The sequence below is a fragment of the Rosa rugosa genome, chromosome 1, assembly GCF_958449725.1.
Source record: "Rosa rugosa chromosome 1, drRosRugo1.1, whole genome shotgun sequence".
Taxonomy (NCBI): domain Eukaryota; kingdom Viridiplantae; phylum Streptophyta; class Magnoliopsida; order Rosales; family Rosaceae; genus Rosa; species Rosa rugosa.
In genome coordinates, this window is record NC_084820.1 from 30522103 (window position 1) to 30583113 (window position 61011).

Consider the following 61011-nt stretch of genomic DNA (forward strand, 5'->3'; position numbering starts at 1 on the left):
AAATCCTCAAATTCTTAAAGCAAGGAGATCCTCTCTAGAACGAGCCTCTATATACATACAGGGCCTTCTAGTGAGGGATCTCTTTTTTTTGGCCAATTTAAGGGATCGCTATTAGACTAATTTTTCAGTCACATATGGGCATCTCTACCGTTCAGTTTTTGATATCCATGAATAGATCATTTTTGCAAATTTTCAACCAAATTGATAATCGTTAAGGTATCGAACTAGAATAAATCAATATACGAACCGAATCTGTCCGACCTAAACATTCGTGTTCATAATTAGTAACTCACAATTTTGAATACCTAGGTGATCATCAATTTGGCTGAGAAATTGTAGAATTGATCTACTCATAGGGACATGAAAACTGAACGGTCAATATGTCAATATGTGATCGAAAAGTTAGTCTAATAAGCAATCCCTTAAATTGGCCAAAAAAGAAATCTCTCACTAGAAGGGTTGTGTGTGTGTGTGTGTGTTATAAAAATCAATCAGTCAATAAGAAATGTAATGCTAGTGGGTTGGAACCCGATCCAAAGAGTTGAAATTATTGGCTATACGCGTAGATGGTAGCCTTTGTTGATAACTAGACTTAGGGGCGGAAATAGGATTAGTTATTTGGGGGGTCGAGACGTAAAAGGTAAATTTACATATATACAACGATTTTTAGTATTTTTTTTTTCTCTTTTTGACTTAAAATACTATAGTATTTGGAAACATGAGAACTATGCCCTTTTCATCTTTAAATCAATAAATTTTTTATTCAACCCATCTCATGTACACAAATAAAAAATCAAATATATATATATATATATATATATATATATATATATATTTCATTCATAATATTATTTAAGAAAATAACCAACCAAGTAAGTTTGCTCTCGACAAGTAAGGCCTTAATGCTTTAGAGGCTGCTAAACCCTAGCCGCCTGAGCAGAGTGTTTCAATCATGGAGTCCGGTGCCGGCATCCTCTCTAAGTGAAGGTTTCCTATCCACACCCGGCTATCCGATCGCAGCCCTCCAAAGTCGGTTATTCTTGACAATCATCCATCAACATCAGGTGTTGAGTGCTATCACAGGTCGTAATGCAACTGCCCCTTACCAGAGCGATCTCGCCTTGGTAAGCACAGTCCACTTGGAGGCGTCCCTTGATGGTATGACTGTCAAAATGGATGTGGTTTGAGGCCCAAACAAGGGCGACTGAAAACAGAGAAGTGGATGGATTTGTTTATGAAGAAGATGAAATAGGGAATCTCCGAGAATGCAGGGTTGAATAGGATCGGCTATTACAGGTGATTGGAAGAGGCGAATGATTATGCTTGTTCCGAGGACCGGAACAAGTTATGGGCGGTCCCCTGAAAACAAGTTCCAGGCGGTCAGATATCCAGAGACAATGGCAATCTGGTCTACTGGCACAGAGGTGATCACATGTGTCTAGAGAACGGTGATGAGAATTGCGGCACTCCGATTTTCAAGAGTGGTGATAAGCAACTGTGAGCACAAAGAGGGGGCGGCGAGAGTAGAAGATGACAGTGTGCAATGGGCAGCGGCGACGACAGCGATCAAGATAGCAGCAGGAGAAGGCCGCCCAAGGGCCGGGTGATAGGAGCATTTTAATGCGACAGTTTAATGGTTAACTCCTCATATTTTGCTTAGTTATTTCCTTTACTTAATCATTTTTTATTTAGTTTTTATTTTCTAGGTACATTGGAGAAAATGACAAGGAAATGAGCTTAAAGACACATGAGAAGGATGTGAGACGTTGGAGATGACAAAGGCAAGGCACAAGGATGCATAAATAAGTTGAAATGAAGAAATGGAGTATTCCTGGTCCGACTAGGAATCCCAGTCAAAGTAAGAATCCTGATGAGGCTAGGAAACCTGAGGGCACTAGGAGACCATGTGGCTTCAAGATGACTTAAAACTCAAGATTCTTCTAGAATACTTGGGAATTTTCGGCAAAATGAAGAACCCTAGATATTATAGGGGTCTTGGAGGTAAAATGATTAATTTTTTTTGGGATAAATACAAGATTTTCCATGAAAATAAAAGAAGATTCCAGAAAGTGACGTTTTTGAAGTTATCATGGAGAGTTTTAAGGGATTTACAATATTTAGGAAGGTTGAAAACAGGTCCTAATACATTCCTTGAGCTCTACACTCCATCCTTGGCCGAAATTAAGGAGATAAATCAGAAAATAATCATGTAATTAATGCAAAAATAATCTCCCTAGAATCAAGGTGCTAATTTGAAGGCTTCTTATTGGTTGAATGACATAGGAAGGATGATGTGGAATTATCTGATTGGCTAATGCTGTGTGGATCAATCTTGAAGGCTTGGAGACCAAGTTGCCATCCTCCTATAAATAGGAGCATCATTGACACCACTTCACACATCTCTTCCTCCTCAGAAAATTCCAACGTCCAAAATTCTCTCCATTCTCTAGTCTTCAAAAGCCCTGCGTCTCAACCAAGGAGGAGAAGAAGTCATGCAATACATCAAGATCCTAGCCGCCATCCACCCTTGTGTTGTCCTTAGAAGATTGCTTGCTTTCAAGGATCTTCAAGTTCTTCGTCTCAAGGCTTTGTCATTCATCTTTCAATGTGTATTTCATACTTTCTTCTATTTTCCTTTGTTTGATTCGTAGAGTTATGAATTCTAGTAATTAACATGACGTTAAGGGCCAAGTTTAAAGCCCGTTTATATGTTTTGAAATAAAGTTGTGATTTCTATGTGTTGATTTCTATGTTGCTTATGTGAGATTGCTTAGTTGATTTTGGATTATAGAAAACTTTTATATGTATGTGTTCTTTGGTGGCCAACTTAGGATATATGCATGTAATTGGAGCTAGATTTAGGTAAACAATTCACCTAATAGTTTTATGAGCCTATTTCATAAGTAGTAAAGGCTTTGGACAAAAGTCGAAATCAATTAAGGAGGATTGCAAATAGATGAGCTTTGTCATACTAGGTTGTGCACTTTGGTTGACATCCTTTCTTTGTTCTTCATGCATTGAATGTGTTCTTGAGTAGCTAGCTTTCTAGACTATGATTGCATGTTCAATAGGATTAATTTAGGTGCTTTCACTTAGATTAATTATTCAAGGAAAGTAAAAAATGGGAAATCGTTTGCTTTTTAACATTTCACATGGTCAACTTCTTTCTCATGACATAGAAAATCAACTATAGGATTTATAATTGGATTTCATGCATATGGATGTGGTTTTGATCTTTGTTCCTTGCGTTCCACCCCTGTATATTTGTTTTTACGTTTTCTTTATTTTATTTTTGATTTTTGATTTAATAATCCTAAAACCCCCCTTATTTGTGTTTACATGTATATATTTCTAATCTTTGTTTTATTTTTGTAAATAATATTTTATACTTTTATTAATTCTTTATTTGTTTATACAATTACAGGTGTACCCCCAATCCCCGACTAGAACGATCCCTACTTATTCTATACAGACAACTACATTTTGCAGGGTTAAATTGCGCGCTTACTTTTAGCGTATCACCGGGTGCCCAAATCAAATGAGAGACCCAACTCCAATTGGTTGGCCAGATCTATTGGATGGCCCAAGCTGAGCCTACTGCCTAAATCGGTTTGGGAGTTTTAGGTGTCCAAAGTTGTTGCAAATGTTGCTTGGATTTGGGCTCATTTGTGGACCAAAATCATGGGCTCTAGTTCTCTAGGATTTCGTATTTGGGATCCCGGTGACTTGATCCAACAAACTACGTCTATATTTGACATTTGTGGTACTAGTGAATCTTCTGGAGTAGTACTGAAGGAGGATTCAAGCTATTTTGTAATGGCGAAGCATGAAATGTCAAATGAGTGGACCTATCTATATACCACCGTGGGTACTACCACATCTTCTTGTTCTGTCTATAGATGGCAGCTGAAGGGTATATAATGGCCACTCTGTAGATGGCAGCGGAAGGGTATGTAATGGCCACAAATAATAATAAGTTTGCTCTCTTTCTTTGCCTATTAGACTCATGTGGCCAACGTCTATGAAGTTCATTGTGAGTGGGTTGAAAATGGTAGGGAGGGGGGGGGGGGTCTGATCAATGGAATTAAACACTTCATATGCTTTTTCCAGTTCTATTACATGTTTTTTAGCTGATTTACTAGAAACAGAGGGGAGTCGGGACCCCGCCAAGCCTCAACACTATAACGCCCCTGATTAGAGTCAATTAAAGTGCTTGCATGCATAAGAAGATGGTTTAGGTGGAAAATCATCATGAGAATTATCATACGTCGATTCGCCATTCTCAATGTTTGGGAGGTAAATGTTCCCTATATCTGGAAAAGGAAATAGAGAAAAGTAGAGCATGTGGATCAGAGGACACAATTCTTGATGCACGCCTTAAATGAGTTCATTCTGATGCATTAGTTAGTTCATTTTTTATTAAACAATTGGATTCTCCTTGGCTGTTACAATTTTGAATGTTGAAAGTCGGAGTAAAGCCCTTGAAATGAGATTTCCCAGTCCGTTCGCTGGCCAACATGCATCGACCTGATCTTGCCGTTGAAGCAGCTCGAGTAGTTTACCAACAGTCGACTAGTTCGGACTGGGTCCCTCGTGCCTAGCCCTCACAGGAAATCATTTTCCCAAGATTACATTGCCAACATTGTTTTATTGACTAGAGGTTGTTCACCTTTGAGACCTAATGCGGTTATGAGTACGACAGAAGGTAAATAGCTCTCTGTCTTCCAAATTTTCAAGGGCCGCCGAGGGCGCATCAGACACCATGCGACATGCAGTGCTTTTCCAGTCGCTGGACCCTACCTCCGGTTGAGCCATTTGCAAGGTGGACAAGTTGTTAAACACAAAAGATAACTTATCCCAAGACCCCAGTCAATTTTATGAGCCATCACTTTAAATACATTCAAAAAATAATTCTCTAAAAGAACGGTGGTGAAGATTTGGCAGAAGCCATTTTACAGAAAAAAAGATGCATATGAATTCGACGGGCATAATAAGACTCAAAGTATGACAATTCTAGTATGGGTTCTTGGCCAAAGTTATCCCACTTACCCCAGCAACAAATTTTTATTCCCACCTACCCTGTTTAAAGTAAAATGACAGTTTTACCCTTGATGTAATTAATTAATTACAACCTACCACTCTCCCCCCTCTCTTTCTCCGCCCTGCAAATCCCCGATGTGCACTCTCTCTCTCTCTCTCTCTCCCTCCCTCCTCTGCAACCAAATTTCAATAGCAACCATAGTCACATGGAATATTGTCTCTCCCACCACAAGCTCCTCGCTCTTCCGTCCCCAATCTCGACCTTGAAGCCTCGATTAACACTCAATTTCGCGCCCAAATCCCAGGTATTTGACTATGGTAGCCGGTGCCGGGGTATCGATCCATTGCGAGTTCAGCAGCCTCAACTCGCCGCTCAACCTGAGGACCCAATTTGCCAAGGACCTCGACTCGCCGCTCGACCGGAGGATCCTATTCCGGCTCCTCCAAAATCCGATTCCAGTTCCGGCTCTCTCTCTCTCTCTCTCTATTAGGATTTTCGCTGTTTTTGATGGGCATAATGGCGCTGAAGCAAGTGATATGGCTTCAAAGCTTTTATTGGAGTATTTCGTTTTGCATACCTATTTTCTTCTTGATTCTTTTGATGCATCCAATAAGTATAATCAATGATGATGTGGTGGCCTGGTAATCTGGTTCAGGTTTCATTGTTCAGGTAAACTTGTCTAAGCTTTTTAGTATCAGCCAATTGTTTATGTTATTATTCTTTACTATTAAGTAAAGAATCCCTTAATTTAAAAATGAAAGGATTTGAGTAGTTAAATTGATTGATGTGACTGCTTTGTATATGTTGCATTTAGTTTGTGGTGCATTATTAGCAATTTTATGGTTCCCTTTGGATAGGAGTAGAATCTGAAAAAGATTTTTTTTAGGAGGCAATAGACGTTTTTAAATTGATGTAATCTCCTCGTTTTTTTCTTTAATCAAAGTTATATTTGTGTAATTTTCGAAAAATTAGTTCTTATTTCGGTAATCGAAACGACTATTGGGGGGGCAATAGACGTCTATTGGGAGGCAATAGATGTTTTAAAATTGATATAATTTCTTCGTTTTTTTCTTTAATCAAAGTTTTATCTGTCTAATTTTAGGAAGATTAGTTTCTATTCCGGCTACCGAAAGTTCTATTGGGGGGTAATACATGGCTGATAGTCGTCTATTGGGGGCAATAGACGTCTATTAGGGGGCAATAGACTATTGGGGCAATAGACGTCTATTGGGGGGCAATAGACCTCTATTGCCCTCTATTAGGGGGCAATAGATGTCTATTGGGTGCAAAAAAACTTTCTGGTGAGATTTTCAGCAAATTCCGGTGGGCGGTAGCCGGTGACCGGACTCTGGCGGGCCGTGACCGGAATCCGGCGAAAGTTGACCGGATTCCGGCGGCCGGTGACGGGACTCCGGCGAAGTCTCCCATGGTTTCTCTCTCTCTCTAAGTAACAAAGGGGTAAGGGTAAAATGGTATTAAAAAAAATTAAAAAACAAAAAAAAAATCTTAATGGGGTATTAGGGAAGACCTCCTTAGAGTGTTTGGGGTAAGAGAGAATTAAAAAAACTTAATGGGGTAAGTGGGAAAAAAATCTCTAAAAATGGGGTAAATAGACAAAAACCCTTCTAGTATTTAGCTTATACATTCACAAGCTTAAACAAGTAATCTCCATCCAGCTGAGTTAACCTATATACATCTTGTGATCCAAATCAAACACTTCGAGTTGGAATACGCACTAAAAATGTTCTAAATCAGGTAGGCTACGCAATTCCCTTATTGGATTGGATTCCAAATTTATTTTACCAATTGACCCAAACTCAATTGCAAATTCTAGAAATCATTTTTAAATCTTATTGTTAATTATGTATTTCTCTTTTAATGAGCATGATCTAAAATCTTCTCATTTAATTTATGAATTTTGTTTATTTTTGCTATATATGTGAGATTTATATTTTATATTTTATTTTATTTATTTATTTATTTTTTTTTTTTATGGGAAGTGAGGTAGAAAGCCACCTCGGTTACGTTAGCAAGTTAGTAACACACCCACCCAGTCAGTATCTGTACTAAGGTCGATGAGGGTATCTTAGCAAAGTCAGACTAATTCCCTCCTAGCGCATGTGCACGAACTCGAAGGCCCTTCAAACCTGATAGCCACAAACTGATGGGAGTTAGGACTCGAACTCTAGATATTGGATTCCATGCTAAGGAGCTCGACCAACTTTACAACACCAGGTGGTTGAGATTTATGGTTTCTGGAATTTGAAGTTTTTGAGTATTTCCAAATTTCTAATAATTGTTGAGACGTGATTGAATTAATTATATGAGAACTATAATTCTATGAAATTTTTATTCTCTTGTTTATGAGTATCAGTTATAGATATTTCTCTTTCTTGAAACAATCGTGATTTATTTTGCGCAGATGTACATATTTCAGATGTCCTTATAATTTGTTTACTTTCTACCTTATGTTACGTGGTTGTAGTTATTTATTGAGCATGCATGCGTTACGTGGTCGGTAGTACCCTCCATGGAACTCTCCGGTCAACAATACTCTCTTATGACTTACCTGGTCGACATTACCCTCTGATGTGTTAATCGGATCAGTAGTACTCTCCAGATGGCATGAAATGGCTAGTCGGCGGTACTCTCTAGTCATTGCCTCTACATATCACCTAGTCGGCAATACTTTTTAGGGGATTGTTGATGTCTGGTCGATAGTTTTTACTAGACATGTCATTTATTTATGTGTAGTTAGTGAGTAGCATGGTGTGATTTTTCCTTCCTAGATAATCCTTCGTTTGGACATGCATTTCTTTATCTCAATGTAATCTTTTGAATTACATGCGTGTTTTCAGAAATAAAGAAACTTGGAAGTGCATTAAATTATATCTTTTATATTCTTCTTATTTATTTTTCTTTGTCCACCTAGACTAACTTTTACAAATGCCTTTTCTGAGGCATTTCTATTTTACTTTGCCCGGTCTGCAGATTGGTTGAGATCAGGTGTGTTAGGAGCTCGAGGCATAGCGTTCACCACTCTATTTTGTTAGTAGGTTACTTGTTGAATCTACTTTTATAAATTTTTGACTTTTTTTTATGTAGATTTTGCTCTAATTGCCAACTTATTAGTCTAGCTATAAGGATAATTGTTATTTCCCAAATTTAAGGGATCGGAGATCCTATTGCTCTACTTTGTATGGGAGTAGTTATTTTTGTTAGCAAGTAGACTCATTAGTGTTGTGGACGGTAATTACCACTTTTTAGGTAGTCAATTTTTAGGGGTAATTCTGCCAAATTTTTTTTTATGACTTCTTGTAAATGAGTGGGCTCCATATGGTCACTCCAAATTTTTAGGTGAAATTTAGGGTGGGTCCTGTCAATTTGGACTTGTCAACAATGAAAACATTTGGTATATTACTTCTAGATTGTGTTTATCATAAGCAGCTAGAATTTCCCTAACCTCCAATCCAGATCACCCTTGGGCATTCAACCTTTTAGTTTTTTTGAAGGGTTAAATACTATTTAGTCCTTGGACTGTTGCAAAAAACACTTTAGTCCCTGGTCTTCTAAGTTCACACGTTTAATCTTTGTACTCACAATTTTGGACCAATAGATACATTTCATTAACCCTCCATTAAAAGTTGTCATTAAGTGGCTGATGTGGCATTTCCTTCCATGCCAACTCAGCTCCTAGCATGCCAAGTCACTAGCAAAATGTCCAATATGACCTGCTTCATTATCCCCCATCTGCAGCTTACATTCCCTCTAAATTTATTCATAGGATTAATTTCAGTTTACCCCCCTGAGGTTTGGGGGTGACACCTCCTCTACTCTCAATTTTGAATTTTTACCCCCTAAGCTTTCCCATTTCAATCAGCCTTGTCCAATTTCTCAGATTCCGTCCAAATTGGACATTGACTCTGACGATCTGACCCACTTTAAGGGATAAAATGGTCATTTCAAGACAAAAAAAACCTATCTTTCACTTTCGGGGATTTCTCTCTCTTCTCCAAATCCCTTTCTCTCTCTGATCTGCAACTCAAAAAATGGAAATCAAAACCCAAACGAAGCAAAGGGCACCACCATGGAAATTGAAACCCAAATGTGTCGTTTTTGTTGCCGTCGTCTTCTCCGACGGAGGTGATGAGGATCTTGATGTCCTGGGCGTGGCGGATTTCTTGGAAGAATTGGCAGCAATGGCCGCATGGGGCGGCGGAGACGGCGACATATTTGAGGAGGGGCTCCGACTGGATCGAGAGTTTGGTGATAAGGAACTGCTCGGCGAGGATGGAGTAGTGGAAGGGGAGGCCCAGGAACTCGAGGTTGACTCCGGAGGAGACCCAACCCGAGGGTTCCAACGGGGAATTTAGAGATGGGGACTAGGGCGAGGGCCTTGGCGCGCTCAACGAAGGACCGGAGGAGCTGGACAACTGTGAGGCCCTTCTGCTTGACCATTGACTCGGCCTCCGAGGCTTCGATTTCGAATCTGGGTGAGTCCATTTTCGAGGAGAGGTGGTGTTTCGGGTCGACCTGGATTTTGGTTATTGGGATCAAATTGAGGATCCGAGAGATGTGGAGGAAGATCCCAAAGGTTCAACTGGGTAGTCAGGGATTAGAGGTAAGTTTATTAATTTTCTCATACTGTTCGTTTGAAAGTCAACTAAACTATGCTGATCAATCTTGAACAGTCTGAATGCTGATCATTCCCATCAAGCTGAGATTTCCATGTGCAAAACACTGTTCAGTTATGATGTGATCAGTTCTCTGTAGTAATTTGAGTTTTATATGATGTTTGCGTCTTCAATCAGAAAGCTTTGCAAGTCAACGAATGCATATACAAAATTTTGTTTTTGGTTTCCTTAATGCCTATGACACTACTAATGTACCAGAGAGAGACCTTTACGATTGCGATCTTCAACTTTGAAAGTTTTCTTGGTGTTTTTGAACAATTTGAGTCTTATAGTTGTAGGTAATGATAGACACAATACTTCTGTTTATCTGGTCTGACGTATACTTAAAATGGAAGTTGGCTTTTACTTTTCTATCTGCAGGTTTCTAGATTAGGTTTTGGATGTGGGGGACTATCTGGAATATACAAAGCTCCTCCTCTCTCTCATGAAGCTGGGTGTTCTGTGATAAAGGAAGCATTTAATAGGGGCATCACCTTCTTTGACACTTCAGATCTTTATGGTCATAATCATGATAATGAAATCATGGTTGGGAAGGTAAATGTTGAAACCTTCTTTTTTAGAGACATTCTGTTTATAATAGTGGGGAAGAATTTGGTAGAAAATTGAAATTCTCACTTGTCTTGTATTTTCAGGCTTTGAAACAGCTTCCTCGAGAAAAGGTTCAATTGGCTACAAAATTCGGCATTTTCAAGTCGGATGACTTTCAACTCGGGATAAATGGGAGCTCGGAATATGTAAGAGCATGCTATGAAGCTAGTCTAAAGCGGCTAGATGTTGACTACATTGATCTGTACTACCAGCACCGTGTCGATGTTTCAGTGGCAATTGAGGATACTGTAAGAGCGAAGGGAGGGAATGCATGCAAATTCAATTTTTGGAGTTGCAGATCAGAGAGAGAGAGAGGGATTTGGAGAAGAGAGGGTTGTGAAAGAGAGGGTTTTTTGTTTGTTTTGTTTTTGTCTTGAAATGATCATTTTATCCCTTAAAGTGGGTCAGATCGTCAGAGTGAACGTCCAATTTGGACGGAATCGGAGAAATTAGAAAGCTTGGGGGGTAAAAATTCAGAATTGAGAGTAGAGGGGGTGACATCCCAAACCTTAGGGGGGTAAACTGAAATTAATCCTTATTCATATGTTCCCTCAAAATTTCTTACTCACAAATTTGCAGAAATCTGCCAATTACAAGTATGTATGAACTGATAGTATGTCACAATACCACATGTCAGGTCTTTAAGAATCCTTAAAAAAAATCAACAAAGCATGAAAAAAACCACAATAATCTGCCATTGGCATTGATATTAATCCATAGAATTTGCAACATTAGCAAGCCAATGAACAAGCTCTAATCTACAAAAAAAAAAAAAACAAAAACCAAAGCATTACATCTCAACAATTGTTCAACTATGCATATAGTTTAGCTCTAATCATCTTAACAAAAGATCAGAACTAACTAGCAACCAAGTGGCATAACACAAGGTTGCACAAAAAAAAGGATGTCTAATTTCATTTGCTTGGCAGGCTAACACTTGATCAATTTCCACACCTATTTTCCCTCTTCTTTACCTAAATTTTGCCTAATCCTCTAAGATGACCTTGTTGGTGTTGTAAATTTTTTGCTTGATGCCCTAAGAGCTTGTGGAGGTCTTGAACTTGTGCTGGTAGAGGTAGCTTGAACAGGCCTTGAGCTAGTTGAGGCAGATGTGGCTCATTTAGGCCTCCCTCTTGTTGGGGCAGACTTGTTTTCTGCCAACTTTGCTGCCTTCATTGCAGCCCACTTTTTCTGGACACACACATGAAAAATGGAAGGCAAGTAGACAATAAAAAGAGAGTGTAACATACCCTTTGATACTTACCTCTTTCCTTTACTTTCTGCCTTAACTCATTAGCTGTCATAGGACCTTGTCGCCTCTCTTGGGCTGGTGCAACAAACAATAACCATATCAAATAACTTTCTATCACACAAATAACATATAAACTTTCACTACTACAAAAAGGTCATCACACAACACTAATCACACAACTGAACAAAAATCATCTGTTGTGTGTTTAAGTAAGCTCTATTGTACAACAGTATTAGTGATATTCTGTTGTGTGAATGTCAATAAAGTGATAACTTTTATATTAGAACTACATTGCACAATGGAATTAAGTATTATCCGTCGTCTGGGTCTTAAAAAGTTTAGCGGCAGATTTCCCTCCACTTTGGAGTCTTGATTGCCTCTTGAAACACTAAAATTTGGGCTACTAGGTATAACTATTTCCGTTGTGTGATTGAAAAACTGAGCACCAAATTTTGAGGAAGCTTGCTTGAATGTGTTCCACTAGGTACATCTAGTGTAAGCTGTGGTCATCAGACAACAGATTTAAATTTTTCTGTTATGTGAACTTGGAACCGGGCGGCAACATTTTGAGCCAAAATATTGTAGGCGCCATGTTTCCCTCTATGTTTTGGCATTTTGATTTTATGTAGTGCACTCATACGACAATTGGTGAGGTTTCTGTTGTATGAGCAACTTTAGAATTTATTGAAGTTTAATCAATAAATTGTGCCCTCACCCAGTCCTTGCCACATCGTGTCCGAAAGAAAAGAAAAAAAAAACAAAACGAAACCTAACGTCTCTCGAGGTCTCTCAGTCGCGAACCCCTCCCTTCTCTATCTCTCTCTTCCCCCGCGAAACCCCTCTCTCTCCAGAAACCTCTCTCAATCTCTCGATCTCCTTGCTTCTATTCTTTATCCCCCGAAATCCAAATCCTCTTCAGTGATGGAGGAGATAGAATGTCCCAGATCCACTCTCTCTCTCCTCTATCTCTCTCTCATCCTCGCCAGAGATGCAGAAGAGGTTTTAGGTCGTGGACGCTTCTTCAGTCAAGGTTTATTTCAAGCACGGCGACTCCATCGATCACCCTCACCTTTGGCCCTTCCAGGTTCACTCCACTTTCATTGAATTTCCTTTCCAATTTCATTGAACGGGGCTCAACATTGAAATTCTAATTGAGTTTCCCTGCAGTTTTGGCAAGAGACGGATAAAGCAGCTTATCCTGTGAGACAATACTTCTTGAATAATATACATGAGGAGGAAGAAGAAAGCAATAGAGTAGAAGAAGAAAGATGGCGAGGTACGATAGGGCCATTACAGTCTTTTCTCCAGACGGCCAGCTCTTCCAGGTCGAGTACGCCCCCGAAGCCGTGCGAAAGGGTAACGCCGCCGTCGGCGTCCGTGGCACCGACACCATCGTTCTCAGCATCGAGAAGAAGTCCACCGCCAAGCTTCAGAACTCCAGGTCCTTTTTCGCCTCTCTCTCTCTCTCTCTCACTCTCTCTATTTTTCTAACGCAGATGGTTTCTCTTTGCTTTGATCTAATGGATGATAAATTCAGCTTTAGGGTTAGGGTTTATGTATGACATCGATTTCCAATATTGGTTTCCAGTTTCTGCAATTAGCTTCAACTAATTGAATGTAGGATTTTGATTGGGTTTGCACATATTGTGATTCAAGTTCAGGTTGCTTTTTTAAGAATTCAAGATGTTAATTTTATTTGGAAATTTTGGTCTAATGAGTGAACAGAGATAGATGGGTAATCTGTGAACTCATAGAATTGCTCTTAGAATTGTGGAAGTCTTGATTTAGTATAAGTACTATGGAAACACAATCGACTCTTTGCAAAAGGCTGCATTTTTAAGGCCCCATTAGCTCTATATCTGACTTGGTTATCTGCATTTTTAGTGTCCCCTTATTAAAAACTTATCTTGGCAATGCACAGCTGATCAGTTTGTTACATTGGCCTTGCTATGAGTGGATGATGCATGTTTCAATTGTCATAATAAGGGCTTCGGAATTATTTGGAGGGCCTGTATCTATGTATATTGTGTGTGCATCTCCTTCTTATCGAAAATAAATGGTTGGCTTTTCAGGTATCTCTTTCTATCTCTCAATCACCAGTAAGTTTCAGTTGTTTTACCATCTATTGCTCCTCTTGGCAATTTTATTCTGGTGGTTGTGCAGTTACTTCTTGCTGTGAAACAATGCCATGACAAAGGAATATGTGGTTTGTTTGTCTAATGATTGCGACTAGATTTAGGGTTTCCTGGGTCTTTACTGGTTTTGATTACTAGGTGGAGTTGTTTATCTTGCAGTATTTGATTTTCCTAAATTTTTCAATTTTATTTTACAGGAAAAGTCTCAAGTATCTTCCTGCAATCTGTGCTATATTGTCAGGTATATATAGTTGGTTTACTATTTTCTGCTTCGATCTTACATGATTTGTGGTTTTAGATTTCTGCTTACTGCAATCTGCAAGTACTTTTGTAAACCGTGGTTTTCTTCAATTTAGGCACAGAAGACGTTGGAGTATCCTCTACTCAATCTGAAGACTTGTCTATTACTTCTACTACTTCAGGTACTGAGGCTAGAGAATTAAAGGTATGATGACAAGTAAAAGTTTTAGTTCTATATGGAAGCTTCTATTTATTATAGTGGGAGGTCACTACTTTATATTCCCTACGTGGCACTGGGGAAATGAAAAGTGCTACCATAATACAAAATATGTGATGATCCGATGATGCATGCTGTGATCAAGATGACATCTCTGTTTGTTTTAGCTTTATGATAATCAAATTTTTAAACTAGATGGTCATAACCTCTGTAGATGTTAATTGATTTATAACACATAACAATCACACATTTGTAATCAGATAAGCGTAGAGGTATCTGGGGCCAAAACTCAAGCAATATTCGATGACGTTTTTGACAAAATGGTTGCTGCAACCCAGCCAATACCCGGATTTTGAAGAGTGAAAGGAGTTAGCCCTTTAAGTTTTGTGAATAATTGAAAATGGAACCCTTGCATATTCAGATTGTATATCAGATATTGTATAACCACTTATGGCCATCTTCATTCTTCAAAAGTCGTTGCCAAGTTTTTTTGCCAAGTTTCTTTGTTTTGCTTTTGTTCAAAGATGGTCTGTACATGTGTAATAGCTTGCATGCTATTACACATGATTGTTACACAGAAAAAGTAATAGAGATGGAAAACAAGTTGAGATGGCGCTAGTGCTGTACAGACCATCTTTCAAATAGGTTTCAAACTACACGGCACAACATGTCTAATGGCTTTTTCCAGACATGACCTGTACACATAACTTTGTGCCTAGCATGATATGTGTAGAGGCACTTTTGATCAAGGTTGTACTGCAGTGAAATTGAAAGAGTTTGTTTTATTTGAATAATTGTGGAAATCCTAATCTGGTTTGTGATGACCAAGTCTTTAGGAAGACCAATTCTTTAGGAATATCCCTAAAGATTAGGAGACATAGTTTAATTGTTGTTATCAGTTGAGTAGACTAGTCATATTGTAGTGGACTAGCTGTTGCTTTCTTTTCGTAGAATTGGTTGTAGGTTTACTATTTAAACCATGCTGATCAGTCAATAAAGGTACTTTGAATTCCAGAAAATCCTCTTCTTGTTTACTACTTTCTGTAAAGCTATTTTCTATCAGTGGTATCAGAGCCCCCACTGGGCCTGAGGTCGGGAGAAAGCAGCAGCTTTCAATTTGCAGCAGCAAATATCATGGCCACAGAATCAAATTTTGTGCAGCCTTCGATCCCAAAGTTTGATGGTCATTATGACCACTGGAGTATGCTCATGGAAAACTTCATGCGGTCAAAGGAGTACTGGTGTGTTGTTGAAAATGGAGTCAGTGAACCAGCAGCTAGAGTTGCACAGACAGAGGTTCAGCAGAAGAAATTGGAGGAGCTGAAGTTGAAAGATCTCAAGGCTAAGAACTATCTGTTTCAAGCAATTGATCGTGATCTTTTGGAGACCATTCTCCAAAAGGACACATCGAAACAGATTTGGGATGCCATGAAGCAGAAATATCAGGGGTCCACAAGAGTGAAAAGGCAGCAGCTGCAAGCTCTTCGCAAGGAGTTTGAGGTTCTCCACATGAAGGAAGGAGAATCTGTTGATGAGTATTTTTCAAGAACACTTTCAATAGCCAACAAGATGAGTGTTCATGGTGGAAAGCTTGAGAATGTAGCAGTGGTGGAGAAGGTCCTGCGATCCATGACATCAAAATTTGATTATGTGGTCTGCTCAATTGAGGAGTCGAAAAATGTTGAAGAGATGTCCATTGAGGAATTGCACAGCTCACTTTTGGTGCATGAACAGAGAATGAAGAGCAATTACCTGGAGGAGCAAGCATTGAAGGTATCCACAAATTGGAGAAATTCTGGTAGAGGTCGAGGATGGTTCCGGGGAGGACGAGGAAGAGGCAGAGGAGGCTTTGATGGTGACAGAGGAGGCTTCGATAAGTCCAATGTCGAATGTTATCGATGTCATGGGTATGGCCACTTCAAATCTGAATGCACCTCTAATTTGCGTTATGGTAGAGGAGAGAAAGCTAATTTTGCAGAGAAAGAAGAGAAGGAGGAGGAAATTCTGTTGATGGCATATCATGAGGGGACAAATACAGATGTGTGGTACTTAGACTCTGGTTGCAGCAATCATATGTGCGGTAACAAGTACTTATTTTCAGATTATGATGAATTCTTCAAAGATACTGTGAAGCTTGGAAATGATGCTAAGATGACTGTTGTGGGGAAGGGCAATATCAAACTGAAAATTGGAGGTCATGTTGTTAAAATCTGTGATGTTTTCTACGTCCCAGACTTGAAGAGCAACCTCATCAGTATTGGGCAGTTGCAAGAAAAGGGATACACGATCATTATGAGGAAAGGCTGCTGCCAAATCATGCATCCAGAAAGAGGACTGATAGTTCAGGTTACCATGACAACAAACCGTATGTTTCCTCTACACATCCAACATGATATTCAAACTTGTTACACTATGCAAATGTCAGATGCATCATGGCTGTGGCATATGCGTTATGGTCATCTTAATTTCAATGGCCTGAGAACGCTGCAACAAAGGAGTTTAGTGACAGGTCTTCCTCATATCACTTGTTCTACTAGAGTGTGTGAAGAGTGTGTAATTGGGAAGCAACACCGAGACCCATTTCCGAAAGCAGGAGCATGGAGAGCCAAAAAGGTACTGCAGCTTGTTCATTCAGACATATGTGGTCCCATCCATCCAGTCTCAAATGGAAACAAAAGGTACTTTATTACTTTTACTGATGATTTTAGTAGAAAGACATGGGTATACTTCATGGAGCAGAAGTCTGAGGCTTTTGGTGTGTTTAAAAGTTTTAAGACTCTAGTGGAGAAAGAGTCTGGGAAGGAAATTAAGATTCTTCGGACTGATCGTGGTGGTGAATATAACTCAAGTGCATTCATGAGTTTCTGTGCTTCTTATGGCATTCGCAGGCAACTGACAACAGCCTACTCACCACAACAGAATGGCGTGTCCGAAAGAAAGAATCGCACTATTCTAAATATGGTGCGAAGCATGTTGAAGACCAGCGGGATTCCAAAGGAGTTTTGGCCTGAGGCAGTAAATTGGAGTGTTCATGTGCTCAATCGAAGCCCAACTGTTGCTGTGAAACACATGACACCTGAGGAAGCCTGGAGTGATCGTAAACCGGCAGTTGATCATTTTAGAGTGTTTGGGTGCGTAGCATATTCCCATGTTCCGGATGAGAGAAGGAGGAAGCTGGATGATAAAGGAGTGAAGTGCATCTTTCTTGGGGTAAGTGAAGAATCTAAAGCTTACAGATTGTTTAATCCTATTACCAAGAAAATTATTATTAGCCGTGATGTTGTGTTCGATGAGGAGAGTTCATGGGATTGGAATGGTATTGGACAGCAGCAAGTTCCGCTAATTGCTGATGAAGGAAGAGTTGACAGTGAGACAAATCATGAGTTGGAAGCGGCAAATGAAAGCCCATCACCTGTGGTAGCAAGAAGTCCAAGTGAGGTCCAGCCAGTAAGTCCACGAAGTCCAAGAGCTCAACGTGAGAGGAAGAGGCCTGCTTGGATGATGGATTATGAGAGTGGAGGTGACCTAACAGATGATGAAGAAATTGCTCATTTAGCTCTGTTTTCTGATTGTGATCCGATAACTTATGAAGAAGCTGCTAAGGAGACAAAGTGGAGAGAAGCTATGGATGCAGAGATGAATTCAATTGAGAAAAATGATACATGGGAATTGACAAAACTCCCAAAAGGTCAACAATCCATTGGAGTGAAGTGGGTGTATAAAACAAAGCTGAGGCAAGACGGTGAAGTTGACAAATATAAAGCGAGGCTCGTTGCAAAGGGTTACAAGCAGAAATTTGGTGTTGATTACCAAGAAGTGTTTGCGCCAGTAGCGAAGCTTGATACAGTGCGGATGGTGTTGTGTTTGGCTGCTCAGAATTCTTGGCCGGTTTATCAGCTTGATGTGAAGTCAGCATTTTTGCACGGAGAGCTGGAAGAAGAAGTGTACATCAATCAACCCCCTGGATATGTGAAGCAAGGCTTTGAAAATCAGGTATATAGACTAAAGAAAGCATTATATGGCTTAAAGCAAGCACCAAGGGCTTGGTACAGCCGTATTGATGCTTTCTTTGTCAAAGAAGGGTTTTGCAAATGTCCTTATGAGCACACACTTTATACTAAGTTAGGAGATGATGGCAGAATACTTGTTGTGTGTTTATATGTGGATGATCTCATATATACCAGTAATGATAGCCTTATGTTGGATGCCTTCAAGAAGTCCATGATGGAGGAGTTCGATATGACAGACTTGGGGTTAATGCGTTACTTTCTTGGCATAGAAATTCTACAGTCATCAGCTGGGATTTTCATCTCACAGAAGAAGTATGCACTGGAGGTTCTAGAGAGATTCAAAATGGGGAACTGCAATTCGGTTTGCACTCCAACTGAAGTGGGTTTGAAGCTTACAAAGAATGGGTCAGGAAAGAGGGTGAATGCTACACTCTACAAGCAAATAGTTGGAAGTTTGATGTATTTAACTACCACAAGACCAGATATTATGTTTGCTGTGAGTATGGTTAGTCGGTACATGGAGAAACCTATGGAGGATCATCTGGTAGCAGTGAAGAGGATATTGCGCTACTAGAAAGGTACTGCTGATCTTGGAATCTTTTATAAGAAGTTTCAAAGTTCAAATTTGTGTGGCTTCACAGATAGTGATTATGCGGGTGATATGGACGATAGAAAGAGTACGTCTGGGTTTGTGTTTATGATGGGTTCAGGAGCTATCTCGTGGTCAGCAAAGAAGCAGCAAATAGTGACATTGTCAACTACTGAAGCTGAGTTTGTTGCAGCTGCTTCGAGTTCATGTCAGGCTATTTGGTTACGAAGGATGCTTGGAGTTTTACAAAACCAGCAGCAGAGTCCAACCATTATTTATTGTGACAACAGTTCAGCAATTAAACTCTCAAAAAATTCAGTTTTACATGGGAGAAGCAAGCACATTGATGTGAGGTATCATTTCCTCCGTGATCTTATTAAGGAAGGAGCAATCGAACTGGTGTATTGTCCTAGTAATGATCAAGTGGCAGATATTTTAACTAAGCCTCTCAAATCAGCTGTTTTTGTGAAGTTACGTGGAGAGCTGGGTATGTGTTCTTGGAAAGAAGCTGTGGATTATGGAGTCTGTGGTGGAGAAGTGAGCTGCTGGAGTTTTCTTTGTAAACTGATGTCCTAGGACTTCAGTTTAAGGGAGAGTGAAAGAGTTTGTTTTATTTGAATAATTGTGGAAATCCTAATCTGGTTTGTGATGACCAAGTCTTTAGGAAGACCAATTCTTTAGGAATATCCCTAAAGATTAGGAGACATAGTTTAATTGTTGTTATCAGTTGAGTAGACTAGTCATATTGTAGTGGACTAGCTGTTGCTTTCTTTTCGTAGAATTGGTTGTAGGTTTACTATTTAAACCATGCTGATCAGTCAATAAAGGTACTTTGAATTCCAGAAAATCCTCTTCTTGTTTACTACTTTCTGTAAAGCTATTTTCTATCAGAAATCACCATAGCCGAACCCAAAATCTTGTCCCCTTTGTCTGAGTAATCGAAGACTAGGCCCAGCAAACTTCGAAGGACTGAGAATCCTAGGAAGCTTACTGTTGTGTTCCTCCCGGCAGCTCAATACTCATTCATGGTAGTGAAGTGGTTGTTTGTTACTTTCAATGGAGGACTTAGCAAGATGTGTGTGGCGTGGGAGCTAGAAAAACATGAGTTTCAGAAGAAGAGATCTCAACAGTGATGGCGCGCATATTGGTTTAGGCATATAGAATAAGAGATTTGGACAGGAGATGAATTGGGAAGGATGAAAAACTAAGGATGGATTTGGGAGAGACGAAGCATGGCAGAAGAAGAATGCTAGAGAGCTTGCTAGCATACTCCATTCTAATCTCTTTATTGGTTAATAACATAGCTATTTATATGCAATTCCAGCAGCTAAAGGAATCTCGGTGGAAGGTCTCTACTGCTGGGTAAAGAGATGGCTTGGGTTAAATGCATGTACTGGATTTTGTAATGCCTCTTAGTCTGTCAGGTTTTGTCTAAAGAAGATTATGGAATAGGTTTGGCAGATTTTCTGGTATAATTTAGGCAGAATATGCTGCTGTGATTAAGTCCCCGTTGTTACACAGGTAAGAGTAAAATCAGTGCTGTGTAAAAGAATGCTACATTTGAGAGGAAATCACTGTTTGTGTAAAAAGATGCTGGTTGTTTGGTTTGAAAGAGAGTTGTTATTATGATAAACAACGCTTGTCAATTTGGGATATCTCTTCTTCATTTACCTGTAGTAATAGTTAGGCCGTTGTGCATGAATTTTGGTCCCAAGTCCAAAATTATCAACGAGCCTAAAACTAATAACGGGCCTCATGCAATTCCGTTACCTTCCACACCACACCCATTTTTGTAAGTCCCAAGTGTGTGAATGTGGCTTGGGTCCACGAGAGTGGCGTGATTTTTGTGGGTGTAATTCACCTCAAAATATGAATTGGGCTTAAAGCATGAATTGGGCTTGTTAGCTAGATTTTTGAGTGTCAACAATATGCTTGAGTGGTTCCATGAAGCATATATGAGCTGGATATAATTGATGATCCAGTTTACACCTCTACTTCATCATTCTATTAGAATTTAGAGAAGCTTGGGTGCATGCATATATATCTATCATTGCTGCAAATTCCCAAATCAATGTGCATTTCATTTTTAATTAGTTTTGGCTGTGAGATAGGTAACACATCAGGTTTGTCTGTCTCCTTAGGTTGTGACTGTCTTAGCATACTGGAAATCATGCCATCATTGTGCAAAAATCTATTGTGGTCTTTCAATAAAAGTTTGGCATTTGAGTAGTGAAATGTTATGTTTACGTTGACTGTGATTTTCAGTCATCTTGCATATCATTCAGTTTGATTAACAGAGAATTATACACCATTAAGAAGCATGTTACTGAAAAAGTGATAATTGTGGATTTTCACAGCCTGGCTATGTTTGCTATACCCTTGTGTACAGGGCTTTTGTCAATAAACTAGTATCTACCTAAGATTTCCATACTTGAACATGCAGTTTTTCAAATATCACATTATATACATCAAGGCATCAAGCCTTGCTGACTGAGCTTATTTGGTACTTTTCAGCTTCCTACTAACATGCATGGAGGGAATGGAAAGGTTGCTTACATTGATGCTGACCCAGCAGCAAAGGCAGCTGCTGCAACTATCCTTGGCATCTAAGTTGGCTGTGGATTCAGGCCTAAGATTCCATGTAGGACATGAATCTAGAGCTAATGTTGCACAAGATAATGAACTTATCCATTAGAATCCTTAAGCACAGGATGGAAATTGGATTGCTTGTATTGCAGCATTACTTGTAGGTGAGGATCAAACACAATCTTGTATAGCTTATGAAATTGGAAGGCATAGTTCATTGAAATGTTTAAATGCTTATAAAGTTGTATATGGTGAATCGATTGGAGTTTGTTTGATGTATCAAAGGTACTTTTAGCAGTAATATAAAATTATTGTTCATTGGTAATAATCTCTAGCATTGATTTGTACAATTCACCTAGCATTGATCTCATACAACAGAATACAAAACAATGTGTTGTATGACTGTAAAGAGTTCAAAATTAAGGCTTCTCCTACAACAGTCATTGGCTGTTAGCCAATTTGATTACAATATTCACACCATAGCTAACCAAATGTAGCTGTTGTGTGAACTAACAACCAACAACAAAAGAAAAAAAATTCTGTTGTGTGAGATTCATAACACACAACAGAAATAAAATCATCTCTGTTGTCTGAGTGAATCAATAGACAAGGGAGATAATTTCACTTTGGTTGTGTGTTACTTATCTCACACAACAAAGAAAGAATTATAGTTGTTGTGTGTTATTAATCTCAGACAACAAAGAATGAGTTATATCTATTGTGTGTTATGAATCTCAAACAACAGCAAAATTTCTTCTTCTATTGTCTGAATGTGCCGAGACATCCCCGCCCATGCCATGCTAGGCACAATTTTAACCCTAAAAAAATTAAGGAATTACATAGCACCTCTCTCTCTCTCTCTCTCTCACAAATCTGCCTCCTCACCCAGACCACCGTCATCGATCTAGCAACAGCCTCCTTGGCGGCTTCTCGGCCATCACCGCCGACTACTCCATCGTCAAGCCCTAGGCCTCCATCATCTGTGGCTTCGTCGCCGTTGTCGTTCTCGTCTCGAGCAACAAACAGCGACTTCTCAATCTCGTAATTGGATTTGGACGACGTGTTGGGGTCATAGAGGGAGAGGGAGGAGAATCCGGAGATGGCAGTGAGGAGGTAGGACTCGGGTCGGGCCTGGACTAAGCAGAGGTCCTGGACGGCGAGGCGGGAGTTGTTGTTGGTGTCGGCGTCAAACCAGAGGATGGGGACTTGTGGCGGAGGTCGTGGAGGGCGATGCGGCCTTGGCGGTCGCCGGCGACGAGGAGGAAGTGGCAGTTGGAAGGATTGGTAGAGAGGAAGTCGCGGCCGGGAGGAGTGGGAGACGACTAGCTGCCATGATGGTCCTCTTCTGAGTAGAAAGCTTCATGGTTTGCTCCGATTTGGTGCCCAGAGCATTTTCTGGGTGGTCAAATATATATTTTTTTTTTTGGTAAACTATGAGTTCTGAGAATGGAAGGAAATTTTGCTAGTAGTTATTGTTTTGTTTATTATGATTTGGTTGGGCAATAATAAGATTATTGGGAGGCAATAAAACTATTATTGGAAGGCAATAATCTTATCATTGCGGGGAAGTAATAAGATTATTGGGGGGTATTAATAAGATTATTGGAGGGCAGTAATAAAATTATTGGGGGGCAGTAAAAAGATTATTGGGGCGCAATAAAATTGGACACCGGATTCCGGTGACCAATTGCCAGAATCCAATCACAGTCCCGCGGCCAGTCACGGGACTCCAGCGAAGTCTCCGATGACTCTCTCTCTAAGTGACAAAGAGGGAGAGGGCAAAATTATCCTAAAAATAAATAGAAAACAATAAAAAAAAAAATACTTAATTGGGTATTAGGGCAAAAGACATTTAAATTATTGTGTAAGTGAGCAATCTCATAAGATGTTTGGATAAGTGGGGTGAGTGTTGCTCAAATTTGGATAAATGGACATTTTCCCTAAAAAAAATTGTAATCCTTAATAAGAAATTGTCTTTTATTGTAATTTTATATTAAAGTATAGTCTTTCAATAAATCAGAAACTTGTAAGGTGAAGAAATTAGTTAGTAGGGTGGCAATAGCCGAAACCAAGTATAAAACAATGGGCAAAGTGCTAATTAATTGGCTAGTATTTATAATCTATTATATTAAGCCAATTCCTCTAATCATTGTTTAGATTTATGAATTTTTCTAAATGCCCTCACATGATAATATGTTGTGTCATAAATTTTTTTTATAAATGAGGATAAGATAGTAAATTAATTTAAAGAAATTAATAAAAATTACAACATCACCCAGCAAAATCGGAGAAATTTCCGCATAACCTCATATGCTCATGGTTATCCTGTTTTAATTTTTTTTCATTTTATTTTTTGTGATGAAAAAAAAATTGACATGTGCAGAGCACATATTAAGAGGCTAGTAAACTATTAAAGTATGAGCTATACCTGTCTCTCTCTCTCTCTCTCTACACACACACACACACATATAGAGGAATGATCTAGAGAGGATCTCCTTAAACTTGAAAAGTGAGGATGTTTTTATTTTTAGCTTGTAGTTTAACAATCTACACTATTCATCCTCTGATCTAGTTACATATACACATATGAATCATACAAAAAATTAGCCAAATTGAAAAACGTTTAACCATTTGATTAGCACAATATTCATTTTAATTTTATCTAACGAACCACATTTGTTTACACAATTTTGAATGATCAAATGGTTATGAATTTGGTTCATTTATTTGTAGACACAATTCTTGCATAAAAATCTAAAGGATCAACTATTGAGATTATTAAATTAGATCACATACTAGTGTAAAATAGTGATTAAAGTAAGGAGTCCTCTCTAGAACGGGCCTCTATATATCCCTTGTGGGACCCACTTTTTGATTGTATTTTGACATTTTGACCGTTCAGTTTTTAGGTACTAATGCATAGATCATTTCTGCAAATTTTTAACATAATTGATGATCGTTAAGGTATCGAACTAGATTAAATCAATGGACGAACCAAATCTGTCAAACATGAACTATTCGTGTTCATAATTGTAAATCGTAGTAATGAATGCCTTAATGATTATCAATTTAGCTGAAAATTTGCAGAGATGATCTACTCATGTATACCTAAAAATTTAACGGTTAAGATGTGAATATGTGATCGAAAAGTGGGTCTAATGAGCAATCTCTTAAAATGGCCAAAAAAAAGGATCCATCACTAGAAGGGCCACACACACACACACACATATATATATATATATATATATATATATATATATATATATATCTTATCCAGAGCGAGGTTTTGTTTTGAAATTAAAGTGCGCATTTAGAGTTTAGCGTCACTTTTCGATCGTATATTCACATCTCGACTGTTCAGTTTTGAGGTACTAATGTATAGATCATCTCTGCAAATTTTCAGCCAAATTGATGATTGTTAAGGCTTTGATATATACGGAGCGGTTCCAAAGAGGACTTCGCACTGTTGCTAAAGTGCGGACGTTGACGCAGCAGCCTCGATCAAACTTCGATGGAGCAGCGCCACTTGCCGGACGGAGGCCAGGGGTAAGACTGACCGGTCTGCAGTCGGGTGGAGTCGCCGGCGACGAGGTTGCAGCTCTGCCCAGAAAGTTGCAGTTGCAGGTCGAGTCGCTGCCCAGAACCTGCAACCTCGACCTCCTCCTACCTTGATAGCTGCCCATAACCGTCTGGGATGCCTCCGGCCTCCTTCCGCCAAGCCCTGAGCAGCCGTCGCCTCCTGGAACGCCGTTGTTGTGTCACCGTCCGCACTTTAGCGAAGTGCGGACGTCCGCTTTAGAACCGGCCTCTTGATTTACACACACACATACAGGGCCCTTCTAGTGAGGGATCCCTTTTTTTTGTCTTTTTTAGGGATAGGGCATTAGACCAACTTTTCGATTATATTTTGGCATCTCAACAGTTCAGTTTTTAGGTCCTAATGTGTAGATCACCTCTGCAAATTTTCAGCCAAATTGATTATCGTTAAGGCATTCAAAACTGCGATTTACAATTATATGTATGAACGGTTCAGGTTGGACAGATTCGGTTCGTCCATTGATTTAATCTAGTTCAATACTTTAACAATCACCGATTTGACTGAAAATTTGCAGAGGTGATCTACACATTAGGACCTAAAAACTGAACGGTTGAGATTGCGAAATGTGATCGAAAAGTTGATCTAATGTCATATCCCTAGAAAATACCAAAAAAGGGAATCCCTTAGTGGAAGGGATATATATATATATATATATATATATATATATATATATATATATATATATATCTTTCCTTCCAGCTCTCTCTCTCCCTCTTTTTCTCTCATCCTTTTTAGGTATGAAATTCGGTTGACAAAGAGACCATATTTTACGTGAACAACGTTTAATTATGTCCACCGTCTGAAATCGCCATTGGTCTCTGGCCTCAATGCAAGAACCCATGGCAATTTGCAGGCCGCTGTCTTGTTAATGCCACATTCTTTGACTTCACATCGCTAATTGCTCAAGCTTCTTGATCGATCTCATACAAATCAATCCAACTATGAAAGTTTGAAAGATAAAAGAGACCATGAATAATGAATTTCCTTGTGTTGGTCATGGAGTCGTATGATATTTGATTAATGTAGATACGTTTTTGGCTAGCAAAAGAGATATAGCTAGCTAGCTAGTGAGAAATGGTTGTATGTGAGGACCAACGTGGTGGTGGAGGTGGAGGTGGAGATGGCAGCGGAGCTTCATTAATATGGTTTGTTACTTTCTTTTTATTCATATCTATAATGGCCGGAGGCGTATGCCTTTTGATGTATATAATCATTCCTCATGACCCAGCAACCATGTCTTGGCTTCCTGTTACTGGAGTTGCATTGATTTGCCTTCCATGGTTATTTTGGATCTTCACATTCATATATCGTATCATTACTCGGGTGTGCATCAAGAACTCTAATTCTGGTGGCATTGCAACAATTGCAAATGTTAATACAGGTGGTCCTGTTGGTGGAAAGAATAATACTAACGCTGCAAATACATTTATGACGGCGGTGTCGAATGAGGTTGCTGGGGATCTAAAGATATCAGATGGTTATATTTGTGGTGGTCTTGGTGGACAACCAACAGGAAGCGGCATTGCAAAGCGAAGTAATTCGTCACTAACCAATCAGAGCCTTGCATCTCATGAGAGTGAATTGCCTTTGGCCTCATCGATGGTATCTTAATTAATTTCTAACATGTACAAGTTCTTTAAATTATTGAGAGATTGATCTAAAGAGAAGCTTTGCAATTGCATGTTCCTACTCTATCTATTTTCAAGCTTTTTCTCATACCTACACATACACAGTTTCATGATCGTGATAACCACAATACGATAAATACTGTGTACTACACCTACTGTTGTATGAAAATTTATTATTGGTACGTAGTTATTGAACCAATTACAGTTCCATGATCAAATAGCTCAAAGCATGTCTACATGTTGTTAAGACTTTTGTGACAGCCACCCCACCCCATGTACAGACTCAGTTGCATAACATATACATATTTTTCGTTTTTTATCTGGATTGATCATCAATTAACATAGAGCTTTCTCGAAACTCCAAGCACTACCATATATGCAGGACCTTGTTTCTGCATGCCCTTGCGATTTTCGAATGAGAAGAGAGGAACACACCACACGGCCGTTGTTGAACTCGAAACGGTTTGTGCACCACCCAAATATGCTGAAAATAAAGCCTGAAATCCAATGGATAATAGAATCGCATGTCAAAGGTTTGCCCATAAGAAAGGATTGAGCTAATTAATCTAAAAACTGAACATCCACAGATTTTGCCTAAATCAGTATCATCATGCCCTCAACTTATGACAAGGAGGCGGCGTAGCTAGTGGAGATAAAGTCAGTCGAAGTCATGGGTTAGAGATGAGAGGTAGTTGCTAGAAACTGGAGGCGAGAGACAAAAAAATTATAGGGTTTCTTGTAGAACGAATAATCGTGCCAACACATGAATGTGTAACAGTAGACAAATCCAAACTCAAATCATTTATTAATCATGTCAAAATACAAACTCAAACCTAAGCTATTTATTAAACGGGTGACCCATACGTGATGAAACTACCTAACCCGTTTAAATAAACAGGTCGTGTCGGGTTGAACTTTAGGATGCATTTAAACCAAATAAACGGGTCCCACTTGACCTATTTAAGATATTTAATTGAAAAAATGCATGAAATCTTGAAATAATTGTTCTAACTTCACCACTTAATCCATTTAAGACATTAATTAAACTCCTAGCAGTTTAAAACATTACTTACTTTTAATGGGTCATGAATTTCGTGTAGTTGGACTTGATCATTTTGATAAACGAGTTACACAAGTTGATTTCGTGTGAGCGAATTGACATGTAAATGACCCGTTTTACCGTTTATTAAATGGGTCTTGATGGTTGACATGCAAATGACTCGCTTTTTAATCATGCAGGTTCAACCCATTTTATTTCTTGCGGATTTCAAGTCGTGTCATTGGGTCGTCTCAGAATTTACAGCCCTAGATGCAACCACGTCTTTGAGCTTGAGGTATATAATAACTCGTCAACCCTCTATTTATTGCGGATGCTTGCTAAATCTGGTAAAACCCCTATAAATTTTCCGGCCAATACTCCTCCGTCCGGCCACCTTTGCACGCGCCACCGGTCCCATTCGAACCGGCTCTTCCTTCTCCGTCGTTCTGTGGTGGTGGTACACGGCGATTCGCTGGCGGGACGACGCAGCAACACAAAAACTGTGGTGGCGGCACGATTTTGGGGCTTCTGGATTTCTTGGCCACCTCCGGCCCAATTTCTGAAGAGGTTTTCAAGCCCATGAGACGCCGACCATGTCTTCCCAAGCCTCTTGAACCAATTTGCAGTGAGGAAGGAGAATCGAACGGATTGAGATTTTAGGGTTTCACCGAACTTTTGACTTTTCAAGGTATATTAGATTCAGACTTTGTGCTAGTTGTGAAAGTTGTTGTACATGTTGAGATGAACATTTTGGCATGGTTTCATGACCCAATTTGGGGTTGCCGGCGGCGCATGGAGCCCACGCTCAGCCACTGCCAGCGGCACGTTCTGCCAGTTTTTAGGTGTCTGTTTTCATGGTTGTCACCTTCTCATTGATACGAGCATGTTGATATATCATGAGGTCAATTTGTGGCCATTTGAAGCATGCTAGGTTTTCATAGTTTCGATTTTCTCGGTTTGCGATCCGTGAGGATCCGACCGTTGGATTTTCGTACATTTTTGATAAATTAATCCTATAAGTGTTTCGGACGCCTTGTGAGTTCTCGGAGGAAGTTTTGTCTCGATTGATGAAATCTTCGGTTCTTTGTTCAAGTGCTCGGTTCGAACCGTAACTCACTTTCGTTTTAATCGTGTATTAAGTTGGGACCTTATTTTACTGAGGTGCTTGACTGATAGAGTTTTGTACTTTATCTCGGCTGTGAGAGAAGGCGCAGTTGGATTTAGAAGTGAGTAATCTCACATGGTTCATTTATGAACAGAATTCACTTATTATTTTGGATTATTTGCTAAATTGTGAAATTGTTTTCTGGAAATAAATATTTGTTTTAAATTATATGAATTTGATCGTCTACGGTTCATAAGTATGTAAAATGACATTTTAATTTAAATGATTTTCTCTAGTTTTGCGATTATGGACTATAATTGGTATTAGTGACATTCCTGAGTAAATGACTACGCGCGCGCACGCGTGTGTGTTTACGTGAAATATATATGTATTGGTATATTTTTTGTGATGCAAGCAATATTTGTGATTGAATTATTGTTTTCGGGGATGACTTTTCGGGAAACTATATGTTGTGAGAAATGGTATTTTCTATTGTTTTGTAAAGTGTTTGAAGATTTGAGAGTCACAAGTTGAATAACATTTTGGGTCCAGTGCGACTCGTTTAATTGTTTTGATCTAAGGGTCAGGTTGGCCTAAGGATCTGGGGTTACAGGTTGTAACCTTAGTGCAGGAATATCGGGATACCAAGCCTTTGCCCGGGTGATTTGTGTTATGGCACTTGTGGGTATATGTTTTTAAAAGAGAGTTTCAGGTGTGTACTTTCTTTTTTTGTCCAGGTTGGACCAGAGTTTTATATTGAATTGTTAGGTTAACGATTCATATGATTTTGTCACTGAGTTGATCTTTATTGTCCAGGTTGGACCGGAGTTTCATATTGATTTGTTAGGTTAACATTTTATATGATTTTATCACGGTGCGACTTGTATTGTTTCTTTTGGGAAAAGAATATTGGGTTTTTAAGGAATCTTAGTGTGAGTTATTTTCTTCGAGTTGAAAAGTTTTCCTTGTTATTCGTGTGAGTTGTATGGTTTTGTATTTGAGTTTACTCATACAAGCTTTCAAAAGCTTATCGGGTTTGTTGTGTGGCAACCTAGTGCACTATTCAATGGTGTAGGGGATTCTGCAAGTCAAGGTAATTGCGGGTGAAGCTGAGATCTAGTAGCAGCTGTATGGGTAGGAAGCTATTTTTGTGGCTTTACTTTTGTTAAGACTTCCGCTGTGTAGTGAGTTTTGAGAAGCATTTACTTATTATTTTGTTATGAAACTTAATTCATAAACTTGTGTAATGTAATACATGACTCTAGTGATTGAGTCTGTATTGACTGTGTGGACTCAGTTTATTTTGTTGCTTAGTTTAAATGAAAAAAAATTCTAAGCATTCGGGCATTTTGTTGAGTTATCGTGTTTCAAATTTAAATTTCTTTTATTCGAAATTTGGGGTGTGACAGTCGAATTCTTGATTATTGTAGAGATTATCTATAAGTTTTTGATTTTATTAGGATTCGACATGTGTATTGAGAAGAAATAGTATAGCCCATTGTTTAGCTCACTTTGCTAGTTTAGACCACTTTGTAGATCTTTCTTTAGAGGAGGCTCCTGCATTTTTGTAGGATGTCCTCTACGAGGATATTTGTAAAGCAAAATTAGTTGCTCGGGGTATAGGTATTACGTCCTTTCCAGTGCAACAAAATGATAATAATAATAATAATAATATAGGCGTGAGGTTGAGCCTCCCAGCTTGACTGAGTTCCAAACCCCATTATTCAAAAAAAGATATGTCATATAAGGATATTTCTGAAAAAGAAATGGGTGAGACAAGTAAATTTAATATTGAAGTTAAAATATGGGGTGTAATAAGCAAATAGAGTGAACAAAGAAAATAGTATAGTGGACCCTATTATTATTATTATTATTATTATTATCATCATCTTTTTAATGCACTGTCATGTATTCTGATCTCTTTTATGGTGTAATTGGTGTCGACTTTGAAAACTGTTCACGTCAAACTATTTCATAAATAATGCTCTTTTAAAGTCGGAAATTGCTTGGAATTTCGGTAACCCAGGCTTTACATCTTTTTTTTTTTTTGTTTGAAAGGGGTTTGGAACCCAGCCTAGCTGGTAACCCAGGCTTTACATCTAGAAAAGATGCAGGTGTTTTTTGCCAAAGAAAAGAAGAAGATTGAGGTGTGAGAAAAATGGTGGGAACTTGCACTAGAAAGTTGTTGAAGTCTGAAGAGGGACCGTTGCAAAAAAAGAAGAAGAAATGATTGTTCGAAACTGGCGGATCAAAGCGTGGAAATGTCGAAGAAGCACCATGTAGCATAATGAATCTATTCCATTATGTGGCCCTGTAGTCAAAAGCAATTTAAAGTTGCTTTTTCACCATGCATCTTTGTTTTTGCCTTTAGGCCCCCTTGTAACCAAAAAAACTTTAGAAAATTTGTAATCTAATTAGATAATTCCAATTTAACAATAAGTAAACAGTGTTAATGAGAATCTTGGACATTACTATTCCGATTCAACGTAATTTATAAACAACCAAATGTGAATAATTCTCTTCCATATATACCAACTTCTTTTCCCTCCTCTAATGGAACCGAACTCCACTTCATTACTATTACCTAGCAGTGACTCGGTCCACTCACCACCGCCAACTCCCCGGAGGCACTTGCTCACCACAGGCACAAGATGCTCGTCGCCGGCGACTCTGTGGTGTTCATGAGGAGCTCCAGAGGTGGGGAGATGTACGTCGGGGTGAGGCGGAGCTCTCACATTGGACTGAAGTCGGAGGACGAAGGTTCTGGAGGTGACGGGTTTAAGAGAAGGCTTTCGGGGTGGTGTATTATCCGAAAGCTGGGTGGGCCGACTTTGTGGTGAAGGCAGAGGTGGTGGAGAAGGCATTGAAGGTGTTTTGGACGGCTGGGATGAGAGTCAAGATGGCCATGGAGACTGATGACTCGAATTGGCCGGTTTCAGGGCACTCTGTCTTCCGCCTTTGTTCCGGAGAATGGGCCTTGGAAAGGATCTCCATGGCGTGTGCTCAGGCCCGGCCCTGGCCCAGGGCAGGCATGGCAATAGCCCAGAGCCCAAATCTCTCTTAGTCTCTTTCTGCTAGGAATCAAATTAAGAGAAAAAGCAGAAATTCAAAAAGCTGATGCAACTAGACAAAAGGGAATGTCCATTCTTGGGCAATTCACGTGTGGCAACATATAGGGGAACATATAGGGGCCCTGCAACTAGACAAAAGAGCAGTTCACAACTTCACATGGGAGCTGCTGCCACTTGATAAAAATGAAGGAATACAACATTGGGCCAATAAAAGAGAATAAGGGAGATTAGCCCGGTTACTCTTTAACACTTTTTATTCCGCAGATTCTTCATCTTCTAAATCTTCTCAATTCATAACTCCCAAGTCTCATTAATCATGGAGCAAATCAAGTAATTTTATATAAAGGGCCCAATTTTTGATTTTTTTTTTAATATAAAGGGCCCAATTTTATTCTTCGCCCTGGGCCTTGAATTTCTCAGGGCCGGGCCTGCGTGTGCTTCAGGTATTTCATTTCTCTCCTCAGCTTTTGGCTTTGAATTTATATCAATACTGATTGAGTCAAGGGAAATGTGGAGGCAGTTGCATTGCACTTGTTATTAGCTTTGAGTTTTGATGCAGGCTTGCAAAACTCATTGATGTTTATATGGCACATTTTACTGTAATGTAGATCCAGTTGGATGTAGTTTTCTGTGCATATTAATGATTGAGACTTTCAACGATTAATTTCATATTTGAATGAATCAGTTATTATGTTTTATTTGTATTCCAGAAGATACTACTGTTGTGGCTTTGATTTTTATTTGTATTCAGTTATTTAATGATCTCTATATAATAGGTTACATGGGATGAACCTGAAGTTCTGTAGAATGCTAAGAGGGTGAGCCATGGCAAGTTGACTTTGTTGCATCAACACCTTCTCTTCATACTGTATGTCCCCCCACAAAGAGACTCAGAGCTCCATTGAATCCTAGGCTGCTGAGAAGTGGAGAGGAAGAATTCATGATACCTATGACCGGAGCAGCTAATTCACCAATGGGACAATTCAATGCTTCCTTGTTGACCTATAACATTTTTCCTGCTGGCATGCAGGGATCCAGGCAAGATCTATTCTGTGTATCCAATGTATCTCATTTGTTCAATGAAAATTCTCCTCGGATGTGCACCTATAATTCCTTTGGCAACAACAACATGGTGCCAAGGTTGAAGAGGATGTCTACTGAGTTGAACATTGGAAGTCCATAGTCTGATCAATTATCACTAGATAGCCAGAGTAGTCCACATTCCATTGGCATGGAACTTGATTGGAACCAAAACTGCAACTCAGTAAAGGTTGGAAGATGTTCTTTTCAACTCTTTGGTCAGACCATTCAACTTGATGGTATTGATGCTGTTGGTTGCACTGGGGACGGTGACAATATAGGGTACAATGAATTCATTTTACCATCAGTTTCGAAACTGAACTTCTGAACAACCAACTGGATCTTTCTTATACCAAACTACTTGAAAGGATTGATGTTCGAGTCTCAGCTGTTGAAGCTTGTACTTTGTAAACTACTTGTGGCAGCTATGTCATGCAGTTAAGTTACTGTACAGGTTATATCATCTGCCGAATTGATTTGAATTATTGAATCATTAGATGAAATTTGCCTACAAATTCTGCACATAAGTCAGTTTCAAAATCATGAATTGTTGAAACCTCGTTTTTATGTTGTGGGTATCATGCATTAACACTGCTTTGCCACTCGATTGCAACTGATGTAACTAAATTTTTCTCATGTAGCTTTAACAGTTCTTACTTGTAGATTTTCTTGAATAACTTGTTCATTATGTCTTTATGTTATGCTGAAAGTCGTTCTTTCCTATTTCACTCACATTAACTTGGGTTTAAGTTCTTATTTGGAGGACATCATTTTAATCAACTTCATTAAACCAGTTCATTCAGAAAACTACTAGTAAATTTCTTTGAATAAATTGTTTCATTATTGGAAACCTAATAAATTGATTTCTTTTCATTGTTGTTTAGTGCTGTATTATCTGGTACTTTTATGGTCCTATACATAGCTAGTTATTATATTAGTTACTGTTTTATTTAGCACGAACTGCATTTTGGGGTAATAACTTGCATTTGTTTTAACTCACAGTGTGAAACCCTTGAGTTTGTGATCGAGAAAGAGGAAAGTTGTTTTTGTCTTGGATTGATACAATTAGAGCTTGTTTGCTTTGACTTTTGGTTCTCTAGCCTAGGTAAATTGCCAATTAATCTTGTATTGAGAAAACAAGAGATCACCGGATAGATTGAACTGATACGAATATCTTGTTGATTACTCTGTATAGCCATGGTTGACTGGCTAAGACATTGTCCTGTATGGTCATCACTAGCTCAACTATTGCAGAACTCTAAAAGTTTGCTACTCTTTTGAGTCTTGCTTGTAAAGATTTTAAGAACTAAGTAATGCTCATAATGTTGAGTACTGTCAAATCATATACAGAAGTTTACTGGCTATAGTTGTATAGGTTACATGGGGTTAAAGAAAATATCAGGTGTGAAGTAGATAGAATCCGTATATGTCAATAATGCTTTTTACTGTCATATAATCAAGAATTTCGTCACTATCATATAGTGATACTCGTTTAGTATCTGTTTGCAGGCTCTCAAGTTTGGCAGAAGCTGATTGGGATTATTGACCGTTGCAGTAGTGTTATGTGTGTATTCTGGTATATCTAGTTTGTGGCTTTGGAAGTCGAAACAATCAATCTGTACGTGGACTTGGTTTTCAAGTTGGAAACTGAGTATTAGATGTTCATGCTAGAAGATGCCATATTATTGTTCGTCAGGTTTACTAATTGTGATGGTTTGCTACTACACCCCATTCTGGAATTCTGGTTTTCCTAATAAAAATAGCAGGGAATGTGTTTTCGTTTCATACTTTGAGACAAATTTAATACTGGAGAATCCGGACCCAGAGGATGTTCATTGTTACTTTGTTAGTTATGAATCAGTTTGGGGGACGGTCGCAAACCGACTCTATGACGTTCTCTGTGCTTTATCCTGTGTAGAGGAGTAGCATTATAACGGTGAATCTATGGTAAACTTGGGATGACATGAAATGTATTTTGAACTCTGTAAGTCTAACTTTCTTGCCAGAAGAATAATCCAATAATCACTATTAGCACAATCTTTCAAAAAAAAAAAAAATGAACAACCTCATTTAGTTGAGTCACAAAAATGGAGCTCCAAAAATGATTCATTCAGAAGCATTACAAATTGAGAGTTTGGATATAATAAGAGCATACATGAAAGTTGGGTAGTTTTCTACTTTTCTACGCATTGAATTTGAGTTTTGGATGACATGCATGAAATTTGGTTAAGGGAGATTTCAAAAGAAGAAGAGGTTGAACTTAAGATGGCGCGTTTATGATATTACTAAACAAAATTAAGATAGAGGTCATTCACAAGCAAATGATTTCTTTTTAGGTGAACTTAGAAGTAGAACAAATGAATTGCTTCTCGACTGCAGATGATACCACCAAATCATCATTTCCTAGATAAACCGTGTACAACAAAACATAGGCAAGAGAAGAGGACCGTCTTCCCTTTCAAGGAACAGTTGAGGATATGCAAGATACCTCTGTTGTTCAGTCACATTCATGATTCATTTAATGTCCCTGTTCTTACACCACTACTTGTGCAATCCAGATCTACTACTCCCCAAATTCATGATAACACAAATTCACCTTTTTTCTCCAACCTCTCTTCATATATATCCATTCTCAGTCTGCAACAGTTTCTACTTCATCATCTGCTTCTGCTCCTGAATGTGACAATACAGAGTTGCTCTGTCCTTACTCCTGGACAATTGGAGGCCATTTTACCTATCCAACAAGTCTCTAACTCAACTGCGGTTCATGAGACTATAGAATACACCGCAAATGTGCAGGATGTTCAAACTGTGTTATCCCATCATTCTGCTAATGCAAAAACACACCATGTGATCACCAGGTCCAAAGCTGGGATAGTCAAGAAGAAACCTTTGCTTCAGTGTCCATCAAAAGCTATGATCACTATGCATTCTACTCTGGCTTTACATGTGTAGCTGATATCTGTGATGATCTTGAACCTTCAGATAACAGAGATGCAGCTAGAAATCCAAAATGGGAACAAGCTATGCAGGAGGAATTTGATGCTCTTCAAACACAAGTGTTGTGCGGAAGCGTAACAAACAAGATATCAACATAAACTTCTTAAGTAACAAACATCAGAGTAGGGAACTGATTCTCCATTAGGAAACTGTTGCTTGCAGACCTTTGCCTCTTTTCAATGCAAATATATATTGGAACTTCAACCAAGCCAAACGAGAAGTTATTGCGACTTACAAAATTAATCCAAGCCAAAATGCTACTCACAAGTTACCTTCTCCATGATTGAGCAGCAGATGCTGGGGAATGTTCAAGGTAATTCGGCGAGTGTCAGTGTTTCTACAAGATGTTCAACGTCCTCCTTAAATAGTAGACGAAGGGCACAACTATGCACTGCTAAGCGTTGGCTAGACAACCACATAGTTATCCTTGCCAATTTGCATTGCCTCCAAACCTTGCTACAAACTCCAGTGCGCGGTATATAATAGAAGCAAGTCGCATTGTATTCCGATGGCTCTCGAATCTTTAAACTTAATTGAAACCAGAAATCAAATAAGTGCGGCCAGGCAACATCAGAGTCCAAACGGCAAATAAGCATAGCATCCTCTGAATCAGGAGCAGTACTACCAACACTAATGTTTGGATATTGGTCGTGGGACAACCGAGCACATACGGCAAACCCCAACCAATTATCATCATCGAACACATTCAGAGGCAGTTGGAGTTCTGAAGAGTTGCCTTGGTTGATGAAAGGCATGAACAATTTCAACTTGGAGATTTCAACTCTCTTGAAGACACAATAAGCAGCACGACGGTCAGACCAGTCCTGTAAATATAAGTTCAAATGTCAATAAAAAGGCCATAAAAGAAGAAGAAATAATAATAATAGTAGTAGTAGTAGTAGTAATAGTGGTGGTAGTAGTAAAGGCCATTCTTGAAGTTGTCAACAATCTAGAAGACCTTTATCCCAATTCTAGCTGCAAGGACTCCATTATGTGGTTACCCTCTACAACTGGAAAATTCTCTACAGCTTCAGCGTTGGAGCACTTTCGGTATCATTATCCCTCTGTTGACTGGGAAAAGCTTATATGGTTTAACAATAACATCCCTAGAGCTAGCTTTATCCTTTGGTTGGCTGTTCATGGTAAGCTTGCTACTCTTGATAGAGTCATTGTTTATTCTCCTCAAATCAACCCTCTCTGCCCTCTGTGTGGTTTGTTTCCTGAGAATATCAATCATCTTTTCTTTACCTGCTCTTTCTCTCAGTATATTTGGAAGAAAGTTCTTTGTTCTTGTGGGGTACCTTGGCTGAACCCTCCATGGCCTTTATTTGTTGATTGGGCTTCTTCTCGGTGGGGCGGTAAATCTCTCTCTTCTACCATCAAGAAGCTTGGCCTTTCGGTTTCTGTTTACTTCATCTGGAAAGAGAGAAATAATCGCATCTTTAGGAGTGAAAGATGTGTTCCCTCTGTGGTTTTCAAGCATATTATCACCACGATTAGATGCAGGCTCATTTCCATCAAGTTTAAGTCTACAAGTACTAATAGAACCATTGCTGAAAAGTGGAACTTAGCTACTACCTAGCTTTTGTCCTTGCTTTGATTCCTTTTTTGGTTTGTTTTGCTTTCTTTTTGGATGGCTTGTTTCCCTTGCTTTTGTAAGTTTTTTGCCTCTGGCTTTGGTTGTACTGGCCTTTGCCCTCCCCTCTTTGGTTTAATATACTCGTTTATTTACCAAAAAAAAAAAAAAAAAAAATAATAGTGGTGGTAGTAGTAGTAGTAGTAGTAGTAGTAATAATAATAATAATAATACTAGTAGTAGTAGTAGTAGTAAAAATTATGTATATGTGCGAGAGAGAGAGAGAGAGAGAGAGAGACCCAATTTCTATATTTTCGTGAGTGCAATTCAAAGTACTGTTTCCGTGGGGTTCTGGAATCCCGTTCTTTCATTCCCTCTATATGGGGAACTTGCAATCGTATCAACTTTATCCATTCTTCTATCACCAACTTATCATGAAATTCAAGAGAATCTTCCTTTTGCATGCACCGGATAATTGTTTCAGCAAACCCTTGCATATCTTCCTGGTACACAATACGGAACCCACATCTTTGAACCTTTACATGAGGGCTATCACTGATATCTATGTAAAAGTCCATTGCATTTGTTAATGTCTGAGTGAACAACGCTTCGGGAATCTGTGCCGACGGTATGTAAATAACCAATAGTTGATGCTGTTCTTCTGACAATGGCCTGACGTGCTTAAGTTCTCGGGATATCCTCTTATGAGATTTATCCCCAGTTGTTAGTGTAACATATACCCAATAGTTGTCCTCTTTCATTGTCTCCCCCACTTCCTCTACAAGTGATGCGTATATTGCAAATCCCATCCACTTCTTGCTCTTGTGTAGATTTTGAGGCAACTTGATTGACGCTACGGTAAAATTTGACCTTGTATTAGAGACAAATGACTGAAACCACCCCGGGCTTCCTCTCAGGTTAAATTTGAAAGTTGCAGAATAACGGTTTAGTCCCTGGAATATTGAAAATGTGAAATTTAATTAATTAGCAATCTCTTTTATTTCAATGATAGAGAATAGAGATTAGAGAGATATCATATAAACTTGCTAGTGAGAAACATAGACGGATCGACCTCGAGGAATCTTGGAAGAACAGACTCAAGGTTCTTTCTCAGCACAAGTGTGGATTCTTCTTCCAAGGGTGGAATGAATTTCTCACTGCAATATTTATTAATTGGCAATACATTAAAGTAAGCAGATAGAAATACAAAAGCGGCATTTAACTAGTTGTGGATCAAAAAATTAAATATACTCTACCATTTCATAGATTGACTAGTCAGACTCCCGTACAGGGGGGGCATCCTCGACTTCGTTCAGCCACGCAGACTCCAATATAGCGGCGGTAAATCGGATCATCCCACTCATTGAATATTAATCTGGAATACCATCCAGCATCTTGCTCATAGACTAGACGAATTCCACATTTTTGGACCACCATGGATGGATTGGTGGTTTCAAATATAGCCCTCACCACAGTTGATTTATTTAAACCCCACTGTGGAACCTTCGAACGAGATATAAAGAAAATCATACGCAGATGAGAACTTGATCCAAAGGGGCCTAATTCCAGTTCCAACACATATGGTTTCAGACGCACAACATCAGTTTCCAATGTCATTTGATACGAGTAATTAGAAAAATCAGGATCCGATTCAATAAAGGAGAGAGCAGTATGCCCCTTGACTGAGAATATAGCACACGTGGCAAATCCCTTCCACTGGTTATCATCAGCCAGATTTTGAGGTATCGAGATTGATATGTGATTTCTGGTAGATATAGTGCTGAACCACTCTGGAATTTCATCTTTAAGATGTATGCCAAGAAATTTTGACTGGGAAGACATCTGCAACGTAGATCACAAAAGCACCATTAACTAGTAGTTGAGAAAAAGGATAGATATATGCTCTGTTTTTGTTATGTGTGTGTGTGTGTGTGTGTGTGTGTGTGTGAGAGAGAGAGAGAGAGAGAGAGAGAGAAGATACTTCAATGTCTTTTAGAAGCGCTAGATTTCTCACTGGCGAATGATCAATTTGTTTCCCCTTTATATGATTAAATTTCAGACACAGGTTCATAGATTCTCCCTGATTTCTTAAAAAACCGAATATTGTGGAACTTTCTGAGACTTCAAATGTTGAAGAATCGAAGGAATTGACCACAGTCACTCTCGACTCCGATGAATGTAATACTTTGATTTGATTTGGATAATCCGTCAGTGAAGTACAATCTTGTGCAAACAAGTCTTCAAGACTTAACGGAAGCTTCTTGGGAAGCAATTGAAGCTGTCTGCAATGACTCAAGGTCAGAGTCTCGAGCTTTGAGAGTTGAGAGATACTTTCAGGTAACCGCACAAAGCAATTACCACTTAAATCTAACAATCTTAAAGAGATTAGGCTGCTAAAATCATTGACAATTGCTCCATCCATCAGACTGCAATAACTCAAGTCTAGCTGTATCAAATTGGATAACGAAGCCAGAACTTTGCATGATTTTGAAACTAGACGTTTACATCCTCGGCAGGATAGATACTGTAGATTCTTCATGCCTCCAATAAAGGATAACTCCCTCATGGAAGTTCCACCAATGGAAAGCATCTCCAGACATTTCATACCATTCAGATTCTCAGGTATCTCATCAATTTCGGAGCAACCTGTCAGATCCAACATGGTTAGACCAGTGAATCTTTCAATTGATGGAGGCAAATCCTTAATGCTGGTCCCATCCAAATGAAGCTTCACCAAGATTTTCATATTTCCTTCAATTTCTGGACACTTCTTCAGTCCTGAACAGAGTGAAAGCCTCAATATTTGAAGGGATTCCAAGGTAATGAAAGGTGGAATGCTCTTAATAGACTTGCAATTTCTCATATTCAAAGAGACAAGTTTCTTCAGAAATCCAAGAGACGGGTGAATCTCCACCAAACTTGTGCAATCTTGAAGCACTAAGTTTTCAAGATCAGGAACCTCCGTGAAGTCTGGAGTCGACCTCAAGTATGGTGAACCACTCAGATTTATAAGCCGTAGCATGCTCCATCCCTGGTATAATACGAAAGATCATAATCACGTGATTCAAAAGATTAATTACACATTCCTTTATGATTCCAAATTACAGAAATTAGTAGAATTACAGAAAGGTTGACGTGAGAGTAATGTCCAATCTTAGTATGAGAATGGCAGAATGCCAAAATAATTTTTATGGATGTCTGAAACTGAGAACGACCAGGGACCTTATATATGTTTTCAAAAAAGCTACTTCATCAATGCCCAAAAAAAAAAAAAACTACTTCATCTTTCCTAATAAATGCGGGATAAGACTATGATATATTAATATTTCTCATACATCAAATATTTTTACCACTTTGAGAACTCATGTTACCGCTTTGAGGACTAGTATTTCTATTTTGAGGACCAATTTTACCACTTTAAGGCAATTGTATGCATGTCATAGATTAACACAGTAGAATTTCCCATAAATGATCCGCTTTATGAACATGCATAAAATTAATTGTGATCTTACTTTTTTCCCCTTCCATAGTTGTTTGATGCGGCTAAAATGCATGTGAACTTCAACAAGTTTCTCCGGCTGAAAGTCTGACGGGAAAGAATCCAAAGGACACTCATGCCATTCAAGATACTGTAACTCATTAGAAAGATATCTGATGTTTCTGGAAAACTTTACATTCCTAATCTTGAGCAATCTCAATCTGTCCATATTTGAGAAGGCATTATCAATTGAGTGAACAACATCCTCTTCTATTGGACCTTCGAGGAATATGCTTTGAACTGCACTCGTCGCCTAATAACAAAGAACAAAGAATTAGTTATTGCACAAGATAGACCATAATAAAAAATAATTAAAAAATAGATGAGTTTCAGCACTCAGCTGTTTCATTACCCTATTCCGACCAAGTACATGGATGATTTCATTGGCAAGCCACAACCTGCTACGTTTTCCAGGCTCTTCACGACATTCTTGACGAACAATTTCCCAACCCAATTCTTGTACCAAGTCATGCATCCCCAATTCTCTTCCAAATATAGTTACCAGAGATTTGTCCAGGAGAACTTGTACATCAAAGTCCGGACAGTGGGCATCACTACCTTGTAATATTCTTCTTACACGATCTATGCTCTCCCCTTTAAAGAAACATGCAATGTCCAAAAAAATCTTCTTTTGTCTTGGTTTTAATCCATTAAAACTGACTTTGAGAACATTAATAATTTTTTTTTCAGGATTTTCTTTAAGTCCATCCAATGCACTTAACCATAACCCTACACTTCTACCCTTAACAGAAGAACCCAAAACTTTAATAGCTAGTGGAAGGCCATTAGCATATTTCAAAAATTCTTTGGAAAGCTTCAGAATTTCTTCTCCAACCTGCTGGTCTTTCTTGAAGGCTTTCATACTGAAAAGCTGAAGAGCTTCAGCATCAGTTAGTGGATTCACCTTATATATTTTATCTCCTTCAACTGCACTGAGCAAATGTTCATCTCTAGAAGTTATGATGATTCTACTCCCTGGACCAAACGATTCCCTATCACACAATGCTTCTAATTGTTCTTCTTGGTCCACATCGTCAAGAATGATAAGAACCATTTTAGTACGCAGTCTCTGCCTCATTATATTTTTTCCCATTTTAGTGTTCTGTACATTTACACTACATTTCAGCAAATTCAAAAGAAGTTTCTCTTGTAAATGAACTGCACCTTGCTTTTCAGTTACCTCTCTAACATTCTCAAGAAAGCTGCAACCTTCAAAATGAGCTTGTAACCTTTCAAAAACCACTTGTGCAATTGTTGTCTTACCGATACCACCCATGCCACAAATCCCTATGATACGAACATTGGGACACCCAATGTCCAAGTACGAAAGCATTACATTCAGGTGAGAATCCATCCCAACTAAACCCTCAGATATTGAGATTATTTGATTTAACTCCGTGAAAATATTTTCAACAATTTCTTGAATAACTTTGGATTCGTACCTGTAAAGTAATGAAATAATCATTCTCACCATATATTATGTACAAGATATAAAGTTACAATTAGATAAAGATAGTGGAACATTACATAATGCCAATCTATTTCTTCATTCTGAATTTCTAATTAGAAGAATTAGAAATTTAATTTGATTTTGTTCTAGACCAAGGTTTCTTGGCACCTTTATAGTTTTTGAGACAGATGTAATACGGTCTAGCTCTGCTTTTGATTAACGAATTCTCAATTATATTCATAAGAAATCACAACTAACGTAATAAAAAGGTTTATCTAATAAATTATCAATTGTAGTATAGATATCTGGAAACAGGGACGTAGCCATATAGAATGCTACTTGGGCTGCAGCCTAACCCAAATTTCCTTCAAAAATGTTTATATACCATGAAATGTACAATACTTGCATGAGTTTCTCATAGACCAGTTGGTTAAAGCTTTGGTTTAACACAGATAATAGAATAGGTTTCTTCTTCTTCTTCTTCTTTCCCTTTTCTTTCTTTCTTCTTTTACTAATTTTCATTTTTGATTACTAATTTTCATTTTCTTTTCTAAGTCTATTCTTTTTTACTAATTTTAATATCAAAATATTTCTAGCTTTTTCTATTCTTTTTCATGATGGAATTGAGTATAGTAAATGAGCTATATTTCTCTAAATTCAATTATTTATAGTTGGTACAATTATTGTTAATCGATAAAATGTGTATCACATAGATATTAAAAATAAACTCAATTATTTTTTAAAATTTATATGTTTTTAGAACAACTCCAACAGCTTTCCTATATTTTGATATTACTATATTTTAGGGAAAAATGAGCCTCTTTTGCTCCAACAGATTCCTATAACTATCCCCATTTTAGGGATAGTAAGGAGAAAAAAAACCAAATTTCCTAAATTTACAGCGATCTCTAAAATTTTAAGGAATGATTATGGACAGTTTAGAGATTGCTATAAAATAGAGAATCTATTGGAGTTGGAGAAGGAAAAGAGATTTAACTTTACTTCCTTATAATACAAAAATTATAGGGAAGCTGTTGGAGTTGATCTTAGCAGGAAAAACTTTTTTATTGTTCTAGCCAACCTGAACTTGACATCCTGAATCCGTCCTGACTAAAATTAGCCAAACCCATTTTCAATTCTTGGTTACGTCCCTGCATATATGAAAAGCTTACCCATCTTGCAGATGCCATCCAGAGAGATTGCCTAGTTGAAAAAGAGCGTCTTTCCACCTCTTTACTTTGTTTGGTTCCGCTTTATACCGCTTTTGATGCTTCTCAAATGCTTTCCCAAAGTGATCCCCTGTTTGTCTTCGTACCTCATTTGGATCAACATCATAGAACACTGGGAGGACTTTTTGTCCCATGGCTTTCATGCAATCGGCGACCTTGGCAATCTCATCCAAACACCATGCAGAATCGGCGTAGTTTCGTGAGAAAACAGCAATCACATATCTTGATTCCTCGATTGCTTTCAAGAGATTTGGACCAATCGATTTCCCCCTCTCGAGTTCTTCATCATCTCTAAAAGTGAATATACCATTCTGTTTGAGAGCAGTATAAAGATGGTCTGTGAAATTTTTGCGGGTATCTGTACCACTGAAACTGAGGAACACATCGTACGTGAATTTACCAGATGGTGGAGGAGGAGGAGGAGGAGAAGAAGGAATTATTTCTGTATTGGTGGTAACTGAAGAAGTGTGGACCTGTAGTGTTGCTGGTCTCTGTTTATGGCAAAGATTCAAAGCCAAAAGGCAGCAGCAAATACACACAGTGGAGAAGAAAAACAACAGGTACAACCCTAAAGAGATAAAGCTAAAGAGAAACAAACCAGAGAAGAAAACTAGAGGGCAAATTGAAGAAAGGAGGAGAAAGCGGAGTGGGTAGGCCATCACTTACTTCGAACGGGAATAACACTGTGCAAAGCCTAAGAATGGAAAGAAGTAAGATAAAGGGCTGGCCTCGGCACTGAACTGAGGCTTTTTATTCTAAACCATCTACCAAACTGAACTTTGTCGGCATCCATTTCTGAAACCGTTACTGATCCGACATATTCCGTATACTGACCAGTCGGTAACCGGGTTGAACAGCAGGCAAACCCACTATGAAAGCCGGCTAGTTCGAGGTTTGATCTGGAGTAGAAGAAAGAAGATGAAAAAAAAAAACCAGAGGAAAAGAAAGAAGAAAGAGAAGAAATCGGAGGAACAACAGTACGTTTGGGCTACTGAGATTCGCAACTTGAAAAGAATAATTAACAGGAAGAAACTTTGAGAGGCTTTGTGGCTGGAAATCTGGAATGAAGAAATGGAGCAGTCTGGAAGCCACCAAGACTTTTAAACACCAGAAAGGTCCGTCAGTCAACCCATATAGGAAGCCAAGATGAAACTGTGAATGGATTTGTCACCATAGAGGCATTTTATGGAGAAGAAGTCCAGCGAGGGGATAAGGTTCGAAGAATTTGTAGTCTTCTCTGTAGAAAAACACAAACGGATGGTGCAATTTTTCTTTGTACGTATTGAATTGTGTTGGAATCTTTACATGAATGAGAAAATATATAGACAAAGAAAAGAGAAAGAAGACTAAGAGGATTCACACTACAAAGGAAAAGAAGGATTCACACTACATGAATCCTACCTAAACTGATTACAATAAAAGAAAGTCAATAAGCCCTTCTTCACTACTACAAAAGTGGGCAAACCACACCATTTTGAATGGTGTCAATTGGCCTAATACACACCTTTGTTTGGCGCAGATGAGCAATAGCCACAGTTTAGCCTGTATTAACTTAATTGTTGCTTTTGAAGCCGCGACAATTACTCAAGAAACTTACCATCCAACTTAATGGTGGGTTTCCTCAAAGCTGTATATTACCCTAATGGAACTTTTCTCACGGCTAATATGGGAGATAGACCGTCATTTTCTTGGAGAAGTATTATGGAAGCCAGACCAGTTCTTCAAACTGGATTATTTTGGAGGATTGGCGATGGAGTTTCTGTTAAAATCTGGGATGATGAATGGATCCCTAATGTTGCCTCTCATTCCATATTTAGACCACAGGACACTACTTTTGAACTTGTTTCGGATTTAATTGATACTAGCACTGGGACATGGGATCAGGTGGCTGTTCATGCATGTTTTGACGTAGAGGTTGCCATGCAAGTATTATCAATTCCCCTTAGTAGGAATTTTCTGTCCGACAAGATTGCTTGGAAGTTGGACAAGAAGGGCTATTTCTCAGTCAAGCCTGCTTATTTGGTTGCCCGGGAGACCACCATTGGCAATGTCTTTGCTGCGTCATCAAATGGGGATCCCTATGCTCAGCTTTGGAAGGCCTTGTGGAAGGCCAAAGTTCCCAATAAGGTGGCTATATTTGGCTGGAGGGCTGCTCATAACCTTCTTCCCACTCGAATGGCATTGACAAAGAAGGGGTACACAGGCGAGTTACACTGCGTTGTGTGCTCTCAGGCTACTGAAACTATTAACCATCTGTTTTGTGAGTGTCCCGTTGCTCGCAGTATATGGTATAGTCCTCCCTTTTCTCTCTCTTCTGCCAGTTTGCCATGGAAGGAATGGTTATTGGAGCGAGCCAATTCTTTGACTTCACCTCTCTTTGACAAGATGCTCATTCTTCTATGGAGTCTATGGAACAACAGGAATGCTACTCTATGGAGGAACCAGACCCAATCTAGTTCAGGTCTAGTGGCATCTGCTCTTGCATGGTACGAGGAGTACCTTCAAGCTAATCTGACCGTGAGTCCGGTTCGAGGTCGACAGAAGGTCCGACACCAGTGGGATCCTCCTGGGGGGACTATTTTGAAAATGAACGTCGACGGAGCCTTTTTACCCAATGTTCCATACGGGGGTACGGGAGGAGTTCTCCGGGATGCACAAGGGCATTTCCTGGCTGCTTTTGCGCATAGGGTGGAATTTGTAAGTTCAGCTCTGCAGTCCGAGCTGGTGGCCCTCAAGCATGGTTTGCAACTTTTACACTCTATGGGTGTCACTAGTGCTGTGGTTCAGGCACGGAACCAGGAATTAAATTTGAGGTGGGCTAAATTTTTAGGGATCAATAGATTTAATTACTTACATCAAGAAATCGATAAATACTCAAATTCTAACATAAATTACATTCTAATTGAGTCAAAAATTTCATTATAGAAGAGAGTTAAAGTGTAATTCCTTCGCAAGGTTGAGAGAATGAGAATGAGTGCAGGAAAGAAGAGAGACTGACCCCTATAATAATGATGTGCAAAGAGAATTAGAGAGAGTTGAGTATGAGAAATGCAAAACCGGGTAGAGAGAGGAGGAGACATAACTGAAAAAGAGGAGAGAGAGGAAAAAAGTTTTATTTGTATAGTTGTCTACTTGTTATTTGCAGACTACACAACTTATCTTAATCATACATATATATAATAATATTTTCCCCCCAAAATGTTGGGGTGTGCTGCAGCACACCTCAGCCCACCCCTACATCCGTGCCTGCTGTGGTTGAGAGTGACTGCCAAGTAGCAGTGGGCGCTATTCACAGTGAAGTGGCTGATTTATCCCCACTCCGTGTTCTCGTTGCAAAAGTGAAAGACTTGTTAAATGTCCACGCAGGTATCAGCCTTCGGTTTGTATCTCGGCAGGCCAATACAGTAGCTCATAGGTTAGCTAGTTATGGTTTTGAGTCCAATGTAAACCATGAATGGTTTGTTAATGCTCCAGCCTTCTTACTGGATGCCCTCATGTACGATTTGAATCGTATTCATTAATAAAATTCCCTTTTCCTCAAAAAAAAAAAAACTTAATGGTGGGTTTCCAATTGTGGGATAGCAAAATCAGACGTGCAATTGGAGACTTCATTCGATTATTATTTTAAGGGTTATTATCACAAATGGTACCTGAACTTATCTTCTATTTTATCGATGGTACCTGAACTTCAATTTTGATCACAACCGGTACCCGAACTTTTCGATTTCATTTTAAATGGTACCTAAGGCCACCTTCGGTCACTATTCCGGCCGAAAAAGCCAAATCCAAAAAAAAAAAAAAAAAAACAAGTTCAAGGCAAGTCTATTACCAAAAAATCATCACTATATATATATGATTGCAATCCTTGAAATCATCACTATGATCGCCTCCCATGCCGTTTTTAGTCAGAATAGTGACCGGAGGTGGCTCTAGGTACCATTTAAAATGGAATCGAAAAGTTCGGGTACTGGTTGTGATCAAAATTGAAGTTCAGGTATCATCGATAAGATTGAGGTATAGTTTAGGTACCATTTGTGATAATAACCCTTATTTTAATAGATACACACCAACTTGAACAAATGTGACAACCAATATTTTAACCAAAAAAAAAAAATATGAAAATTTATAATTAAGATAAATTGTTTTTGTCAACGATCACTCTTGTGGCCAAAAAGTAAAATCCAAGGCAGCCTTCATAAATCATAACAGCCACTATTTCATCCTGGGTGGCCTTCAATTCGTTCCATCCTGGGTAGCCTTCTAACACTTTGAATTTATGTCTCTTGGCGAACTTCTCTGATCAATTGATGAAAGATCAAAACTAATTGTCAAAGAAAGCGCAATTTGGGAAAAAGATCATCAGCTGAGTGCCAGTTATAAAAAATGAAAAAAAAAAAAACAGTATAAATCAATTCGAATGAAATACTAGGAACCAAAGGATATATCCTACAGATTGAAAATAAGAAATAGATTCCAATCGTACCAACAAAGCCAGCAAACAAGTTACACTAAGAATGATCGACACAAGTAGTAGTCCATAGTTTTGATTACTTACAAATGTGACAGATTTACAACTTTCCTTTAGCATTTTCCCTGTATGGGCAACTCTTTTTATCTAAAAGTAGCCATGCAAACATATCACCTAATAGGGATCAAACATTACCATTTTTCTTTCATCACAAAAGTTATAGAATAAAAGAAAAACAGAATTACTAACTCCATCAATCACATCATCTGATCATCATGTACCAGGATAAAGAAATTACCTGTGGGAGTATTATGTGGCTCCTCTTACTGAGTGAAGTAAAATATGTGCAACATGCCTATGCTCTGTTGTCAGAAACAGTTACAACTTAATTACAAAGTGAAATAAGATATCATGAAAGGAACAGGGGGATTTAAATTAACCACCAATTATCATCTAGATAACTGAACAAGTTACAAATTACAAGATCATTTTTGAAACATCTCTAGCTTGGGTTCACCTAGCATTATTCTTCATCTTATCTTAACATGCTTGTCAAAATCATAAAAGTAACAATGAAAAGGAAGAGAATCAGCAACTCCACATTGAATGAAGAGTTCACTACATTATCTTTAGGATGCATTCAGAATTTTGATGGAACTCGATCCAAGTGAAATACTACAACACTCAAAACACATATTGCAAGCTATATATGTACACTAAAAAGCTCAATAGAAATCGTAAAATTGAAAGAAAACAAGAAAAGAAAAGAAAAAAGAAGTATTAATACCGTTTATGACAGCAACACTAACCAGACGCGCGCACATCCCCAACATCTGCAGCAAGTTTAAGTTATTATATTGGAAACCAGCATCCTAAAAAATTATTTCAGGTTTTGGCAACTGAGAATTCCAGGGAAACAGAGAAATAAGGCTGTGTTTGTTTCATGGGACTGGACAGGATTGGACTACCTTATGTAATAAAATTAGACTTATCCCACGTTTGGCACACACAAGGACTCATTTAAATGAGATACGAGAGTCCCCGCATCAGCTCCACACCTTCTTACACAGACCCCCCAAAAATCACCGGACTGTGGAAGGAAGGCTTAAACAACGCAGCCTCGTCTCTCTCGACTATCTTTCGCGCTTCAGCCTCCTTGAACTACTCTTGTCCAGGTTCAATTTCTTTCCTCTCTCATGCTCCTTCTTTTGCTTTGATCATTGTTCACTCTTCCCTTCGACCCCCTCTACCTTCTTCTTCTTCTGTATCTACTGTGATTTGTAAAATTAAAGACTATGGATTGATTTTCTATTAACAATTGTTTATGGGTTGTAATTTTTTTTTTCTGATTGATTAAAGATTTGGTGTATGGGTAGCTTGATTTGCTAAGAATTGATCAATTTCATGACTGGGTTTTTTGAGCTGCTTTACAATCTCTGACGACGTATGTTTAAAGATGCACGCCACCTGCTTGAGAAAATGCCTAGCAGAGATGTTCATGATAGCATTGTTCGTTGGACTTGTTTGGTTACTAAGTACTCGAGAGGCGGTTGGGTCGATGAGGCTCGGGTGCTGTTTGATATCATGCCGGAGAGAAATGTGGTAACTTATAATGCTATGTTGTCCGGGTATGTGCAGTCAGGGAGGTTGAGTTTTTAGTTGGGTTTTTAGTTGGTAACTTACTTGTTCATCATCATTGCGCATTTTAGTTGGGTTTTTTTGCTGACAATTTTCTTTCCCATTGTCTCATACAACATGTATATATATGTCACTCTTCTATTTTGTGATTCTCTTTTGTCGTCGGTCACTTCTCTTTCTTCCATTTGGTAATTGAAAAATCATGTTATGTTAGCTCCAGTTCATCAAATGCAGCAATATTATAGGCTCGGGACACTTGATAACTCTGGTGGGAAATGGAGTGCTCTTGTGGATTGTTTAACTTTGAAGACGAAGCGGTCAGCTGAAGTGCAGGTTTGTTTGTAAAGAATTTTTTGTTTCGTTCTTTTTCCGTCCCTTGTCTGTGTGATAATGGTTGCTAGCTCCTTCAATTAATACATACTGATGTTAGGGGATATGCATTAGTCAAATCTTTACTTTGTTTGTATCCTGTCTTTCATTGTCCAAAATACAGTTGGATATTTCTTTAGCTAATGATTAGATTGCTTTATTGTAGTTTTGCACATATAAGACCTGTATTGCCTATGTGAGAAATTGTTGTGTACCATTATCAAAGTACTTAGGACTGTTGGCGATGTTGAATATTGCGGAGCATTGTAGAATGGATTAGGCGAGAGCTTTGTTTGATGGGATGCTGGATAGGAATGTGATTACTTAGATTAGCATGATATCTGGTTATTGCAGGTCTAGCAATGTGGATGAAGAGCCGGTATGCTTTGTTTCGGAAAATGCCTGAGAGGAACGTTGTTTCTTGGACAGCCATGATTGGTGGCTTTGCTTGGAATGGATTTTATAGAGAAGCTCTATTGTTATTCCTTGAATGGAATGGGAACTATGAAACAAGACCAAATGGAAAGACGTTCATATCGCTTGTATATGCTTGTGCTGGTATTTGGTTGCCTCATCTTGGAAAGCAACTACATGCTCAGTTGATTGTCAACAATTGGGACCATGTTGATTATGATGGCAGGCTATCAAAGAGCCTTATTCACATGCTCAGTTCATTTTTGTAATTGCTAGATGGAACTTTATTAGCATGTGGAATGTTAAATCAGTGTATCTCACACTGTGTTGTATTAATCGGTGGACTTGTCGATGTGTAAAAACTAACTACAAGTATGCAGATTGTGGTGGCTTACTAATCTATGAAATTATGGATGTTATTAGTGCTCTTCTCAATCTATGATTATTTTGCTATATGTGAAATTTGGCAAAGAACAAGCTAGAACATTTTCATTGCCATTTTGTGATTGTCTTCAGCTTTCACCTTCCAGTTTTCTTTTCTTCTCACAAACTCAGAAAGTCCTTCACTTTTTTTCTGCAAATTACCAACTTTTAGTCCAATACACCAACAAACATGAGATAGGACTATTTTGACTATTCTGCTCTTTAGTCCTAAGCAGTACCAAACATGGGTTATGTATTAACATAGTCTATCCCAGGTTAGAAGAGTCCTAGACTATTATAGGAAATAAGGTGGGGCATAATAGTCCCATGAAACAAACACAGCCTAAAGGTTCAGTAAAAGTTCTAGAAAGGATTTAGACTTTACAGGGTATCACAATTCCGGTTGCTTCTATATTTATTATTGTAATATGTGGTCAAATAGCTTTTAGTTGCTTAGTCACTAATTTTTGAATAACCGATCAAGAAGTTCGTAATGTCATTCTGAAAGCCATTTTGGCGACCCCGTCACCTCAGCAGCTGTTGATCCCTTAGGATTCAATACATACTGAAAGCTATTACATAGTTTCAACTTGCTAGGACGAAAGAGATACCAATTTCATGAGAGAGATAAAAAATTCTTGAATTGTACGCTGTAAACCTTGAACAGAAAGCAATTTGTATAGCGTACAAATTAAATGAGGTTTCTTTACATTCAGAGGATGTAGCAAGCAAGTTTAAAGCACTAAAAAAGGTACATGATAAGTTTAATAGCTGCATGAGTAGAGCTATTGGATTAACTTACAATGGCATGTTTCATCAAAGCTAATCATAAGAAAAAAATAATAATAATCAACTAACCACACAACAAAGCAAATATAATGGAAACTGAAAAATCAAATTATAAGGAGGGATGACAAACCTCCTCCATGGCTAAAGCCTCCAACAACTCCTTAACCTGTGGGCCGAGCTTGTTATCCAAATCCTAAACCTTCTTCTCCCACACATTCCTAGCAGCTCCGCTTCCCCAATGTCCCTCTCCACAGCCTGCAATTCGCTCTTCATTTTCTCCACATCCCTCTTGTTAAAACTCCGTGATTAGGCTCTCTTCTTCAACTCCTCATTCTCCTGTAAAATCCTCTTCTTCTCTTCCCTCTTGGCCTCCAATGCCTTCTCTTTCCCAACAAAACTTTCTGCACTTTCTTCACATTCTTGTCGAGATTCTCAATCATCTCATGGAACTTGCTCACATCCTCTTCCAGCATACTCTTCTCCCTCTCCAATGCTTCCTAAGGCGATGGCTTTGACCTCAAGGCCTCCACTTCCGCCTCCAGCACCTTCAATTGCTCCTCTGATTCGTCCCCCATCCCTTTGAGGGTAACACTAACCAGATGCGCGCACATCTCCATCATCTGCAGCATCAACCTTATTCAAGTGCTTTCTAAAACCCCAATAATCTTTCCTGATGATCATTACAAGCGCAACCAGCCATAAGATGAGACAAAATCCAAGTACCAACCATATGAGACAAAATAATCCAAGGAATCAAATAGTAAAAAACCAGAATCATTGGCAAATAAGCATTTAGAAACATTAAATCTTAAAAATCGACAATTGAAATTAAAGCAAATCCTTAAAAACCCTTCAATCTGAAATTAGGGTTCAATAACATTCTTTGTAGATGAACATGCGAAAAAAGTAAAGCTTATAAATCATGAGAATAAAAGCAAAGTTAGGAGACGCACCTCCTATACTCGCCATCCATCGGATCAATAGCGATCTGCCTCGTCCGACAGATTTTCTGCTTCTTCGTAGTCGTCACTGCCTCATGTCTTGGGTCGCTGCATCCATTGTGAAGGCCAAAACCCAAAGGGCATGTCTTGGGTATGACGGCCCTTTGGGTTCAAGCTTTGAATTTCTTTTTATCATTAGTTCATTACAGATAATGATGATACTCACCATTGTAAAAAAAGTGAGCCCATTTATCTTTAATAAAAAAAAAATGCATACTCACCATTGGAAACCAACGGTGAGCCCATGAGTCCCATACAGTAATGGGTCTTCCATACATCCCCGTCGAATTTGACTTTGTATGGAAGGTTGTCACTATTATCCAATAGGTGCATAAAAGATAGTTGCTATAGCCCACTTTTCTAGTAGTGCTTATTGCTTCACCATGCTTTAAACTCCATTGAATGAGAAATGACTATTTGTGTCATGCTTGCTTTGCAATACCACATGCACAAACGTAAATTGCAAGTTAACCATATCTTGACCGTATCACCAAATCTTCAATATTCTCGGTCATCATCTCCGCATCCTTCATCATCTCTTGGCTATAGGATTTTCGGTGATTTTTATTTTTTATTTTCCGTTTCACTTGGGAGGGTTTAGGTTAGCTTTGCCATGAGTTTAAATAAACCGGAAGGTGTAAAAAGCAATTGGATGTAATTCGGTTCAAACATAGGCTAAAAATTAACAGATTGGTTGGTATCCCTTAATCCATTTGAAGGTTCACTAATACATTTCCCATCTAGATTCAGATATTAACAGCCATTCATCTTGTTGCAGTCAAAATCATATTCCTCCTTGCAAAACATGCCTTGATGCATTTATCATTTTTTCTTGGCATATGCCATAAATGCAGAAAATGTGATATGAATTCTCAAATTTGAATGAGTGCATTTCCTTTGTTCTTTTGTGTAAATTTTGTGGTGATGATTTTAAAATACTGACGAGATGCCTGTTGTGTAATGTCCATATGAGCTTGATTTTCTAGTTGAGAATTCACAAGAAAAACCAACTTTCGAAATTGCAAATGATTTTCTATGTCACTAGTTGTTTCTGGTCCTCTCTGGAGGGGGCCTCTTCATGATGCTGCTTACATTACAGACATGTCAACTTTAACAATGGAATACGCTGTTCGATCATCTTGTGATAGATGATGACTTATCTCTTTATTTGTCTCAGATAGCAAGCCGTGCAAAAGTAAATTCATCAGCACTCAAAGCAGTGGCGTCTGCCCTTCAAAAGGTAATCCCATATTACTCTACCATTTCTTTAGGGCTAGCTAAATAGGCTCATATCAGTCCATGCTAGAGTTTGGGGTTGTTCAGGAGTATCATGGGATCATACGAGCCATAACATTTTGTCTCGGTCCAAAGCCTAATACTCCAGTCGGTTATATTCTTTTGCAGGAGGGATATGCTGTGAGTAGGTCACATATCGAGTCCAATGCACTCAAGACCAACTGTCCAATGTCAGAATGCATTAGAATTGTCCAAGAACTACAGCAGTGGTACAGTGCTAAATGAATTCACTCCCAGAACACATGCCAGTTTAAGCTGCATCTAATTATGCTAAGCATTGAGGAGTTGATGCTCAATGAGAGAAGAAATGTCTTCCCTCTCAGGCAAGAATGTGAGCTTATGCAATAACTCTTTGGAGTCTGAAAGTTCCACACAATTGGATTTTCCATCAGAAAATTTCTCATGGGGGATTTGATAGAAATGGTTGACAGTTTTATGACTACCAAAATTTGGAACTTTCTGAAACCCTTGTTAGTTAGAAGTGAACATTGATAATACAATTGAGAAATAGAGGGTCTGACCATACTATTCTCATAAGGTTCATAGAAAAATTTGTAGTCACAAGCTATAAGCATTGTATTTCTGATTAGAAGATCTAATATGAATCAGTTGAGCAAAAAAATTTTGTAGCATCAAGCTGTGAAAATTACATTTTTATTTCTGAAACTAAAGAACTTCATTACCAATCACCTACATAACCATTCGGGATGAAAAATAAAGTCCTAAGCTCGTGCCAATTTCACTTTTTACCCACAGGGTAGGAATAAACACGAGCATTTAATTAGTGTTTAGATGCTCAATTGGGATTAAGGTAAGGAAACAAACCATGGAACAAAATCATAATCAACTATGTAAGTTGCATTATCAGTGAAACAAAATAACCATAAAAAATAGTTCAATCCTCAAAAAGTTGAACATCAAAAACCATAACAAAAGACTTCCTACACAAAACTCAGGTCCAGCAAGTTGTGTAGCTAAAGGGAAACATCAATAACATAAGAGGCTACATATGCTCATTCAAGTACGAGCAGGAACACCATCTCCAGCAGGTCGAAGTCCTTAACCAGGTGCTCCAGGCCTTGGGGCATCATCCTGAGAAGTCCAAAAGTTCCAACATGTTAGAAAAATTAATAAGGAGAACCAGCAAATATCAACCTCCGTAGACATGTTTGCAAAACAAACACTTAGAAACAACTGTAATATAACTATCACATACCATGGACAAGTAAAATACATATTTCACATTCTTCTTTTAATTTGCATATATGTCAAAAAGTTGAGTTATTAGAATTGAGAAATGAAAAGGTCTACTTGCAATACATAAATGTAATCACAGTTTCTGTCACTGTATGAAAAGAGGATATTATTGAATAACCAAACCCTATAATGACTAGCAGAGAATTATGAAATAGATAAGTGACATCAAGTCAATATAAGAAAATGCCATGTTTTATATACAGCCATAAGAACCAACTTGATGGAAGTAAACTAACACTATGGAACACAGTTCTTAAATTTGTAAAGAGTGAACTTGTAGAGATGAATAGATTCTTCTAAACAGTTTCATTCTCAGTATTGTCAACAACACATATTTAGCACAAGTTAAGATAGTGTCACTGACACATGCAAAGAATCAGATGAACATATAAAACAACACCAAGTTTCTGACAAATATTAAAGGGAAACACATTTCTGTGGGCAATATTTATTAGGAGAGTGAAATCTACGCTCCCTAAATTGTAAATCACACACCCACTTCTATATTTTATATTTTTACAATTTTCTTTGCAGGTCTTTCCTATTTTACCCTGGCATGTGGTTAATTGCTTAAGAAAATTGTGTGCCATGTGGTTAATTACTAAAAGAAAAAATGTGCCATGTGATTATTATTATTATAATTCTATATTGACAAACGTGGAGTCGTGGACCGTGTAAGAGTACATATATGTACTGCTACTATAGCACACAATGGCAACAAAGCTTTGGTGTGCCGATTCTATACCCCATAAGCTACTAGATGGATAAGACGTAGCATGATCACATAGACGACACTGAGAATACGTGACAGATGGCGCAATCGAGGTGACGACTTCAGCTAAAGAAGCGGACAGAAACAGAGTCTGGATTTTAAATTAGACTGGGTTCTCACTACGCCAATAATATGATCAGACGACAGTTTTTCGTTGTCGTCTGATGACCCTCTTTGCTGTTGACTGAGTGAGTGTTGTCTGATGGGGGGTATCAGACAACAACAAGATTCTGTTGTCTGAAGAAAATTTGGACAAGAGCAAGAGCTATCGAACCTATTATCTGAATACCAGAAAAGACAATAGACCACTTTGTTTAGCTGTTGTCTAATGTCAATTAAGTCAGCAGAATCTAAAGAAAAGGAACTTCTGAGGTCAATAAGACAACAGAACTTATAGTGTATCATTGTCTATGTGAAAATTTCAGTTTTTTGTTTGTTTAATTCTTTGAAACTTTCAACCATATTCCAATTGACCTAGTCAAAAAAAAAAACCATATTGCAATTGAAATAGAGCTAAAATTTAAAAATTAGATGCGAGAACTAGAGAGAAAAAAAACTGACAAAAAAACTATATTTCAATAAACGTAAAGAACATTGAATTGAGAAAGACAAAATTGCTCAATCGTAAACAAAAAATAAGAGAATTATGTAAAAGTGAATGGGAATTGGTCTACTCATTTCATTTCATAGTCCCTTTATATAGGGATAGAATTACAACGGAAATATCAATTACAATAATGATACTAAATATTGATTGAGTTGTGATTATAATTCCTTGATTCCCTCCTCGCCAGTTGCTTTGACGAATGCACATAATGTGTTTTTCCTTTAACACTCCCCCTTGTGCCAAGTCAAATATAAAATGGTGCATGAATTGTTGCCTCACTAAAAACCTTGTCAAGTAACAATAAAAACCTTGTGGGACAAAAAAATACACATTGGTCGAAAAAAAAGAGCACAACGCACCTATTACATTTGAGGATGACATGTGTGTGTTAGACTCCCCCTGATCCTTACATTAATCAAGGGAGCTTGGAAAGTCTTCGCATTCCTATGTTTTTCACATGTTTCTCAAATATGGCCGTAGGCAATGATTTGGTGACCAAATCTGCCACATTCTCCTCATACCTTACTTGATTCACTTGAATCTTGAGGAGAGCTTATTGTTGCTGATTGTAGAAAAACTTTGGCAATATGTGTTTTGTATTATCACCCTTGATATAACCTATCTTCATCTGTTCGATGCAAGCTGCATTATCTTCATAAATGCAAGTAGGCTCTTCAGTGGTAGAACTCAAACCACTAGTCCCTCAAATATGTGTAATGATAGCTCTTAACTATATACACTCACGAACCGCCTCATGTTTAGGAATACTTATATAAGCGTAAATAAAATAAAACATGCTCAAAATTTCATGATAAAAACATAAACAATAAAATATAAGGCATGCTTAAAAATAGTAAACATAAAATTCACATGCTTTAGGTTCCATGAATATATATATAGGATTAAATACTTGTTACTCCTCGTACTTTTCCCTGAAAAACAGTTTGGTCCCTCGCCTTTTAAATTAAACTGAATAGTCCTTATTCTCTCAAATTCTCATATAACAAGTCCAAAATGATCCGAAATGACTATTATGCCCCTCATTTCCTATTTTTATTATTATTTTTATTTTTTTCTCTATTTTTTTAATTTTTCTCCCCTTTTTTTTTATATTTTCTCTCTCCCTCCCTCTCTCCCTCTCTCCTGGCCGCACGGTCTCTCTCTCTCTCCCTCGACCTCTCTTCTTCTTCTCTTCCTCTGCAACCACCGAAGAACACCAGCGCCGCCCTCTCCTCCGGCTCCCCCGCCTCCACCACCGAGAAGCTCCAGAACGCCATCCGCCTCCTCGAGTCCCAGCTCCGCTCCAAGGTCCTCCCCCAGCTCTCCTCCCTCCAGCACGCCGACCACGCCCTCTCCACCGTCCGATCCTCCGTCCACTCCCTCCAGTCCTCCCTCCGCCACACCCGATCCGAGCTCTCCTCCAAATATAATATCAGAATAATTGAAGATTTCGAGGCGAGTACGAAACTACGAACCGACCAGAGAGCTTTGATTCCCAGTCCAACAGCCTTCCACGGCTGTTACCGGCGGAGCAGTCCCGAGGAGCTGGGTGGGTGGGTGTTGCAGTGTGGAGGTAACGGTGGAAAACTGCGGAGGTTGGGAGGTGGGTGGGTGTTGCAGTGTGGAGGTAACGGTGGAAACTGCGGAGTTGAGCCCATAGGGGGGTGGGAAGCAAAAGGGGTGGGAGATGGTTGTGTAGGGGGGGTGCAGAAACCTGGAATAGGTTGGGAGTGTGTGATTTGTGGTGAGTGTGTGATAGGGGGAAGAGACCCGAAGGTGAGCTGGGCTGTGTATGTTGGGGTTCAGTGAGTTATGTTGGTGGAGGTGAGGACTCGAGGAGGCGGATGGCGTTCTGGAGCTTCTCGGCGGTGGAGGCGGGGGAGCCGGAGGAGAGGGCGGCGCTGGTGTTCTCCGGTGGTTGCAGAGGAAGAGAAGAAGAAGAGAGGTCGAGGGAGAAAGAGAGAGACCGTGCAGCCAGGAGAGAGGGAGAGAGGGAGGGAGAGAGAAAATATAAAAAAAAAGGGGAGAAAAATTAAAAAAATAGAGAAAAAAATAAAAATAATAATAAAAATAGGAAATGAGGGGCATAATAGTCATTTCGGATCATTTTGGACTTGTTATATGAGAATTTGAGAGAATAAGGACTATTCAGTTTAATTTAAAAGGCGAGGGACCAAACTGTTTTTCAGGGAAAAGTACGAGGAGTAACAAGTATTTAATCCATATATATATAACACATAGCATAAGATATATGAAAAATGGAATATAAACAAGGCAGCCAAAAAAATAATAATAAAACAAACTTGGTTTTGAGAAAATAAAACAATTCTAGCACTCGCGTGTTGATGTAGGCGTGCGTAGCGATGTTTTTGGGCTTGAGAGAAAACTGGGTCGCTTCCTCTCTCTTTTCAGCAATGGGCCTTGTTCTTTTTTTTTTTTTTTTTTTTTTTCTGGGCCACAGGGCCTGCTTTTTTTTTTCTTTGGGTTGGGTATTTACTTTGGGCCGGGTAACGTTTTTTTTTTTTCTCTCTCTCTCTTTTTTTTTTTTTGGGCCGTGACTACTTACCCAATTTTTGGCCAAAAATTGCCCACTTACTCCACCAAGAGTTTTTTAACCTCATTTACTCAATCTAACAGTGTTTGACAGTATTGCCCTCATTTTAATTAACAAATTACACTCATATCTCTCTCTCCTCCCCCTCATCGATTTCTCTCTCTCTCTTTCTCTAACCTCATCTCAGGCTCTCTTTCTCTCTCTCTCTAAGCCACCATGCCCACCACTCCACCGTCGATGTCGGCCTCCACCGCCGCCGCTCTGTCCCACCGTCGGACCACCAGAGGATGACGCCATCCAACTCCACGATCCCAACCCCTCTGAGCTTCGCCGGTTTTGTTCGTCAGATGTCTGGGAAGTTCTCCACGCCGGAATCGGATCTGGGCTTCGCCGGTTTTGTTCGTCAGATGTCCGGGAAGCTCCGAAGCTCCACGCTTGAATCGGGTTTGGGCTTCGCCGGTTTTGTTTGTCAGATGTCCGGGAAGCTCCGAAGCTCCACGCCGGAATCGGGTCTGGGCTTCGCTTGCAGGTCTCGGACGACGTCAAAACTGTGGTCTATTGGGGGGCAATAGACAGATTATTGCCCCCCCAATAATTTCTTAACTATGGTTAATTAATCACTGAAATTAGAGTTTTGATAAGTCTTATGTTGTTTTGAGTTTATTAAAGTACAATAATCTGTCAATGATAGAAACTGGTGATTTTTGGGGTGGTCTATTGGGAGGCAATAGACAGATTATTGCCCCGCAATAATGTCTTAACTGTGGTTCATTTATTACAGGTCATTTCAACAAAATGCTGCTAGATTCATTAACCAAAATAATTAGGTTTATTGGGGGGTCATAAACAGTTTATTGTCCCCCAATAATTTTTTTATAGATGGTCAGAAGTAACTCAGTTTGGTTTTAAATTAGTTTACAAAAGTACAGGTATTCAAATTCAATACTTGGTGAATTTAAGACCACAACGAATTGGCTTTTTTTTCACACTCTCCACTTCACTTGAACCGCTTCACCCTAGGCCTCCCGGGTGGCCTCTTAACAAGAATAAATGCACCTAACAACAAAAGGATCACCCATATTCCTCCAAAAAATAACAAAACCAATATATTATTGCCCCGCAATAAACAGATTATTGCCCCCCAATAATATATCAGAAATACCAAAACACATTAGAAGCAGTCTTTAAACACAAAGGAAAATATCACTGAACACAATTATAGAGACTTTACAACAATTAAGACGCATTATTGCCCCCCAATAGGACTATTGCCCCCCAATATTCTCGACTCCGGTTGACGATTTTACCCACAATTCCAGTCATTTTGCAACAATTCCGGTTGACCATTTGCCTTCACACTGATTTGACTCCGATTGCAACGACTCCGGTTGCAGCCCGGGACCGGAGATACAATCAAGTTGCGATTTCCGTGATGATCAGTCGCCGGCGAGAGAGACAGAAGCAAATCGAAGACGTACCCGATTCTACTGGCGGTCGTCAATTCCTTCAGAAGGTCAAACCCGGCCTCGCCAAGCTTCTCAGCGATGAGGACCGTCGGCTTGGCGTCGAGCCTGGCCGCGGAGAGCACGACGACGAGTTTCGGCGCGGCGATGGCGAGAGCCGGCATCGTGGGCGACCTGCTGGAAGGATGGAGGGAGGGGGAGAAAGACCTGACGTCGTCTGGAGAGAGAGAGAGAGAGAGAAACTGAGAGAGAGAGAGAGAGAGAAACTGAGAGAGAGAAACTGAGAGGAGAGAG

At 38.9% G+C, this 61011-nt stretch overlaps 4 protein-coding genes and 1 pseudogene across 4 annotated transcripts; 3 read left to right on the plus strand and 2 right to left on the minus strand.

Moving 5' to 3' along the window:
• Nucleotides 1-9393: 9393 nt before the first annotated feature.
• On the plus strand, nucleotides 9394-10840 carry LOC133735135 (probable aldo-keto reductase 1). Its single transcript, XM_062162551.1, has 3 exons — nucleotides 9394-9662; nucleotides 10096-10269; nucleotides 10368-10840. The coding sequence occupies exons 1-3, from the start codon at nucleotides 9417-9419 to the stop codon at nucleotides 10698-10700; spliced, it is 753 nt and encodes a 250-aa protein (XP_062018535.1). The 5' UTR covers nucleotides 9394-9416; the 3' UTR covers nucleotides 10701-10840.
• A 2003-nt stretch (nucleotides 10841-12843) lies between these two features.
• Nucleotides 12844-14523, plus strand: LOC133725930 (proteasome subunit alpha type-7-A-like). The gene is made up of 4 exons (XM_062153349.1): nucleotides 12844-13016; nucleotides 13908-13951; nucleotides 14067-14155; nucleotides 14428-14523. The coding sequence occupies exons 1-4, from the start codon at nucleotides 12844-12846 to the stop codon at nucleotides 14521-14523; spliced, it is 402 nt and encodes a 133-aa protein (XP_062009333.1).
• An 11660-nt stretch (nucleotides 14524-26183) lies between these two features.
• Nucleotides 26184-34656, plus strand: LOC133725941 (auxin response factor 17-like; annotated as a pseudogene).
• A 3026-nt stretch (nucleotides 34657-37682) lies between these two features.
• LOC133725948 (uncharacterized) lies at nucleotides 37683-38764 on the minus strand. Its single transcript, XM_062153370.1, has 3 exons — nucleotides 38706-38764; nucleotides 38522-38606; nucleotides 37683-38402 (listed from the first exon to the last, which is right to left on the minus strand). Exons 1-3 carry the CDS (start codon nucleotides 38747-38749, stop codon nucleotides 37683-37685), a joined length of 849 nt encoding a protein of 282 aa, XP_062009354.1. The 5' UTR covers nucleotides 38750-38764.
• Nucleotides 38765-38809: 45 nt separating this feature from the next.
• LOC133725956 (disease resistance protein RUN1-like) lies at nucleotides 38810-44856 on the minus strand. Its single transcript, XM_062153382.1, has 6 exons — nucleotides 43610-44856; nucleotides 41340-42429; nucleotides 40962-41240; nucleotides 39431-40480; nucleotides 38920-39291; nucleotides 38810-38824 (listed from the first exon to the last, which is right to left on the minus strand). Exons 1-6 carry the CDS (start codon nucleotides 44323-44325, stop codon nucleotides 38810-38812), a joined length of 3522 nt encoding a protein of 1173 aa, XP_062009366.1. The 5' UTR covers nucleotides 44326-44856.
• Nucleotides 44857-61011: the final 16155 nt, after the last annotated feature.

Coding starts and splice junctions, on each gene's coding strand:
- LOC133735135 (XM_062162551.1), top strand. CDS start 9,417: ATGGGGACTAGGGCGAGGGCCTTGGCGCGCTCAACGAAGGACCGGAGG. Junction 9,663..10,095: donor TGGGTAGTCAGGGATTAGAG/GTAAGTTTATTA, acceptor TTCTATCTGCAG/GTTTCTAGATTAGGTTTTGG. Junction 10,270..10,367: donor ATGAAATCATGGTTGGGAAG/GTAAATGTTGAA, acceptor TTGTATTTTCAG/GCTTTGAAACAGCTTCCTCG.
- LOC133725930 (XM_062153349.1), top strand. CDS start 12,844: ATGGCGAGGTACGATAGGGCCATTACAGTCTTTTCTCCAGACGGCCAG. Junction 13,017..13,907: donor GCCAAGCTTCAGAACTCCAG/GTCCTTTTTCGC, acceptor TTTATTTTACAG/GAAAAGTCTCAAGTATCTTC. Junction 14,156..14,427: donor CTGAGGCTAGAGAATTAAAG/GTATGATGACAA, acceptor ATTTGTAATCAG/ATAAGCGTAGAGGTATCTGG.
- LOC133725948 (XM_062153370.1), bottom strand. CDS start 38,749: ATGCCCCCCCTGTACGGGAGTCTGACTAGTCAATCTATGAAATG. Junction 38,607..38,705: donor ACTAGTCAATCTATGAAATG/GTAGAGTATATT, acceptor TAAATATTGCAG/TGAGAAATTCATTCCACCCT. Junction 38,403..38,521: donor TTCTTCCAAGATTCCTCGAG/GTCGATCCGTCT, acceptor TCAATATTCCAG/GGACTAAACCGTTATTCTGC.
- LOC133725956 (XM_062153382.1), bottom strand. CDS start 44,325: ATGGCCTACCCACTCCGCTTTCTCCTCCTTTCTTCAATTTGCCCTCTA. Junction 42,430..43,609: donor GGATGGCATCTGCAAGATGG/GTAAGCTTTTCA, acceptor ATTACTTTACAG/GTACGAATCCAAAGTTATTC. Junction 40,481..40,961: donor AACTATGGAAGGGGAAAAAA/GTAAGATCACAA, acceptor GTATTATACCAG/GGATGGAGCATGCTACGGCT.